Source organism: Cyprinus carpio, chromosome B14 (genome assembly GCF_018340385.1).
Source record: "Cyprinus carpio isolate SPL01 chromosome B14, ASM1834038v1, whole genome shotgun sequence".
In the NCBI taxonomy this organism is placed as follows: Eukaryota; Metazoa; Chordata; class Actinopteri; order Cypriniformes; family Cyprinidae; genus Cyprinus; species Cyprinus carpio.
Window position 1 is genome coordinate 23535438 of NC_056610.1, and position 72089 is coordinate 23607526.

The 72089-nt window shown below is 35.2% G+C and overlaps 2 protein-coding genes across 5 annotated transcripts; one reads left to right on the forward strand and one right to left on the reverse strand.

Annotated features, from left to right (window-relative positions):
* Window positions 1–1437: 1437 nt before the first annotated feature.
* On the reverse strand, window positions 1438–32356 carry LOC109059988 (sodium bicarbonate transporter-like protein 11). Of its 4 annotated transcripts, none has more exons than XM_042738652.1 (20): window positions 32275–32356; window positions 20976–21026; window positions 20157–20273; window positions 19537–19580; window positions 18448–18667; window positions 18207–18288; window positions 16771–16894; window positions 16361–16564; window positions 14811–14895; window positions 14578–14703; window positions 12856–12969; window positions 12632–12764; window positions 11069–11142; window positions 9188–9410; window positions 7575–7681; window positions 5333–5498; window positions 3905–4078; window positions 3577–3772; window positions 2093–2262; window positions 1438–1701 (listed from the first exon to the last, which is right to left on the reverse strand). In XM_042738652.1, exons 1-20 carry the CDS (start codon window positions 32306–32308, stop codon window positions 1635–1637), a joined length of 2511 nt encoding a protein of 836 aa, XP_042594586.1. In that variant the 5' UTR covers window positions 32309–32356; the 3' UTR covers window positions 1438–1634. The 4 variants fall into 4 exon arrangements, with proteins under 4 accessions (XP_042594586.1, XP_042594584.1, XP_042594585.1 ...); XM_042738650.1 differs by lacking the exon at window positions 32275–32356 and adding an exon at window positions 25738–25941 and having other exon boundaries at window positions 20157–20282; XM_042738651.1 differs by lacking the exon at window positions 32275–32356 and adding an exon at window positions 25738–25940.
* A 7162-nt stretch (window positions 32357–39518) lies between these two features.
* On the forward strand, window positions 39519–48494 carry LOC122139651 (kyphoscoliosis peptidase-like). The gene is made up of 6 exons (XM_042738655.1): window positions 39519–40230; window positions 40321–40435; window positions 41943–42060; window positions 43093–43284; window positions 43413–43603; window positions 46134–48494. The coding sequence occupies exons 1-6, from the start codon at window positions 39613–39615 to the stop codon at window positions 47447–47449; spliced, it is 2550 nt and encodes an 849-aa protein (XP_042594589.1). The 5' UTR covers window positions 39519–39612; the 3' UTR covers window positions 47450–48494.
* Window positions 48495–72089: the final 23595 nt, after the last annotated feature.

The window sequence follows — 72089 nt, forward strand, 5'->3', positions numbered from 1 at the left end:
TTTCTTTAATCCTTTATTTAGTCAGGCTCGCACAGGTGATTGCATCTCTGCAGCGCAGCTCGAGGCTTGTGTCTTTAGAGACCTGCCTATGATTACATGTAAACAGCTCTTCATCAGTCTGCGGTACACGAGCCCTCTTGACTCCTCTGAGCTCATGCTCACCACTGGTGGGCTAATATTAACATGTTGCTAGGATACACAACTTTCAGATGAATCACAATCACATTCTTAAAATCTCCACTATAAAAATCAAAACAATAAACAAAAAAACAAAAAACAAAAAATTTGAATGATCTAGAAGTTTGGATGCCCTTTTTTGTATTCATTATATATACAGTCATTGTGGTGCAACACAAACTGTTGGAAACAAATATTAATATAACTAATCTGCAATGCTGGGTAGTGACTGATTTCATGTAATCTGGATTACGTGATCAGATTCCAAAAATGAAGTACATGTAATTAGATTCTTTTACATTTGAAATTCTCATAATCAGATTACTTTTTATAGATAATATGATAATTACATATTTTTATAACTCACAAACCCCCTGTAGTTCATTCATGAACCCCAGTTTGGAAAACCCTGGCTTAATGTAATGTTTAATACACTTCATGATGTTGATAACATAGAATTTAATATATTTTAGGTCAAAAGTAATCTAAAAGTGATCAAAAAGTAGTCAGAATAAGAAACATTTTTGTTGAGAACGAAAAACGGTGATACTTTTTTCAGGATTCTTTGATGAATAGTTGATGAAAGTTCTTTGATAAAGCTGAAAAGAACTCTTTGGTAACTTTATAAATGTTTTTACTATCAGTTTTGATTTAATAAATCCTTGCTGAATAAAGGTGTTCATTTACCAAAAAAGACATGACAAAATTATTTATATTTATTAAAAGATAGATCAGAAAGATTATCCTTATTTCTCTCTGATGCATGAAACATTTAATAAAATCTATTAAATAAATATATTCTTTAGGTCAAAACAAGAACTTCTCCACAATGATGCATTAATGTATTTTGAGAGTGGTGCACATTTCCCAAATGCAATACAGAATAATGGTAAATGCAGAGGTTGCGTCATCACTATTTTCATCAGTCATTGTGAATTTATATTTTATATAATAAACAGCAAAACAAACACCTATAAAGAGAACAGTCATATTGTATTATGGGTAAAAGTCAATAGTTGTGTTGGTGACGATGTGATTTTAAAAATCAGTCTACAGTAGAGGAAACCGGCATCAAAGAGTTAAAAGTATAAAACCTGAACACGGTAGAGAAGAGTAAGCTGATGTGTTGAGATTTTGTTTCTGCAAATATTTCTGTGTGCAGTTTCAGATAGCAAAATAAAATAATAATAATAATGTCCACCACATATCCCAGTGCCAGATACATGCTGTGACTGAACAAAGAGACACTTGAGAATCATGGGAGGAAAAAAATATGAGTTTATGATTCCACTAAATAAATAAAGAAATGTCAGGGACCGTTGTATAAAGAATGAATTCATAACACACTGAAGGCACATATCACAGCCAGAAAACCATGTTTTCTAACAAGAATACAAATAGGAAATGCACTTTAGAAGTGTTAATGTTTCTAAACAGTCCCTTTTTTATGTGTCCATCTACTTGTGTTGAGAATCAATGATATCCAGGTACTTTGCTTCAATAATCTTCGGCAACAAGTAATTCCTGCAAAGAAAATGTTATGTTATGGCATATATGTTATTTGACCCTTTTTCTGTGTTGAAATATATGAAAACTGCCTTATTCGTCAGGATACCAAATCTGCATTGTTTGACAGACGTTATGCACACAGATACAGTAAACAGCAGACAAGCTGCTTGCTTATAATGTTAAAGACAATGTAAATATACACTCTCTGAAAAAAAGGTACAGTATCCTATATAATGTGTACACTTTAGATACTTAGTGCTTTTAAAGGACTAATATGCACCTTAAAGGTACTAATATGCACCATTTAGGGGTAAAAGGATGTACTTTTTTGTGTGTATACCTTAGGATGCTTTGACAGCATTATATATAATCGTATTGACGCTCTGATTTAAAAACTACGGCATACCTTATTGGAATGAGCATGATCATGAGTAAAGGGAAGATCATCTTCATATAGGGCAGAGGGTACATCCCAAACGCACACAGGATGATCAGCTGAACCATCTGCAGGCCTGTGAAATAATGCACCTTCCTCTGCGGCACTCTGCGGATGTAGTGGGTGGGTGGATACGACGTCTTGGGAACACAGATTGAGATAAGAATGATCAGTGACAGATTTGTGTTAGCTCATATTAGTCAACATACAGTATGTGGCTAACATAATCTTATTTACTTTCCTAATACAGGAACCAAGAAGAATTTCCAGCAAAAAGCTGATGGTCTGTTTATGCTGAACACAAAACCACTGCACAGTGCGACACCGAAGATACTTGATCTTAAACATACAGCTAAGAAGAGTTGAAATCTGTCACATTACTTTCAAATCTGTTGCTAATGCTGTCATGTTGACTTTAAAGCTGTAAATCCGCAACCACTTTACAACCACAGATAGTCCCTCACTGTACAGTACAGTGATATATATTGATTTTCCTTGGGGTTGAATAATCTGAAGTCAGCACTATTAAATTACACAATAAATGATGTATCATTGATAAATACTGAGTGATCTGGAGACTTGGATTGAGGTCAAAAAGTCTTGTGTCTGAAACCCAGAGGAACATGTACAGCTTTTAAATAAACTAAGTTACGGTGAATGTTTAACTGCTTTTGTCCATTTATTGACTTTATTAACTTGAGCCGTAATGGATGGCGCTCTTAACATACAGCGACACACATCGAATAATTTTAACAGTTTATGGTTAATTTGAACAGACAGCAGTAGATAAAGATGCATTTCCTCCCCATATAATGGTGTAGTACAATTTAGTTTTTTTTTTCATATTTAAATCAAAAATTGTTTTCAACCAGGAAAAGTCCCAGTGTTGTTCCCTAAGTCCAGTTCATTCCCAAACATGGATTAATAATCAAGCTGCTAAAATTAATAGTTCTTCTCTACTCTTTAAAAGTTTGGGGCTGCTAAGATTTTTTAATGTTTTTGAAAGAAGTCTCTTATACAGATACACTTATTTACAGTACAGTAATATTGTGAAATATTATTACAATTTAAACTGTAATTTATTCCTGTGAACCGAAGCTGTATTTTCAGCATCATTACTCCAGTCTTCGGTGTCACATGATCTTCAGAAATCATTCTAATATGCTGATTTACTGCTCAAGAAACATTTCTGATTATTATCAATGTTGAAAACAGTTGTGCTGCTTTATATTTTTGTGGAAACCGTGATGCATTTTATTTATTTTATATGCATTCTTTGATGAACAGAAAGATCAAAAGAACAGAATTTGTATGAAACAGAAATCTTTTTTAACACTATAAATGTCTTAAAACTCTCACTTTTGATCAATTTAATGCTGAATAAAAATTGTATTGAAAAACTTCTGAACAAAGATCCTCCACCAAATGATTATTTTTTGGCTCTCAAGGCTTACTTGTTCTTTAAGCAGAAGGGCCATTCGGTCACACATCTGGTTTCCATCAACAGACGTGAGAGCGATGTACAGGAAGAGGCCGTAGAGAACGGGTTTCGGTATCCACTGCAGAGGCACAGGCAGCAAAAACACTGACAAACCAATCAGGATGTTCGCAGCCAGCGAGGTAAGTCTTGTCTCCTTCACGCTGACTATACTGCAGGCACACAAAAGGACGTGTTTTACAACTCCGGTTAATCACACTTAATGTGTTACTCACACTCTCATACTTAAACATCATCAGTGAGTATCATGTTCTCTAAGTGTGTCTGTAGGTGCTTGTGATCACGTTTCATAGAGATGGCCCCCCTCTACTCGCTGCTCCACCTGCGCCAGCTGACGCACATGCAGTGTGGAGTGTGGGAACGCCGCGTGCATCCATGGCAACCCCAGCACCGACATCAGGATGTTGATAAACCCAGAGAGCATCAGGTCCCAGTGGTACGCCGTTCCCTTCAGCAGTCTGAAACACACGCACACACACTCAAAATATACCATAAACAGACCCAAACAGAACTGACACTGTGAATGATGGCTCACTGATCTCTGAAAAAAACGTCATTCTAGCAAATAGAGAAGGTATGGCACAGAAGCATGAAAACAAACTTTCAATGTTCAAACTCAAATATGTGACACTGGAGCACAAAAACAGTCATAAGGTTAATTTTTTTGAAATTGAGATGTATACATCATCCCAAAGCTTAATAAACAAGCTTCCCTGTTGAGGCATGGTTTGTTATAACAGGACAATATTAGGTGGAGATACGACTATTTGAAAATCTGGAATCTGAGGGTGCAAAAAAATCGAAATATTGAGAAGATTGCAAGTTCTTAGCAATGCATATTATAATCAGAAATGAAGTTTTGATATATTTACAATAGGATATTTAGAAGATATCTTCATGGAACATGATCTTTATTTAATATCCTAATTATTTTTGGCATAAAAGAAAAATGTATAATTTTGACCCATACAGTGTATTGTTGGCTATTATGACTGCTTTTGTGCTCCAAGGTCACATACAGTATGCAGTGTTGGGGCTAATGCATAACACGTTATGTAATCAGATTACTTTTTCAAGTTATGCGTAAAGTAATGCATTACTTTTTAATTTACTGTACAAGAAAATGTCTGAGTTAATTTTTCAAATAAGTAAAACCAGTTTCCACTTTGCTGATTGCTCTCCTGTCGTCATGTTGAGAGAAATGGGGAGTTATTCAGCACTAGACTCACTCTTATCACTAAAAGTTTTAAACATTTTCCAAAAATACAAAAAATACAAATTAAAAATAAAAAAAACAAACAAACAACACAATCAAAAAGTAAAAAAAGTAACATAATGCATTACTTTCCATAAAAAGTAACTAAGCAACGTAGCAACGTAATATTGTAATGCATAACACTCTTAAAAATAAAGGTGCTTAAAAGGTTCTTCACAGTGATGCAATATAAGAACCATTTCTGGTTCCACAAAAAAACATTCAGTCAAAGGTTCTTTAGAGAACTCATCTCTTTTTTATTGTTTTATAACCTGAAGAACCTTTTCGCCACAAAGAACCTTTTGTGAAACAGATATTAAAGGTTCATCATGAAAGCATACAAAAAAGTTTCTTCTATGGCATCATAAGGCATCTTTATAGTTAAAAGTCTACTTTTAAAAGTAACTTCCCCAACACTGCAAAGATGACTCTACTGATTGATTTTCTGCATGGATACCTGTTCTCTGGGGCATTGGTGAGGGACACCACAATATTCTGGTCAATGAAGATGAGCAAGGCAAGGAGAAAGCCAAGACCACACGCACTTAATACGTTCATCCCTGTCAGCTGGTCAAAAGCTGCTACTTTGAACAGGGCTTCATTCTGGTAGTTGAATACAGGAACTGTGGATCAACATATTGGCAGAACTGAATGTATAGTTCACCAAATGAATGACAATTCTACAAATACAGTATGTACTCACTTTGCCAAATCCTCAAAATCACATTCAAACCTGTCACCTCAAAATGGATTGTGAAAGGTTTGACGTCAATGGTAATTGATCAGGATGTCCTGCTGTGACATGCCTTGAGGTGCCAGGTTTGAATCAAAGACTGTGTAATATCTAACAGATATTACTGGCATTGCTGTGAATGGGAGAAAATGCAACATGCAATATGGCAGCTCTAGTAATGGAAGTCCCACCTTTTAATTAAAAAAAAAAAAAAAAGCCAAAATGTTAGACTCTTCACTTCCCATAGAAACCTGAGACTCTCACATGCATTGGTTGGACCAGCCTAAAATATACGCTTTTTAACGAGTTAACAGTGCTGGGTAGTAACTGATTACATGTAATCTGGATTACTTAATCAGATTCCAAAAATTAGGTACTTTTAATTAGATTATATTACATTTTAAAATACTCGTAATCCAACTACGGTTACTTTTTTTTATTATTATTATTGATTATATGATTACATATTATTCACACAGGTCTTTGTAACTTTTTTTGTCAGCTGAATCTCTTTTACATAATATTTGACCCTGGACCACAAAACCTGTCATAAGGGTACATTTTTTGAAATTTAGATTTATTCATCATATGAAAGCTAAATAAGCTTTCCATTGATGTATGGTTTGTTAGGAGGACAATATTTGGCTGAGATACAACTATTTGAAAATCTGGAATCTGAGGAGGCAAAAAAATCTTAATTATTGAGAAAATCATTTTTAAAGTTGTCCAGATGAAGTTCTTAGCAATGCATATTACTAATCAAAAATTAAGTTTTGATATATTTACAGTAGGAAATTTAAAAAATATCTTCATGGAACATGATCTTTACTTAATATCCTAAAAATTTTTGGCATAAAAACCCAGAGACATAATTTTAACCGATACAATGTATTTTTGGCTTTTGCTACAAATATACCCCAGAGACTTAAAACTGCTTTTGTGCTCCAGGGTCACATAACTTTACCTGAAGTATTTAAAAGTAAAAAGTCAATAGCACGTTGATGGTCACATGCAACATTTAAATTTGCTAATATGCATTTTATTTTGATTGTAATTATTTTAAAATGATTTAATTTAATTTATAAATATTATTATTTAATTATTAGCTTTTCATTTAACCCACAAACCCCCTACAGACCCTTCATGAACCCCGCTTTAAGAAATGTTGATGTAATGTTTAATGCACTTAATGTTGTTAATAACAACAAATGGGATAGATTTTCTTTCACTTTGTATTTTTATATGAAGATGGTACAATATTGTTCTATTTAAATCAATGTGATAAAATGAGTTAGGTCACAAGTAATCAAAAAGTAGTCCAATTATACTACTAACTACAATTTTTGTCACGTAATTTGGAATCAGTAACAGATTACGAATGTAAGTAATCTACCCAGCACTGGATATAACAACATTTACGAAGTATTTTATGTAAAACGTACAAAAAAGTCCACCCCAAAAACAAAACTGTCAGTGAGGAGTAAACAGTTCATAGGAAAACATATGAATAAGATTGTACAAATTCATGTGAATTATTTACATTAAATGTGTCGAAGTGTGAAAGAGACAAAATTTAGGGGATGATTATCAAAAAATTATTTAAATTTCAATCTATTCATCACACAATGTCTCTAAATACTTGGTTTAAAGCACATTGTGTACATGTTTAATGTTGCTCTTTTTTTTTATTATAATTTTTCAAACTTGACAGCCTTAATTTCCATTAAATATCCTGCTAATCATTTCCCTTTGTGAAAGTTATGCATGTTTGGAATGACATTATGGCAGGTAAATGATGATGTTTGGTTGAATACTGAAGTTCTGATTGGTTGCATAATTATTACATTCAACATTATCACGGATTGAAATCGCACCTAACCCAAAGTCTATTTGTGATAATTATGATATAAGCAAAAATACTGCATGATCATTAAAGGAGGGTTTTTTTTTTGACATGAGGACTCACGCTTAATGTCAATGAACAGGTAGGAGCCCACGAAGGAGAAGATGACCACAGATATTGGCAGTGCACAGTCTGACACCACCTCCCTGACTTTAGCATGCAGGAATGGGCTGGGAAGAAACAGGAAAGTAGAAAATGTAAACCTTGAGTAATATATGGAAGCCCGTTTCCGCCACTGAATAAAAAAGCAATTGCAACTTTTCAGTATCTCACAATATTGAATTTCTTTGCATGATTTGCATGATATAATGATATATATGAATTGCATGTTTTAAACTCACAATTCTGACTTTTTTCTCAGAATTAAGTAAACTTGTAATCGCAAGTTATAAAGTCATAATTGACTTATAAACTCACAATTACAAGAAGGTCAGAATTTTGAGATATTAACTAGCAATTCTGATTTATTTATAATTTTTTTTGTCAGAGTTGCATGTTTTAAACTGGTAATTGTGAGTTATAAAGTTAGAACTTCCAGATATATACTGGGAATTATGAGTTTATATCTCACAATTCTAAGAAAAAGATCAGAATTGCGAGTTAGAAAGTCAGAATTCTGAATTGTGAGAATAAAGTCAGAAAACTCCCAATTGCGAGGAAGTCTGAATTTTGAGATGTGAACAATAGATATTAGCAATTCTGACTTTTTCTCACAATTGTGAGTTTATATCTTGCGATTCTCATGACTTTTCTCAAAATTATGACATCTTGCATTTTTTCCTCAGAACTGGACTTTATAACTAAAAAGTACTATAAACTGCGAGTTTATATCGCACAGTTCTGACTTTCTAACTCGCAACTGCATGATACAAAGTCAGAATTGTGAGATATAAACTCACAATTCTAGAAAAAAAGTCAAAATTTAAAGATATAAACCCACAATTCTGAGCAAAAAAGTATTGCAAGTTTAAATCTTGCAATTCTCAAAATTGCGACTTTATTTATCAAAATTGTGAGTTTACATCTCAAAATTCTGATCAATTGCGAGATTATATCAGACAATATGGTGGGGAAAAAAACTAGAAATAAAAATTAGTGCTGTCAAACTATTAATGGCGATTAATCGTATGCAAAATAAATGATACAGTATATGTGTGTACTGTGTTTATTTATTATGTATATATAAATACACGCACATACTGTTTATATTTTGAAAATGTTTACATGTATGTCAATTTATATTATATTTTTATTATACATAAATATATATAATATATAAACATAACATTTTTAAAATATATACATGCATGTGTTTGTATTTATATATAGGCCTACATAATAAATATACACAGTACACATGCATATATTATTTAAACAATTTTTTTTTTTTTTAATTTTGCATGTGATAAATCACAATTAACCATTTGACAGCACTATTAAAAATACAGAATTGTGGGATAAAAAGTTACTGTTACCTTTTTTATTTATTTTTTTATTCAGTGGGGGAAGCAGGCCTCCATAGTAATAGGACCATGATTTAATGTTTTATTTGCTCTCTGTGAAGCCAAGTCATTCTGTATAACTTAAAAACCAATTTAGTTTAAATGAAGTATGTTAGATCAGAAGACCAAGCTTTAGCAACTGATGCTAATAAGAGTTAACCAGCCTATAATGACCTTCTCTTGATGAGGAAGAGGGCATAGCCCAGCCACAGTGTTCCCAGCATCAGCAGCAGGCAGAGAATAGGGCGCTCCCTGGTGCACAGAACCACTGATGCAGGCAGTGAGACGCCTCCGTTCTCTGTTCCGTTCAATCCCTGATGAAGTATCACACCCAGACCATGCAGTTCCTCTGTGCTTCCGTTGACTAGAGTAAGGCCATGGTAATATTTATGAAATACTGAGAGAAAAGAAACATACAGTGGACAGCAATTAAGTGCATCACAAAAACAACAAGAAAAGTGCACCCAGAAACAACATAATTTAGTCACTCTTACAGTTTTCCAAATTCATTTGATTTTTCTGAAACATAAAAAGAGATCTAATGCAGAATGTTCATGCTGCTCTTTTCCATTCAATGAAAGTGAATTGCTTCTGAAGCAATAATAATACCAAAATTAAAGTAACCCTATTATAGGGGTGTGCAATAATTATCATCTGCGATGATATCATAACAGTTGTTTTAGCGATATGTGAGCTGACATTATCGATGTGTCACTCACTTAGCAACAAACAAACAAAAACATGTATTGAGAGTCTAAAAGCATATCAGAATGCAGTTAATATGCCCCTATAATTCAAGATATGAAAGCAAAAATATCCCTGTATGGGTTTTTGTTTTTTAAATTTACATAGTTATGTAATATCACACAAACAACATTTTTGTGTGTGAGTGCAACTGCAAATGTGATATTAATTTTATACAACAGTTCAACGGACAAGAAGCTAATATTGAGTGAGTTATATTTTGGACACAAAATTGTCTGTTTTTTTGTTTTTGTTTTTGTTTTTGTTTTTGTTTTGTTTGTTTGTTTTTGTCAATGAAAATAGCTTCGATCGAAAATAGTGTTTCATTCTGAATGAATTTTTAATTTTTAATTAATCATTTATCAAGTCATTGGATTCAATGATCCATTCATAAAGTCACACAGTTGCTTCATTTCTAAATGAATCAGCCGTTTTGAACAAATCATTTGAATGAATGAATCAATTAACCATTAATTAGGACAGGGACGGTTTTAGTGTCATATTTATTAATTCATCCCTGGTCTAAACCTGCCAAGGTACCAACACAAAAACACACTCAGCAGAATATGGTTTAATTATCCCTATTTGAAAAATCATAATAAATATATATAATTTTTTGCCAATTTCGCACATGTGTGACCCCTACCCTATTATTTGCTGAAAACAAGTCAAAGGGGTAACCTTTATGTAACTCTATCTATCTTTTTATTATTTTTGGAATTTAGCAGCCACAGTTTTGATTTTACTTCACTGAATAGAGCTGGAAAAGAGCTGCTAGAACGTTTTGCTTTAAACGACTCTTTTTGTGATCCATGGAATGGGATAAAATTGCAGGTTTGGAATGCCATGAAGGGGCTTTAGGTACAGTATTGTTTTAAAGGGATAGTCCACCAAAAAAAGAAAAAAGAAAATTCTGTCATCACTTACTCATCCTCATGTCATTCTATATTTTGAGAAATGTGCCCATGTTTATTTTTCTTTGTCCAAAACGGTTTGGTTACCAACATTCTATAAAATATCTTTTGTGTTCCAAAGAACAAAGTACGTTGATTTGAACAACATTAGGGTGAGTAAATGATGAAAGAATTTTAATTTTTGGGTGAACTATCCCTTTAAACCACAGCAAACATTATTCTCATATCAAAATGCATCTAGACATTTACATTCTCTCCCCATTTCTTTCTCACTCACGTCCCTGTTGTTAAATCACCATTAATGATTTATTTCTGAGATATTACAAGCCTGCTATAGTTTGGATATTAGTTTCAGCAACGCCTGTGGTCCTTTTACATTTCACAGCTCTGAACTTACTCTTTATGGTGCCTTTCAAAGCGTCGCCCACAAAGGCAATGGAGATGAACAAAGCTATCACTTCTTCTGTGGAGCTGAGAGCACACATAGCACACAGTGAACAACTGATCTTCACTTTTTATCAAAGCTACAGAGCACAAACCAAGACATAACAACAAAATCAAGGCACGCCACAAACAGAGATTACAGCACACACGACAGGACAGCACAGATTTATGATGGATGTTTATGCTACAGAGAGAGGCCATATCAGAATGTGGTGTCTGCCTGAGGGGATTTCATACATCAATAAAAGACAACTAGATTGTTACATTTTCTCAAGCAAATGAGTGAGGTGCATGTTTGTGTAAAACTCTCCACCACAATTCTAGGGTGTTGTGGGTGGCTGTCAGCAACTTGTTTCGGTGCTTTAAGTGGGCTTTAGCTTTGCTTTGCAATTACTAGAGTGTTCTAGCTGGTTGCATACTGACCGAAAACATTGAAAAATCATCCCCAAATCTTTATAATATTCTGATCTCAAGATATCCCTTCTGTGCCTGTGTTTAAGGGACTTTCTCCATCCGCCTGGCCAAAATCGTAAATCGGATTGCTTAGAAAAGTAATAGCATACTTCTCAACAATTCACATTTCTGGTGTTTTTATCATGTCTATAGTGCAAAGGGTGCAGAACAAGTTTTGGGGTTTGTGATATGAACAATATAACATTAATATGTACATCAGGAATGTGATCAGTTAAGGACAAAAATATATAGTTTGTCGTATATATTTTTATAGCACTTCAGCTGTTTCAGGACACATTCTGTTATTTTTACGGAACCCGTTTAGATAATAATAACAATGGTAAATAAATAATAATAATAATTCAAAATATTATTTTCTTTTATTAAATGATAAAATTTCAATAACGGTATTATACTGTAAAATAAAAATCAGTATTTAATGAAAATAATAATACTAATAATGGCAAATAAATCATTTTATTTTACACTGCAGTAAAATTACAATAACTTCAATAATTAATCTTAATTTCTTTGCTTCAACTGTTAAACCTCAGAGTTTTGGCGCAGAACACAAAGAGATTGTAGAGCTTTTTTGACAACTATTTAATAATTGATTCTCATCACAGTTTTGTGTCTTTAAATGCAATCCAAACTTTGTGTGGAGAAGCATTAAATGTAATCCAAGCTGCTTTGAGACGTTAAAAAACAGCGGATCGTGCACAAAAAAAATAAACAAAATCACAGTTCTGCACTTCTCATTGTGATGCATGCAGTGCTGCAGATTATATACTTAATTAAATTGCAGTCTTTGTGATTCAATAAACGCAATAAGCCATATTATATTTTATTTACATTTTGCAGTTTGTTTAGTAATTGTTCAAGGTCATTTTGTGATTTCAGTCTTCAAACAGTCCCTCACCTCTTACCACCAAACATTTTTTTTTTCTTTTTATCTAATTCATGTTGGCCATACTGTACTTCTCAGGTCGGAAAATATAAAAGTCCATATAAACAAGTAAAAGCACATTCCTGGCAGATAAACCCATGGTACTTCTCCACTGACCGTTTGAAGAGCTTCATAAACAGGCTGACATTGAAGATGCCTCCCAGTATGAGGAACAGACTGTTCCAGAGGCCGATGCAGGCGTAAAAAGCAGGAAAATCGAGGTCGTAGTCATCACAGATGCCTCTGATCACTGCAGTATACAAACAAAAGAGAGAAAACAACTGTAAAGGCCTCTGAGAGAGACGGTCAGCTCAACTTTCTTCATAAGAGAGATACAGCACCGCTGATGAAGATGGCTAGAGGTGCAGTGGTGAGAGGAATGACCAGCGGAGAGCCAGCAAACAGAGAGTAAATCACTCCTCCAATGCACTGACCAATTATAGTCTTCTGCACATCCAAAAAAAAAATCAAAAAAAAAATACAAAAGAAAACAAAAAACCACTAAAAAAAAAAAATAAAGGTGCTTTACTGGCATCGATGGCTCCATGGAGAACCTTTAAAGGGATAGTTCACCCAAAAATGAATATTCTGTCATTAATTACTGAATTTGCATTTTTGGGTGAACTATCCCTTTAAATAAAGGATCCGAAAGGGTGTTTTCAAAGCAGTGTCATAGAAGATTTGGTTTCTTAAAGAACCTTTCAGAGATCAGTTCCTAGAGGAACCATAATAATCTCAGAACACAGGCAAAGAAGAAGCAGAAACAAGCAGATGGATATGTAAAATAATGTGATAATCAAACATTAAACAGCATATAAATCAAAACTGCCTAATGTTACCTAATGAAATGTCGACAGTCGCAGGAAGTGGTATAGGACTGTGAAGCTTAGGAGGTGTTGAGGTCTATATTTTGATCATCGATCTAAATCCCATCCAGACGTGGTCTTCGACAAAAACACGATTTTCTCAACTTTTTTTTTCAACATTTTTTTTTTTATGAAACTTACCCACAATCAAATATTAATTAAAAAAAAAAAAAAAAGCATGAAACTGGAATAAAAGTTTGTTTTGTAAGCAGAGGCTCTGGTTCTTAGTTTTGACACACTGCATGTTCAGATATTCATAGAGCAAAACATTCTGGGAGCCATGAAACTTCTGCAAATGATCAAAAATGCTGGAGGTGGCTGGCAACTTAAAAAAAAATACAGAAATAAAGAAATAACACTGGCAGGGAAAGAGTTAGAAATCTGAAGAAGCTTTTTCCACTATAAAGAACCTTTTTTAAGATGGAAAGTTTAAATGGATGTTAAAGGTTATTGATTGAAATATTGATGCCAATGAAGAACCTTTATTTTTGAGAGTGTAAAACTTTAACATTCCATAAAATTTCTTTATAGTGGAAAAGGTTCTGGGTCTGGGCCTCTTCAGTCACTTTTGACAGAAAATCATCGGATTGAGATGACACTTGGTGACACTTGGCTGTGTGAGCACACAAACAAAAATGTTAAAGGGTCGAAAATTAGAAAAATAACACTTGGTACTGTAGCAGACAAAAATGACAGCAGAAAAAATCTTTAAAAGGTACATTAAAATCCCCTCAGAATTTTAAATAGAATTTAAAAAATATACATTACATTTACATTGTTTTTTCTGAGTTACATTTCAAGGCTTTGGTCACTTTTGGCTACAAAGTGTAACCCAAAAATTAAAAGGCACAGAGAGTTAAGAAATGTTCACAAAAAGGAACCCAAAGAGGAACGCAAAATTGTTCTAAGACATTTATATATATAAAAAAAAGATATATATATATATATATTTTTTTAAGAGTGTAGAACTTTTGCATTTTCACAAAAGGTTCTTTATAGTGGAAAAAGGTCCTTTAGATTTTTAAAATATTGTTCACACTAAGTGGAAAAATGAAACAGGAAAAATGGAAATGAAAAAGGAAGAATGCTTCTTTTGAGAGCTGTGCACTAAAAGGAACCCAAAAATGGTGTTTCTGGTCCAAGGTGGTCCATCAGCTAATGACTATAAATGATTAACTTTATAATTTGAGCGCAGACCTATTTCTCCTCGCGTGCTCTCGTCATTCAGAGAACCGAACGCAATGGCCGGCAGCAGGATGGCGATGTAGAGGAAGATGGCTGTGGTGGTGTACTTCAGCAAAGATCTGTTAGCGTCCAGAATCCCTGGAGAGAGAAGCCACACAGCAACAAACACCTCAGCCCCAGCAACAGAGAGATTTCTGTTATTTTTAGTAAAAGTGAAGTCAGCCAGAGCCTTGAAGGAAACTCGCCATCTGTGAAGTCCGACAGGTACAACGGAAGCCTGCGGCACAGGTCTTCATAAATGCCACGACCTGCTCGGAGGAAATCTTTCACCTGCGTACAAAAGGAGATTAAGCAGTGAAAAAATATGCTGATAATGTTTTTTCCGAATACATAAACACAGAGCTCATAAAATCCTAAGTGCATAAACATGTAAACCTTAACAAAAAAAGTGTTGTTGTAAAATATCACAAGATGGGAAATTGTAATTTATGTGTGATCATCAAAACAGCTGCGCTTGAAATGTTATATCTCTTATTATGCAGCACGAAAAGGAATATAATGGAAAATCTGTTCTTTTTCAATTACATTATAGGGAATGTGAGAATAATCCTAGTGACAGAATACAACGTACACTTACTACAAAGAGGGTAGGCTGTGAAACGTGAAAATTGAGTCAATTTCAAGAAAGCAACCAATGGTCACTAAAAGGAGATGCTTATTTTTTTTTAAAAAAAGTCTTATGCTAATCAAGGCTGCATTTATTTGATCAAGTATACAATAAAAACAGAAATTGTGTGAAATATTATTAGAATTCAATATATTGTAAACTGTAATCAAAGCTACATTTTCAGCATCATTACTCCAGTATTCAGATCATTTCAAGATGTTTTATGATTTTAACTGTTGGGTACAATTGTGATGGTCAACATTTCTGAGATGGAAGCGAAAAAAAAAATCATGATTTTAAAAGTAGGAGGGGTAAAAGTTTATCTAATATGTCTAATAGTTCTAACATTAGAGTTTAGTGGGCATGCTATGACATGTCCCCACCAATATCCATCCACTACTAAATTGTCCCTTGCAATAATTACGATTAAACAATTAAAAGTCTGTTGTCTGCCATTATGTACTCCCCACCAATGTAAAAATCAAACCTATGTCCACAAAGCACTGTAAAAGTCAAAAGAGAAACACAGTTTGTAAAAATGTGTGTCAGTATATTCGGTTTGTGCATTTGGTCTTAAAGAAACAGCAGCCTATAAATACCTGCTGCCGTCTGCGTCATTAATGCTAATCAAACAACAAAATACAGCTTTAACAAAGAGTAATCTGTATTTAATGTATACACTGAACACTATAGTCTTATTTAACACTTATTAGATTTCTGTACCTGAATACTACTGTTCCTGACTTTATTTGTAATGTTGTTATACTGCATTCATCTTTGTGTATTTGTTATTTTATTACTGACTTTTTTCAGTTGTCTTTAATGATGTTTCTGAACTGTATTATTTAGGCCAGTAGTTTTTGCTGTGTTATCAAAGTACTTAAAGTGTTCTTTAAGTAATAGATTAAAAGCACTTTTTTTATTAGATAAATGATCCAATCCGAAACTCAAAAATGGTAAAAAGATGAGTTCTGTGATGGGTTGCAGCATAATGTGAGGCCGGTGTGTGTGTGAAGAGTGCACTTCACGGCCCACAGAGAAAACCCAACATTAAGTTAACAGGCAGACTGAGCAGATAATTGGTTGGCCAAGTCATTTACATGCCCCGAGCCTCTCTCGGCTCCAGACCTTGAGTGGTTTGTTGCTGTGTGGGTCGGTCTCTTCCTCCAGCGAGGGCTTCTGGATGGCAGTGGAGAGCCGCTGCCTTTGAATCACCAGCTCCTGCTTGAAGTCCTCCTGGGTCTTGGTTTCCAGGAGTTTCTGTCTAAACGAGATGTCTGAGAACAAGGTGGCAAACGTGCGGCCGAGCTCTATGGCGGTCTTTGTGCTTTTCTGCAGGATACGGAAGAGAAAAATTACAATAGAGGCTTAAATAGATCCGAGATGCTAAAAGTAACACTACAGATTAAAAAAAAGTGTAAGTGTAAAAACTGACACGGTTTGAATTGTAAATGAATTGCAAATTAGCACACAGCAGTGATAATACAAATGTGTGTTTTTGTCACTCTAGGTGATGATAAGTGAAAGGAGCAGCTTACTGTGCGAGGCGGTGCCAGGATGAGGATAACATAGCGAACCTCGCAGCAGTTCACGCCCCAGTTCTGCGGCCGCTCCAGACGCGAAACACAGACGCAGCGTCTCTGGAGACTCTTCACGTTACAGCTGAATGCAGAAGGGCAAACACTTCTCATCAGACATATATATCATTAAATGCAAATAAAAGATTAAATAGACAGATAGAGATAGAGGCTGGGCTGATCATATTTGATATTTAGTTTTTCTACATCAGCCAATAAATGTGCCTGCTTGATTGCTTCTAGGCATGCATTTTTGTGTTCAAAGTAAAATTGTGTTAAATAAATAATGTTGTGTACATCTCACTTGATATTTCCTAACATAAATAGGGTACATAATATAAACTGGCAGCAGAATGTTTGGAAAAAGATTTGTAAATGTTTGTTTTTTTAAACAAATTCTCACCAAGGATGCATTTATTTGATCAAGAATATAAAAACAGAAACAATGTGAAATATTATCACAATTTAAAATAAATGTTTTCTATGTGAATATATTGTAAAATGTAATTTATTTCTGTGATCAAAGCTGAATTTTTTTGAGCATCATTACTCCAGTCTTCAGTGTCACATGATCTTCAGAAATCAGTATAATATGCGGATTGGATGCTCAAGAAACATTTCTGATTATTATCAATGTTGAAAACTGAAAAAGCTTTGGATGCTTTAATGAATAGAAAGTTTATTGAACAGCATTTATTTGAAATAGCTTTTTTTTTTTTTACATTATAAATGTCTTTTTTTCTGTCACTTTTGATTGATTTAATGGCATCCTTGCTGAATAAAAATATGAATATCTATTTATTTATTTTTTTTTATTTATTTTGCACTTATCATAACCTTGTTAATGGTAATGCATCATAAATATATTAAGTAGCAAAAACTGTTTTCAATATTGATAAAAATAAGAAATGTTTCTTGACTAGAGTAATAATGCTGCAAATTCACATTCGCCATTACGGGTATAAATTACATTTTAAAATATATTCAAACAGAATCAGTTATTTTAAATTTGTTCAATAATTCACAATATTACCATTTTTACTGTATTTTACTGTATCTAATAAACCCAGCCTTGGTGAGCATAAAAAAAAAAAAAAAAATTTGGCCATCAGTTAAATTAATTGCTTTATGTAAATGTACGGTATATGCACAAAGTGTAATTATTATTTTAATGGTAGCAACATAAAGATACATAAAAGTACGTAAATGCTTTAAGATTGCACTATATGCATGTACTGTATATTATAGGCTTAAAATGTAACAGCGTCTCTGTTCAGAAAGAGATATTAGATATTTACAGTATGCTCTAACTGGAAAAAAACATGCAGGTGGACTAGATATATACAGTATGTATGTATTTTTAAGTGCTTAACTACTGATGTTTAAGGTCTACATACAGCACACAGAGCCAGGACTGCTGGTAGCGTACTCCAGTGGCTGTCGCGGTCACTCCCTGAATGGTCTCGGTCAACAAGTGAACTTCAACAGACAGAGAGAGAATACAGTCAAACACATTCCCTGTTTTATTTAAAGACAGTGGGTCTTCCATTAAGCTCATCCTCACAGGGTTCGCCCTGGATTTCTGGACTGCTAGACTAGATGACCTGTGGCCTTTGGGGCAGACGGCCCGCTGCTCACCGTTGGCCTCCTGTCCTCCGGCGTCTGTGAACAGAGCGCGCATGACCTCCGCAGCATTGCAGCTGCCCTGGCCGTCCGTCGTCACATGCTCCAGCATTCTGCGCAGCACTTCATCCAGGGAGGACGCCCTCTCGTCCAGCAGGATGCTGGCCTGCGCCAAGAACCCATCCAGATCCCGGTGAGCTCTCACCTCCTCCTGGAAATTCACCAACTTCACATACTGCAGCAGGAAAGAAGAGCTCTGAAGAGGTCGCTTGGCAACAAAGCCTGCTTATCAATGATTCTTTGAATCTGGTTCTTTTTAATAAAGCATTTAAACCAATTCTCAAAGCATTTGCATTACATTTACACATCATTTTATTCAAAGCGAACCCGCTGGCATTGCTAGCAGAAACATCTGTGTTTGTTTGTAACATTACTAGATATTTATTTTACTGGACCACTGAGTGATTCTGAATCAGTGAATACATTTTTTGAAACATTATTATTTGTTGCTTGCATATTGAATATGCAAAGATATAAACATGTGCAATACACCATTGTAATATTATATTAATTAATATAATTGATTTAAAATACTAAGATCATTTCAAATAACTGGAATTATTAATGATAATTTTATTTTCAGTAACATAATATTTTTAATAAAAAAGTTTTTTTTTTTATACTACACTACTACACTTTTTTATACTACAAATCAGAAGCTTGGAATTAGTAGGATTTTTAATGATTTTTTAAAAGAAGGCTCTTCTGCTGTGTTTATTTGATCAAAAATACAGTAAAAACATAGATAGATAAAGTAAAAAATTTAAATAGAAAAGTTATTTTTTCAAAATTATTGTAATTTTATTCCACATTATTAACGTTTTTGTTGTATTATTGCACATATCCTTGATCAGCATATAAGACTTCTTTCAAAAACAATAAGAAATCAGAATTAAAAGTGTACATTTTTAATGTTTTGAATTCCATCTCATAACTTTAGACCATAAAAATGAGAGAAATGCACGACTGAGGAAGCCCAGCCATAAATACATCAATTAAACAACGGATGTAAATGATGAAAGAGCCTCAGTAAGAAAGCCTTACTCTTCTTGATGTATGCAGAAGGCCAAATCCTGAAGCATCAGCGTCTATTCATAGGAGGAGAAGAGGGAGGGGGGGGGGTGATAAATTGTTAAAACCCTTGTGCTGTTACATGGATGCATGAGTTTGAAGGACAGACCACTGAGCCAGGCCTCCCAGAAGATGTGTTTTCCTTCATTATCTCGGAGCCCTGAACTCTTTGTATTATGTCTCACTGGTTATAAATAGTCAAAGAGTCTCCAAGTCTGCAGCGCAGACACGTCAGAAGTGCATTGTGGTCCCTGAACCCTGACACCGCAGTCACTTAAGAATAAGCCCTGGCACAGCCTGCTTCCCCAGTGCCGTAAACACATCAGCCCAAATATGAAAACAATACTGATTGTTTTTAAGGCCTGAAAGTGAACACAGAGAATTTCTGCTGCAGACGGATGAGACTGCCGGGATCCGTCTTTACCTCGGGCAACAATCACAATGATTTTTTTTTTTTTAGATTTTTAAAGTACTCTCAAAGAGAATCTCATCTGAGACACCCACCCACCCACACACACACACACACACACACACACACACACACACACACACACAGATCCAAAGCAGCGCTCAGATGCATCACAATCTCTGACCTGAGATGCTCGGCTGAACGTTCGTCTCGTAGTGACTTCTGTCTGTCGGGACGGCGAGCGTGTCTTGTTTCCTCCGGCTCTCTTCTCCGCTGTCCTCTGTTTCTGCGTCTCCCAGCTCTGAGATATCAACATGTCACAATAGAGCTCCTTAAGTAGGCCTTTCTTGGCTTTAAGATGATTATTATAATCTCATTTCCCTGCCTAACTGGGTCTGACGTGACCTTTTGCAGCTGGTAGATGAAATATAGCACCGTGCATTTGTATATAGAGGCTGAGAGGTGTTCACTTCCTATTCAATGAATCATGCTCGTTTTCATCCCGAGCGTAGAAGTATTTATTTAACGCTATTTATGGCATGACTGCAGATGCATCCCCCTCACAAAAATATATGCACCATCTGTTAAAGCTACACAATGCACCCATGGCCTCATAAAAGAAAAACCTGCACAAAACCAGGCACACGGAGCAATATAACCAAAGCCGTCCCAATAAATTCTTTCTTTGCATGGAAGAGTATAATCATGACATGAGCTAAACTACATGAGGAATAAACTGAGGTTGCAGCTGTTGGGGTGATGCACTGTGAAGTCTGTTTACTCGCCGTCTGATGCTATTTACTGTGCGTTACGGTGAATTTGAGCCGGTTATATTTAATCAATTCACCATCGTATGATCAAGACGTTTCCTTTTACAGTATTTCACACGTCGGATCTCACCCTCCGCTTTCGTAAACCTGTTTTGTTTGTCTGCCAGTTAACAGAGAGCTCGCTAACTGAACTTGGCATGGTAAACCTTATTTAAATCATGTTTGGTTCTCACCCATCCTTTGGAACGGGTGGCCATTTGTTGTCTGCCCAGGTGATGAAGCGTCTGTGGAAGAAACAGGTCTCAATTGATCAACTAAACATTGTCAAGCACATGCATTTCTACATATATTTTAAGGTGTGTAAATGTGAAATTAATTTCAGTAGTCAGAAGAGGAATTACAACAACATCAAATTTAAAATAAAGGAGGAAAAAGTACTTGGCTGGTACTACTGATGGGCGGATCTCAAAAAAAGACAAAGAGATTTTTTCCAGGTTATATAACCCTAAAATTAAAGAAACATTTTTAAAGTTGGCATGAAACAGAAATTATGATGGTCTTTTCTTGCCTATTATAGCATATGTACAAAGGAAACGGCTTCTCGAAAGAGGGGGGAAGAAAAAAAGAGGAAGACATGACTTGATTTTGTCAGAGTTTATTGGATCATTGTTGTTTGCTAATTACTAATTGCTAATTGTGAAGATCTCATGAGTGACAGGTTGCTGGATGTTGCTGATGAAAAATCTCATGGATACAAAATAATAATAAAAAATAATAACGATGGACATGGATGAATCATTTATAATTAACACTGGAATACTTTATTAAAAAACAATAAATAATATATAAATAAACATATAAAAATATAATATAAATATATATATATAATATATATATATACCACCACAAAATACCAAAACCTCTGAAACATTACTATTATTTATATTTTTAAAAATAAAGGTCAAAAGTTTGGAAACAAAAAAACATATACAGTACAGGTCAAAAGTTTGGAAACATTACTATTTTTAATGTTTTTGAAAGAAGTTTCTTCTGCTCATCAAGCCTGAATTTATTTGATCAAAAATACAGAAAAAAATGTAATATTTTGAAATATTATTACAATTTAAAATAATTGTTTTTAAATGTATTAAACTTTAAATTATCATTTATTTCTGTGATGCAAAGCTGAATTTTTAGGATCATTATCACATGATCCTTTAGAAATCATTCTAATATGATGATTCATTATCAAAGTTGGAAACAGTTCTGCTGCTTAATATTTTTTCAGAACATGTGATACTTTTTTAGGATACTTTGATGAATAAAAAGTAAAAAAAAAAAATGAAGCTATGTTTTTAAAATTATAAATTTTTAAATAACAATATACACTACTGGTCAGTAATTTGGGGTCAGTAATTTTTATTTTTTTTTTAAAAAAAAATCAGTAATTTTATTCAGCAAGGATGTGTTAAATTGATAAAAAGTGATAGTAAAGAAAATATATTATTAGAATATATATTATTAGAAATTTTTTTTTTTCAATAAATGCAATTCTTTTTTAACCTTTTATTCATCAAATATATTAGACAGCAGAACTGTTTCCAACACTCATAATAAATCAGAATATTAGAATGATTTCTAAATGATCATGTGATAGACTGGATGTTACATGTGACACTGAAGGCTGGAGTAATGATGCTGAAAATTCAGCTTTGCATCACAGGAATAAATTATTGTTTTAAAGTATATTCAAATAGAAAACTATTTTTTTAAGTTGTAATAATATTTCACAATATTACTGTTTTTTCTGTATTTTTGATCAAATAAATGCAGGCTTGATGAGCAGAAGAAACTTCTTTCAAAAACAATACAAATAGTTTGTACATATTATATATATAATATGTGTGTGTGTGTGTGTGTGTGTATGTGTGTGTGTGTGTGTGTGTGTGTGTGTGTGTGTGTGTGTGTGTGTGTGTGTGTGTTTTCTTTGCATTTACTTATTATTTACTACTGTATTACAACAATTGATTTATTGTATTATAGTAATTATAATCTAAATCACCTTTGAAGGAATTAAAACAAACAAACAAACAATAAAATAAACAAAAAGGCACCTGTATGCTTTACAGTAATGAAAATGTGAGGAGGAAATTCCATGCAACTACTTCTGCTGTAAGTACATGAATAATAAATGAACAGTTGCGGTGAGCTTTATTATGGCACTGAAGAGAGGCAATAGTGTGCAGAGCAGTCATGAGTCACTATTATAAATTCAGGATTGTGACTTTCACTCTAACACTTACTCTAGGCCCTCAAAGAGACTGGGATTTCATGGAAAATCTTTGAAACTCATCCAATTTACACCAGCCCTCACAGCGTCATGCATGGAAGGCTTACGGCCACATATTTTCTTCAGGGTGGATGGGATAAAGAGGTCGTATCACGGGCTGGAGGATATTCTTAGCACATGGTGTTTCCATCTCCAAATGACCGCAGCTTCACCATCAACCCTGCCATTTTTAATTTAACAGACAACTTGCTTTGTTCTCACAGTCCTCACATTAGACGCTTTGAACCTCAGGGCAGATCGCAACCCTGCAGGCTTGGACAAATGGTTATATCTTTGTGACAAATTATAATGTGTTGCACAGGAACGCTTGCTAAATAATAAATAAATTATTAGGTCTTCTGCAAAACCGGGGATCACTGGAGTCCTGTAATGGCTGGACATCCACACTGTGTGTGACCACACGGTCTCTGTATTATGTCTTAATAGATGCCTTAAAGCGATGTTCTGTGTTCAACACAGCTTAAGCTCTAGAGACAGCATCTGCAGCAAGCAGCCAAAGAAAATAATAACGCAATATCACAAGAGAAAGAGTCTGTTATGACCGTATTAGGCCGTAGGCACGAGGCTAATCACAGCTAATCACTCTCGCAAGTGTGAAATTGCATTTGATATGCAAAGATTGAACAAGCAAATATGGAAAATAAGTAAGGAAATTCAGAGAAGTGTCTGAAAGACTGTTTGTGAGTGGATCAAGTACTGCTAGCTCAAATCAAATCAGAATTTATTTATAAAGCAAAATAAAAACAACAGTAGTTGACCACTGTGCTGTACAAACCTTGCCAAAAAGACAGAAATAAATACAAACAATGAATCACGTTATTCATCCACTTTGTAATGCTCTGTTCTTTTTAAAGAAGTCTCTTCAGCTCACCAGGCCTGCATTAATTTGATCCAAAGTACAGCAAAAACAGTAAAATTGTGAAATATTTTACTATTTAAAATAACTGTTCTCTATTGAAATATATTTTAAAATGTAAATTATTCCTGCGATTTCAAAGATGAATTTTTTGCATCATTTCTCCAGCCACATGATCCTTCAGAAATCATTCTAATATTCTGCTTTGCTGCTCAAAAAATAAATGTATTATTATTATTATTATTATTATTATTATGTTGAAAACAGCTAAGTAGTATTTGTTTCAGGTTTCTTTGATGAACAGGAAGTTCAGAAGAACAGCATTTATCTGAAATAGAAATCTTTTGTAACATTATAAATGTCTCTATCATCACTTTTACTTACAGATTACGTACAAATAGTAGTCCCTTACTAATTACGATTCGCATGACACAGTTAGTAACATAATCTGGTTTATATATAAATATTAGATAATGTAGTCTGACTACTTTTTTGATTACTTTTAGGTTACTTTTAAGTTAACTCGTTCATCACATAGACTTGAATGGGATTATTGTGTGCCATATTGTTTTAAAAAAAAAGCACAAAGGGAATGAAAATATATTCCATTATTTGGTGTATCAGTTATTAACTTGCAGAAAGAGTTACTAAAAAATTAACAATATTATTGCACAGACTGTGTGAGTCTGTCTGGAACGAGCAAACTCAGTGAGATGATAAAAACAGTGAGGAGTCCCAGTGTTGTTATCAGCAGCACACTTGTAACAGCACTCAGCTAATCAAACACCACAGCATCTTTAAATCTGATAATGTTCTCATTGCCATCATGTAAAGCATGTAAACATATTTTGCTGACTATGCCAAACACATCCCCTCTCCCTTGTTGTGATCTTTCTCTGCCGCTTGCCTCGCTAGACTTCCTGTTCGCAGGCTCGCTGACTTCCTGTTGCTGACTGTGCTGTCCTGTGCTGTTGACAGAAATAATAGTTCCATGAAAAGGTCTGTACCTTTCACAGGAACTACAGTAAATTGGAACTGACCCCAAAATAGTTGGGCTGTTCCTGAAGGACGGACAGACTGAATATACTAAATAATATATGGATGAGCTTTTCTTTTTATAATAATAATTATATATAATAAATGATTAAATGCATATTCAATGCAGTCATGTTTGTCTAGCATATACAGATCATGAGATTTGCTTTGCATCTGAAAAAAAATGTGCAATTTTATTTTATTTGTGCCTGACTCATTCTTACACCAGTGTACATCCAATTTTGCAATGCAATGAACTGAATATTATAAGTAACATGAGTATTGGCTAAAAACATCTTAGAGTTCTTAAAGATCTTAGAAAATAATCCTCTTAGAGAGAGAGAGAGAGAGAGAGAGAGAAAATTCCCATCTCAGTATTACTCAAAATTTCCAAGTGTTGTGGTACTGTCTGTAACGGTTGACTTTTCTTATTTTATTGTTTATTTTTCTAAATGTGTATTATCACTGTACCATATGCAGTGTTGATTCTCACATAACAGGAATCAATGATAATTCACAATCCTTCAAAACGGATTTATAAAAAGAGAAGCATTTCTCTTGCCTGGTAATTTTCCAGCCTGAGCAAATTCAGACAGAACAAATGATTTTACAAATGACCTATGAGGAGACAAACTAGACATAAGTGTGCACAACTCTGTCCACTTACAGCTCTCCATCCCGGCTGAGCATGACTATCCCAGCATCCAATCAAGTCTGTAAGTTTCCAGAGTTAACAAAACACAGCTCAACTTACCGGTCGGAACAAAATGAAGCACTTCTTTGCTTTCCATCATTTCCCTCAGAAGTGTAGCTGATCAACCCATCACAAAGTTTACTGTGTGTGTGCTCACAGCTCTACCTTTAACCTCAGCCAGCACTTGAGTCTACAGTGAGTTCAGTGCACGTGAAACAGGGCGGGTTTGCTCTGCCTCTGGGTCCCAGTGCCTATCAGTGACTAGACAAGACTGAAACCCAACACAGCTCACACAGTAAGATATTGGTTCTGATTAAAGCCATTCCTAACAAACAATGAAGAACTTTACTGCAATGGTGAAATAAAATAAAAAATGTCAGGGATATGCAGAGAGTAATAGAGGAGAATGAATTGGTTGGGTTGTGTTTATCATTAACACAAAAATGTTAAAAAAAAAAAAAAAATATATATATATATATATATATATATATATATATATATATATATATATATATACACTGTATAACACAAAAACACACATATATATGTTTAAATAAGCCTCAGCTTCAAGGCTGCATTTATTTGATCAAATATATGTATATATATATATATATAGTGAAATGTTATTGCAATTTAAAACAACAGTTTTCTCTTTTAATATACATTCAAACAAAATGTATTCCTGTGATCAAAGCTGAATTTTCAGGATCATTACTGCAGTCTTTAGTGTCACATGAACTTCAGAAATCAGTATAATAATTAAACAATTAATAAAAATTAAAAATTCTTAACCTTATAAACATTTCCATTATTATTATAAAAATAAAAAATAAAAAAGAACATCATATAATCAAAATACTGTATCTTTTTTCAGCAATGTCTTTTTTTATTATTAATATTACTGATATTACATTCAACAATCTTGCTAAATAAAATAATTAATCTCTTTCAAAAAAAAGAAAAGAAAAGAAAAGAAAAGAAAAGGTACTGACCTAAAATTGAATTCTATACAAAAGAAAATAAATCTTAAATAAATGCTGTTTTTTTTTTTTTTACTTTTTATTCATCAAAGAATCCTGAAAAAGTATCACACCAAAAAAATATTAAGCAACAAAAATTGTTTTCAACATTGATAATAAATCAACATGTGTGACCATGGACCACAAAACCAGTCATAAGGGTTTTTTATTTTTTTATTTTTTTAGTTTATTTATTTTTAAATTGAGATTTATACAGCATCTGAAAGCTGAATAAATAATCTTTCCATTGATGTATGGTTCGTTAGGAGGACAATATTTAGCTGAGATACAACTATTTGAAAATCTGGAATCTGAGGGTGCAAAAAAATAAATAAATTATTGATAAAATCGCAAAGTTGTCCAAATTAAGTCATTAGTAATGCATATTACTAATCAAAAATTAAGTTTTGATGAAATTTACAAAATATCTTCATGGAACATGATCTTTACTTAATATCTTAATGATTTTTGGCATAAAAGAAAAATCTATAATTTTGACCCATACAATGTATTGTTGGCTTAAGGGACACAAGGGACATAAATGTTTAAAAACTGGTTTTGTGCTTCTATCTATCTATCTATCTATCTATCTATCTATCTATCTATCTATCTATCTATCTATCTATCTATCTATCTATCTATCGATCTATCTATCGTATTATATTGTTTGTCAACACAATTTCCAGAAAGGTTTACACAGAATAAGATATTTAGTCCAAATTGAGCTCTGCACATGGTCTGCCTGGAGAATACTTGAAACATCTGACTATTAACTAACTTTCATGAATTAAACAATTTCTTTCCACCAAGTAGTCTTAAATGTGAGCGCTGATATGAATTTGAATTAATGCAGGATAAGTGGTGGCAAGGTGGAAGGATAATTAAAATTCGCAGTCGAGATCATGCTACCAGTCCATTGAGAAATTAACCTGGCATCACATCAGTAATAACTCTAATCTGCTCAATTTGGTAAATTTACACAAAGCACCTCTTGAATACCTGAAGAATATCCTCTTAAATAATATTCACAGTGAGCAATAATTACTGCAGAGTGGGAACTGCACATTTGGAGTAACAAATACTTAAAGATCTGACAAAATCAGAAATTAATTTTGTTTTGACTTGCCATCAACTTTTTTCATGTTATATTTTGAGTAAAGCACAGAAAGTTTACTGAATCAGAATACACTGAATTTAAGAGTATATATATATATATATATATATATATATATAAATATATATATATATATATATATATATATATATATATATATATAATGACAGTGTATTCAGCGCTTCATTTTATTCTTTCACAGCTTACACAAATAAATAAATCAATCCGTGATGTTCACCCCTCCCTCTTTCATTTCTTCATGGGTGCTTTCCATTAAATTCCTTTAGAATAATGTAATCATTCATGGCATACCTGCTAATTATTTTTGTAGAGGTAAGATGCCTTGTAAACCTTTATTTTCTCGTCTAAACTTACATCAAAGAGGTGCTTTCACAAAACACCTCCGGTGCTCTCTTAAATGTTAGTGAGTCCTAAGCAGATTGAATGCCACTAAAATTATGCCAGAAAAACATGCCGCGTGGCAGTAAAAGTTGTTGGTGGGCATGTTAAATGCACAGGTCTCAGGTGTGCAGTGTTAGCGCCTCCTGAAGCGTCGCAGTTCGTTACGCCTCTGGCTGCTGCTAGGGGGAGACACACAGCAGCATTGTGACAGGATTCATAATTAATTACATGACTCAAACACCACCTCAACCAACAATTATCACATTACTTCAAGTCATACTGCAAGTGTTTTGTTAAATAACAGGGTTGCATGCATACATACCGGATCATTTCCATAGAAAATAAACTCTTTGTTCTCTAGAATATTCCATTTGTTCACTAACAATGTATATATACGTGCATGCTGGAAAGTTTTTTCTTAAGGTTATTTTCACCATAGTGGCATTTAATCACAACTCAAATGATGTATTGTGCAAAAAGCATAGTTCAACAAAAAATTAAAAATTTGCTGAAATTTTTCTGAGAAATGTAGCATTACACTCAGCAATGAATGCTCTGCAGTGAATGGGTGCCGTCAGAATGAGAGTCCAAACAGCTGTTAAAAACATCATAATAACCCACAAGTTATCCACAGCACTCCAGTCCACCAGTTAACATCTGGAGAAGACAAGAGTTGTGTGTTTGTAGGAAACAAACCCATCATTAAGGTGTTGGTAATTACTAAAATACACAACTATACCATAATCCAGTCCATAATCAGGTTTTGTCTGAATCGGGAGAGAAATCTCAACAAATCAATAAAAGTAAAAAAATAAAAAAACACCAAAAAACAAATAAACAAAACTTTTTCATCGGAGGAAGCATTATTATGGATTATTGTAGCCAGAAGAAAGGGTTTAAATTTAAAAAGTCTTGATGGATTTGTTTCTTACAAACACGCATCTTTTCCCCTCACAAGATGTTAACTGATGGACTGGAGTGCTGTGGATTATTGTGATGTTACTATCAGCTGTTTGGACAATTGTTTTTGACGGCACCCATTCACTACCAGCTCTTATGCATTTGGGATGACACACACTTTTAGACACTGCATCACAATCTTTCACGCTTCCCAACTAAATCTCATGCCAAGTAACAAGACATTGCAAAATAAATAGCTAAATCAGGTCTTCTGACCAGCACTGGACTTGAGAAATAAGAAATCTGATTAGTAATATTAACTGCATTAGGTAAAATGAAAAGGGAGAGTTCCTAAAAAGTGCTAGTGTTCTAGTGCAACACTAGGCCCAAGTATTTGGATAATTTGCATTATTACATTCAAAATTAATTGTTGGAACATTAAATATTTTTATTCAATCTGTGTCATCAATATGTCACTACAGACAGGCAAACAAAGGGTGGCATCTCAAATATGAAAATGAAAATGAAGAAAATATCATAAAAGTGGAAATAAAGTGCTCACTGATTATGCTATTATTGCATGCTGTTTTTATAATGTATAACATTAACCTGGGGTCAAATAGTATAGGCTACCTGCCAGTGTTTGCATTTAGTGTAAATAGAATCTGTCACTATTTGCATTTAGCCTATTGTAAATAGCCTTTAATGTCATGATTCACACATCAGATGTGCCATATTTCATCGTATAATTTAACATTATTTAAAAAAAGGTTTTCAAAGTCTGTGTCTGTAAAGGTTCAAAAATATATGAAGAATAACTTCTGAGACATCAGCCAGAAGTTGAAGACTCCTCTGTGATTCTAGAGTTTCTGTCTGTTTTAGTGAATGTCAACAGTGCCCTCTACTGATGTAGAGCCAAAGGACCTCGAAGTAATTTATTAATCCAGACTGATTTTAATGTACAGCAGTGGTTTTCTCCCCTCTGTACCCCCAGCACTGCACATTTTCTATCTCTTCCTAACACAGATCAGATCATCAGCTCATTAGCAGAGATTAACATACAAATGTGCAGTGCTGTGAGTCGCCGGGACTGAAGACCAATGCTGGCCTGAGAGCCAGAATAGACTCTTTTGGGCACTCAAACGCTTCTTAAATTTAGAGTTTAGAAAAGAAAAATAAAACACATGAATTGGCTATACAGAGACACTCTGCTGCATCAGACATGAAGGACAATTATTACCATTCGAGATCTGCACTTTTTACACAGACTCTGTTTAAGCTGTTCATTGTCCAGTCCGGCTCCTGAAGGGCCACTTTTTTTTACTTCTAACCTGCTCCAACAAACCTGTCTGGATGTTTCCAGTAATCCTGAGCAAAGAGTGCTTCTCACAGTATTTTGAAGGCTGCATCCTTGCTTTCCTAGTCCTTCTGAGGCTGCCTGCAACCACTCCACGTGAATACTGTTAATATTAATTCTAAATATTTATATAACTATGTTTAATAACTCCTTTTGTGTATCATTAACAGTGCTCATGAAACTTTTAGTGTTTTACATAATGGACAGTTTAGCATTAAGTGATTCATTTACAACAAATCAGAGCAAAACATAATGCATTCATCTCCAGGATCCTTTTTTTTTTTTTTTTTTTTTTTTGTATTGCATCACATAATAAAATTGGACGAGCTCCATACAGAATCATTTTTTGCTGATTCTGTTTAGTAAATTGGAATGCCTGCAAAGGATTATGGGTGAGTGGCAATGCAAAGGATAATGAAAGAAAGAAAAAGTAAATGAATGAATGAATGAATGAAGCTGTCAAATTGGGAAGCAACCAAATATTCTCTTAAATGGAAAGATACCAGCCTTCATGGCTGGTGAACTGTGCTTTTTAAAATCATTACAAGTGATGTCGAAATTTGAAAATGAATGACTCTTTTGATCTGTTTTTGTTAGTGAATCAATGTTAGACACATTGAACAGTTCAATAGTCCAACTGAAAGCATCCAGTCTTCTCATACCATTGATGTCAATGTTACATTTATCAGTATATATTATAATAAATATTTGAGAAATTATTGTTGTATCTGATTGTATTAATCTATATAGAGTGATAGTCAGTGTAAAAAGAGCGAATGGGAGAAGCAGTTGAACACAAAACAGCTTAACAACAAAGTTAAAGAGGTTAAATGTTATTACTCAACTGAACTGTGAACGTATGTTTTAAACACTTCGGCTCCTCATGTTAAATTCTCAGGTAATATCAATGGTGCGACCTACAGTATTTCAGATGTGGCAGAAATTACAACAACAGTAGATGCATGGACATATGTTAAATTGTTTGACCAAAATGATTGCTAGGGACATTTCAGTAGTCACTGGATATTGGTAGGGACATGTACTTGCATCCCTACTAGACTAGGCTCTTTTCTATACTACTCTGTTTTTTTATGTAAATGACTCTTTGATGTTTGCTCTGTAGGGTTCTATAGAAATAAAAATCACTTAATTACTTACTATGATTTGAAGTCCCATGCACTGAATTCTACCTGTTGAAAAATAGTCTGATTCTCCTTATAAAGCAGCCATTTTTTAAACCCTAGTGTTTTCATTAATGAAAACACGTAGTCCTCAGGAAACATTCAGAACATATGCATTCCATGCAAGACACTGTTTATTTGAAGGAACGATTTTATGCAAATGTTAAAAAAAATTCAAGTTGTTAGGGTTTAGAGTCAGACAGATACCACAAACTATGACTCACTTTGTAAAGACAAATGAAAATGTGTAAAATTCAATTCTCAAGCAAAGATGAGAAAATAATTAATAATTTCCATCAATACTTGACAGAGTCTGGAAAAGGCACAGTTATGCACATACACTGCAGTCAACCATTACCACTGCACCAAATAAATAAATAAAGCTAACAAACAAAACACAGGATATATCACAAATGTTATTTTTACTTTTTGTTGTGCTTTGGAATAAGCACAGTTTGCTCATTGTTACTGTGTTGCAATATGTAGAACAGACTACACTTTGTCCCCAACTCAAGAGGAAATTTGGGGGGAAAGTAATATTATGCGCCTGTACCATGACAACATGAATATATAGTAAGTAGCTCTCCCAGAACTTTTAAAAACTAGGTTGCATGTGTCTCCTACCTGCAGTCCAGCTGTTTACTGTGACTTCTGCCATTTCACCTCTGTGTGAAGAGGATCTGAATCCGTGTGAGGGGGAGGTTAACAGACAACCTTAAATACTTAGCTATGTACACTGCCACATTTGTTAAACTTTTAACAGAAGTGTAGAAATATAAGCCAGAGCAGTGTAAGGATAAATGTACTGGTAATTTTCTGCCAGGACATTATCCATTAATTTTATGGATATTTCCGTTAACCCTAAAACTCAATGCAATGAACTGTGAAAAAATCAGGTAAAATACCTGTGTAAAAAATAAATAAGTAAATAAACAAATTACACTGTACTTGTCATGTTCCGTTTTAAATTTTTCACAGCATTTAAACTGTGCAATAATAATCCTTTAAGATCTAAACATGCAACTATTAATATACAGTAGGTGCAATTCGATGTTGCAGTTAAAATGTCTTTTCTCATTATGGTTTTGAATGTAAAAGGAAATCTTGTTCATATTTGCAGTCTTGACATTCTATTTAGTATGAGTTATTATTAGCATGAATTTAAGTGGAAAGTAACCATTTTTCTTACTTACTTTTCTTATATCTTACGCTTTAAAGCTACAAACATTTCAGAAAACATTAACTGATGGACTGTGTGTTGTGATGTGGATGACTTGTGGATTATTGTGATGTTTTTATCAGCTGTTGGGACTCTCATTCTGACGTCACCCATTCACTGCAGAAGATGTTTGCATGTTTGTATACCAACAGGGTCTCATCCCTCATCGTCACGTATCGACGCTTGGTCATTGCCCCCTGGCGTCGACATCCAAGGCAGAAGGTACCCCCTTTGCATTGCTTTTCAACGTAGAGGGCCGTCCGATACACTTCAGTGTAAATCCATCACCTTCTGATTCTGACGCAGGGGGGGTCAACCAACGAATCTCTCACATGTGCTGGAAGGTTTCAGTTTTCATGGTCATAATGACAAATAACTTGGCTAGATGTAAGCATTATCTTGCGATAAAAAATACAACAGGTCAGACCCTCAACGTCGGATATTGATGCATGCAGGGGGTCAAAATCGATTTGCACTCTTTATAATAAAACGATTTGCACGGTATATTTGTTATATTGCTTTTATACAACAGTTCCATTACCAACTAACAAAGTTTTAAGAATTGTTTAGTTTTCTTTCCGGTTCGTTCACCTTCTGCCCCCCAAGATAGATCCAAACAATTGATTTTAAATAATCTACGACTTGGAAGTTGAAAAATAAAAAAAAAAACTACTTACCGGAATACCAATGATGAAATTCCTCAGCAGGTAGGCTATATTTTAGCTGGACTAATTCAATGTCTTAAGTGATTTTAAACACCCTTAAATATCCCCACTCTAACAAACACAGCAATGAATCTCCTTTGCCAAAAGTACACCTAAAATCACACATACTTAACATTAAACAAAACAGTATTAAACATTAACACACTATTCAACACACTAGCCTTAGAGTTTTGCTGCACTTGGTGAAAACACTGTAGAGCGCAAGCTAGAGGCCTTAAAATCCCCACAACCTGTTACAGCCCCATAAATCAATGTTTCAAAAACATTCAATACAATGGAAATGCATTTCAAGAACTGTCCTTGACTTAGACTAGAGGAAGGTGGGACATGTGTCACTGCTTGTTTAATCACATCTAGACGAGATAGGCTTTCTGAAAATGTATAGTTTAGATGGATTTGAAGTTAGCTTACCCTATTCCCAAGATGTACCTAGGCTAATCTACTGTCTAGCATACTGCACATTTCATTTATCATGATAATTATCTATCCCTTGTAACTAGAGCAATGCACAAAAAACAGCAGCTACAAATACAACAAAAAACTTTTGACTTTTGACGCTGGCGAATACGTCCGCCTTCTCGATTCATTCTGCGCATGTGCAATCATTTTAGCATGATAATAGCAACCTTGTGGGCTAAGGTGCCTCCAAACAAACGTAATTAAATTATGTGTTGATAGGTCTATGTGATGGTTATACTTTCAAAAATAATGCTTCGGATTCTTGAAAAGCTTGCTAATTAATACAGAAATAATTGGCTAAAGCAAATAGCTAAATGTCCAACCTACAGTCAGATAAAATTTTCGAGGCTTTAATCTCAACTGTCATTAAATACACTGACTAGGGCCTACTTACACCGTGTTGATTTGTGAGGAATGAATCGAACTCCCACTTCAAAATCTGACGTTGAGGGATTTAGGCTAAATTCAATCTAACCTGGTCATTGGTCAGTTTTCCGCATGCACTGCATGAAAATGTTCTGTCTTCTGTAGCTAAAACCTGTTATATTTTTTAACACAAGATAATGCCCACACATCCAGTCAAGATATTTGTCATTATGACGATGATGATGGTTGTAGTGGTGGGTAAACGTAGCTATAGCCCACCCATCTCTCAAATTTCAGAAACAGTTTATCCACCTCATGATAGAATTTATGCACCAAAATGCAACTTCCAAAACCACACTGCTTCACCTACATTTACAGTGTGTGCAGTGCACTCACTAACACTCTTCAACAATCAATCATTGAATTTATCATGAGGCCAACGCTGCCTATTCAAAAACATTTTCAAAGTCTTTTTAAATCCAATAACGCAATGCGCAGTCACCGAATTACCAGTTTACCCACCTCTTATTTTACCACTACACACCTGGTTATGACCATGAAAACTTATGACCTTGGATGTCGATATCAGGGGGCAATGACCAAGCGTCAATTCGTGATGATGAGGGGTGAGAGCGTGTTGTGTATACAGCGTATTTTATGGCTACTATATATCCTGCATGCCTCTTCTTTATCTTTTTTATTTATTTGCAACAGGGTAAAGGTGAAACTCTGGGATGTCGTCACAATTCTTCTATCTCAGTAACCATAAAGTAGTGAATTTGATGTTGTATGTTACCTTTTAACTTTTTCCTGTTTCATGAATTCTTTGGTTTTAAACTTAGCTGAAAAGCCTGAATTAATTATTTAAAGGAATACTCCACCCCAAAATGAAAATTTTGTCATAAATCACTTACCCCCATGTCGTTCCAAACCCATAAAAGCTTTGTTCGTCTTCAGAACACAATTTAAGATATTTTGGATGAAAAACCGGGAGGCCTGTGACTGTCCCATAGACTGCCAAGTAAATAACAGTGTCAAGGTCCATAAAAGGTATGGAGGACAGAGGAATTTTGTATCACATACTATCAGACGTGCAATCTGGGTTATATGAAGCAACGGGAACACTTTTTTGTAAGCAAAGAAAAACAAAAAATAACGACTTTATTCAACAATTCCTTTGTCAACAGTCTCCTCTGTGTCTCTCCGTATCACCGTATGCTGTGTGTGCTCTTCTGTATCATCCGCGCCACAAGAATGCGCTGTTTTCTTTCAAATCAAAGCTAAATACACGTAGAAACAGTGCATCCTTGTGGTGTGGATGATACAGAAGAGCATACGCAGCATACGGTGACATGGAGTGTTGTGTTCCCGAAGACGAACGAAGCTTCTACGGGTTTGGAACGACATGGGGGTAAGTGATTAATGACAAAATTTTCATTTTGGGGTGGAGTATCCCTTTAATGGGAGGTTTGTTTGTAACTTACCCCATACAGCACGACAATGCAATAACATTTCAATGCTTAACCAGGTTTTTGACTTTCAAAAATAAACGCATAATGATAAATATTCACTGGAGTGAAACATGTAGCAACTAGCTCCAGCCTCCCTATACCAAAATCATCAGTATTTCATAAGGATGTTTCACTTCATACTTAAAATTAAGATGCGTAAAAACAGTGATGGCAGGGTGGCTTTGAAATCTAAACTCTATACTGTATTTGCATCTCGTCTTTTGCATAATGTCTTATTCTTTGATTCCTGAAAGTAACTAATTACAAATTTATGTATACTCAGAAACGTGTTCCCTTTAATTTTTTTTTTTTTTTTTTTTTTTTTTTTGCCAATAGTTGCTAAAATCAATTTCTCAGCTGTAAATACATGTAATTATATACCATTCTGGGTGCACGCCACCTAAATCACTTTCTCTGGTCCGGTAATTGCCATACCTATAAGAAGTGCATTTATTCATTACGCACTGAGGAAGATGGAGTTACTAAAGCGCTTTCATTAAGAGATGTGATTACCACAGTGCTGTGATTCTCAGGACAAGAGCATAATGGCACACATTTCTAAAAACATCTGTCAGTGTGGTACAGGGTTAGGGAATGCTTAGGGAGGGTAATGCCGGTCTTAGGGATTTCTTTAGCTGTTTGCCCTCATAAAAACTACAGTATCTACTAGTAATCCCAAAAACACTGATTGCCTTGTTCAGGTCTTTTGGTAATTGCAGGCAAACCCGATTATTTTGTGTCAAACCCCACTATTAAGACTATTGTGGGTCTCTTTTATAATAAAAAACATTAAGAATATAACATCTAATATAATAACCCATACAGAATATGCCCTCTGTTATAATAATGCATATGACGTAGAGAAGATGTAATATGTTCTCCCAGGGTTATGAAGGAGCTGTATGGAAGAAAAATAATGACAAATGTCTTTGAAACAAAAAGCATGTTGAATTAAATCAACTTAAAAAAAGTAATTCAATTTACAAACACAAATATCAAATAAAAACAAAACAAATTCAACTTGCTTAAACATTTCAAATTCAACTCAAATACATTTTTTGTTTCAAAGACATTTGTCATTATTTTTTCTTCCATAGAGCTGTGTTTTGTAAGTGTTTTATTGTTGTGTAATCCTCCTTTACAAGGGTGGAGCTGTTCTGTAGCCACAGTTCTGTTTCATTGTGGAAAGGTAAGGAGGTTTTCTGCTGTTCTCTGTCATTTATTTGATATACTTGCCATCCATGCCATTTAAAGAACTATACTGTTGTTAAGATGTTTATTAATGTATCTGTGTGAATATATTTGATGGATGGCTTCTTAATCGTAATATTATTTTGTGTTTTATAAATTGCATGTAGCAGAGCATGTTTTTCTGTATACTGTTTTGTCTTTGAGCTTTATTTGAGTATTTCAGGGTTTTATTTTTTCACTGTAAAAAACAAACAAACTAGTTTTTACAAATTAAAATTATTTTGGCAGCTGTGTTTGGCGGAATATTTTCTTATAAAAAATTTTTACAGAAAAACTAACACTGTAAATTTTACAGTATAAAATTAATTTATAAACAAGAAAATCTGAATGTAAACAGTAAATTCAACAACACACACTGCTACTAAAATCTGTTTTGTCTCTTTAACATATACTGACAACCACCATAATAACGCAGGTGGTAAAATGCCACGTAAAGAATCAAAGTTCATTACAAGTAGTGATGAACTGCTAATATACAGGTGTGTCAGTCATTCAAGGAAACACAAAACACTATTATGGTAACACACACGACATTTCAATTACGCAACAAACATGCATTAAACAACAGAAGATGTAACGTAAAACCCTTATGTACATACAATGTGTCAGGCAGAGAATTGTTGGAATATCAGTTTACAGTTTACAATTTTTTACTGTTTTATTTACTATATTACTGTACAGTTTGTACATATGTTTTATACTGTTTTATTTACTATATATATATATATATATATATATATATATATATATATACTGTATATATATATTAAACAAAAGAAATCTTCTTTGTGAATTCTTGCCTATGCAAAACTTCCTTATATGATGCTTTAGAGCAGTGGTTCATAACCAGCGGGCCTCAACAAAGTTCCAAGGGGGGCTGCAGGATGACTTAAAAGCATTTAAATAAATAAGATTGTTTTAATTTAGTCATTTACTTAAAAAAAACTTTTTGATGTGCATAGACGAATTTATTCTGCAAATGTGTTTCCATCTCCCATTATTTGCATTAACTCTTTTTCGAACAAGTCAAAAACCACCTCAAGTGAAAATTACAACTTTTTTTGCAAATTAAGGGATTTTTATTTAAAATTTGGCATTTCCTTCACTCGTTTCTGATGCAATACTTAAAAATGCGCATAAAAACAGGGGGATAAAACATAGGGGTGATGGAAACATATGCTATTTTGTTTTTTTTTAATGTCTATGATAACATACTGAATGTTTTTCTAAAACACCATCAATGTCTAACATAACAAACTGAAAAATTACCAATGTCTATGATAACATACTGAATGTTTGGCGCTACTACCTTTTTTGTGGAACATACTGAATGGTAAAATGACCATAAAAAAAAAATAAATAAATTAAAAAAAAAAAAAAATTATATATATATATATATATTGCTAACCCTTACATTCAGCCTAATAAATTACTATTTGTGACCCAGGACCACAAAACCAGTCGTAAGGGTTAGGATAGGACAATATTTGGCTGAGATTCAATTATTTAAAAATCTAGAATCTGAGGGTGCAAAGAAATCTAAATATTGAGAAAATCGCCTTTAAAATTGTCCAAATTAAGTTCTTAGCAATGCATATTACTAATCAAAAATTAAGTTTTGATATATTTATGGTATGGAATTTACAAAATATCTTCATGGAACATGATTAGGATACTTAATATCCTAATGATTTTTGGCATAAAAGAAAAATCAATAATTTTGACCCATATGTATTGTCGGCTATTGCTACAAATATACCTGTGCTACTTATGACTGCTTTTGTGGTCCAGGGTCACATATATGTTAAATATAATCGGTCTGACTTTGAACAAAAACAGCAGGGTTGAATGAAAATGCAAATTCACTCTCTGACAGTAGGTGACGCTTACGGAAAAGCAGAAATACAATGGTTACCACTGTTAAACAAATCAGTGCAGCGTTTATAAACTACCTTTTTAGGCATTATATAGAGGTAAGATGAAAAGTAATTGTCATCAAAACTATTCTGAAGACAGTCAGTTCCCTTGAGATATATATATATAACCGCCCTTCCCCAAATAAAAACTCATTGGACTTCGAATTCTGAGTCTGCAGGCATGAAACTGAATTCATACAAGTCTAAAAGGTTGAGATCCACTGCTATAGAGCACTCTTGGTGGTTTCCATCACATTGCCATGTGGTGTCTAAAGTTTTGTACATTTTAGTGCATTGCTATACAGTTGCTAAATGTTATGGGTGGTTGCTAGGTGGTTATTTACTGACCAAAGTTATTTCAATGCAAGTGTATTTTATTTATTTAATTATTTTTTGTCTCTATTTATCATCCACCAGGTAATTGCATCGAAAAGTACAAGCACTCCTCTGGTCAACAAGCTTCATAATTTGTGCAATCATCATTCAGGTCTAGAGCCTAAACAGCAAAGGACAAGATGTGTTTTAAGATGTGTTTAAAGATGAAATGCTTTAATTGCTTCTACACTAAACGCAGTGACCGCCACAGCAACAAAATGACCAACAGCCCCTCCAAGGCATCAGGAGAGCCCCCTGTACATACTCCAACCTCACAGCCAAACCTGAGACATGACCAACAAAGCAAACAAGACCGCAAGGAAACTGCGAAGACAACTGGATCCAAACGAGGACAGGCTGAAGGTATCCCAAAGGAAGATGCTGTTGTGCTTAAAGAGTGGAGTTTTAAGACCAGTGAGTCATCAATCACTGGTGGTAAAACAGGTCAAATGACAGCAAGACCTCAACCAGTCAATGCAAAAGAGCCAATCAAGAGCTTTGTGTCTGAAAAGGGGGACATGATGGATACAGATGAAGAGAGGTCACTGGATAAACGCAGAGAAAGCAAAGAAAATAGTACTAATAGATTGAAGAGGAAGAACACAATAACCAAAGAGAAAGACTCAAGGAAATCATCAACCACTTCTTCAAAAAAACTAACATTAAACAGGCCCAGAAGAAAACTTAAAAAGGACCTAATACCGAACCCTGAGGTCTTCCACAAGATTGACACATACGCAATCAATGCTGGAAGAGAGGTGAGAGAGATCAGACGTCTTACATGTATGTCTTTGTTTTTGGAGGAGCGAGTAGTTTGATATGTGTTTATTTGGATTTGTAATTTGCAGCTCAGAATCAAGAAGATCTTTTCGGTGCAAGCAATCACCCAGACAATCACAGAGGGAGCAAGCAGTGATTTAGACAAACTGCGTGCCATCTGGATCTGGCTTTGCCACTACATTGGTCAGTCTTTCTCTCACACACATACTCGAGCACAAAAATTATCTTCAACATCAGCAATCAAGGGTTTGTTTCTTTTTTGAGATTTACTGATTTAATTATGTCCTTTTCCTCTGACCAATAAAAGCTTGGTGTATCTCAAGCCATGATACTGCAACACTATTGCAGGATTCAATTCATATATATTGGCAGTGGTGTAGTGGTGCCTGGAGAAGTGGATATACTCTTAATTTATGCCCCCCATTTTTTTTTTTTTAATGACCCAGCAAAGGATGAACACCCTGCGTGACATGTAAAACTGGTCTTGCATATCTAGTTCATTCCAAAATGGGCCAGAAGTATTTGCACTCTGTCACTTAACTTCTGCTGCTTGAGTAAGGATCATTATTAAAAAAAAAAAAAAAACTTATTATCCACAGAATAGGTGCAGATTTTGGAATAAATAATTAAATATATACATACATTTATACATATATACATAATTATTTATTCCAAAATCTGCACCTATTCTGTGGATAATAAGTTTTTTTTTTTTTAGAAAAATGCACTGCATTATTCAATTACCTGGAGATGACTTAGAAAACACACATAAACCATATACCATCGCAAAATCGTGTTTTCAATATTACCGATTTCCTTAATATCAAAAGCTATTAATTCAAGTCCGTTTTTTTATCTTTAAGAGTAGCTTCATGCTTTAACATACAATAAAAAAGAGAATGAATGAGACTTACAATGCATCTGAACTGATATCTCTTGAAACATACAATGCATGAGAGTTTATATGTCTCTGTCCTGACCGCTTCACTGTCTTTACTGGATGTTTTTAGGGAATATTTGCATTTATTCACATGTGATTGGATTGGCTACTCATGTGCTGGACTGTCATGATTTGGCTAATGCAGTAGTCAGGACACTACTGAATGATGCACATCAGAAGGGATTTAGAAGCGGGTATACGCAAAGCTGACTGATAAGTGGGTATAGGCCATATACCAGCATATAACCCTGCACTGCACCACTGTTTAAGGCCCTTACTTATTGGAATCAACATCATACTGTAAGTAGGGTTGCAAGGGGGCTAAAAAATTTCTGTACATTTCTGGAAAGTTTCCAGGAATTTTTGGAACTTTCAGAAAATGTTGAAAATCTTCAGAAACTTTTGAAAAGATTCTGGAAATTTACTAAAAATATTCACCGCTTTGCAACCCTAATGGTAAGTCTACTGTGCATGATGTCTTATATAATCTTCTCTTATATATTCTTCTATATATGGGTCTCATTAAAACCATTTCCCTTTAGAAAAAACATGAATCATTGTTGCAGTGCAGAGATAGACAGTAAGATGTGTTGGCACTGCCATTAGGTGATGCATTAAAAAAAGGAGAAAAAATAAAAATAAAAAAAAATGCAGGTGGTCAGAATGGTTAGTGGTAAAGATTGAAAACTAGGCAAACATCTGCTATGGTGACACAAGTTACTGGTAACAGATACTGTGTTTTGCTTACAGAGTATGATGTGAAGGGCTATCTGGGCCTTTCTAAGATGGTTTACTCTCCTGAGCAGGTCATTTTGACTGGACGAGCTGTGTGCTCTGGTTACTCCAGCGTCTGTTTACAGATGTGCAGGTAATCCAAGCAATTTATCCAAAAGAGTCTGGTGATTTAAAAATACAAACACACACAGAGAGAGATACATATATATATATACAGTACTATTTGAACACTTTACACTATTTATGAAAGTTATTGCTAAAAACAAAGATGAGGGTACAGATGTCTACACAGTACTATTTGAACACTTTACACTATTTATGAAAGTTATTGCTATAAATAACGAAATATCAAACCGAATGGCACGATGGAAATAAAGTACAAAAGCACTCTTCTCCAGAAAAAATAAATAAATAAATAAATACATAAATTAGTGCATTAATGTTTATAAAAGACAAAAACTTTCCAAAGACAGACTTGTGTGAATGAAATACAATCATATAATTATTAAAACATTATTAAAACACTTTATTTTAAGGTGTCCTTGTTACAGTGTAACTATGCATACATAATTATACATTTTACTGAAGTAATATTAATTTACTTCATGTACTCACTATATGGTTAGGTTTGAGTTAGGGTTAATGCATTATTTATTGTTATTACAATAGTAAGTACATGTAACCTGTAACAATGACACCTTAAAATAAAGTGTTACCAAAAGTAATTGTAGTCTGATAAGTATTTATAATGTAACAATCTAATCACATACTTCATTTTTGGAATCTGATTACATCAAACCAGTTACTATCCCCATCCTGCTTACATCGAATAGATTAAAATGGATTAGAAAAATGGCTCTGAGTTCTGAGAAAAGCACTAGTATTATTACAAAAAATTATATTTAAAATTACTTTAGGGCTTCATAAGTTCAGACACATTCCAAAAATTATTACACAGTTTAGGAATATATACAGTATAATTAGTTGCCTGATTATTTGGAAATGGAAATGAAATGGCAGAATAGTTGGTAAAAAGAGCAGTGAGGAAAAATGTTACTGAGACAGAAGTTCCGCTTAAAAGAGAAAATACAGAACTTAACTCTTTTTCCATGCAATCACACTGAATTTTAATGGCGTGGTTTTCCTAATTACACTATCTGTTCAGGGAAGCTGGTATTGAGTGCAGAGAGGTGTCAGGCCATGGTAAAGGTGCTGGTTACCGGCCGGGTCAGAGTTACCGGAACATTGAATCCAACCACAGCTGGAATGCAGTGTGTCTGGATGGACAATGGTACCTGTTGGATGCCTGCTGGGGCGCTGGAAATGTAGACCTAGACAACAGGGCCTTTATAAAGAGGTGAGACTGGACTACAGAACAGCTCACTTCAAGAAGTCTTTGTAAACTGTATTATTATACTATGTACAGTTATATACAACACAAATGCACTGACCATTATTACATATTGAAAATGACTAAAATTTCAGATATAAAGAGTACTACTTTCTGACCGACCCTGAGAACTTCATCGACTCTCACTTTCCTGAGAAGGAGGAGTGGCAGCTGTTGGAAAGCCCCATTAAGATTGAAGAGTTTGAGAAGAGGGTGCTGAAAAAGCCTGACTTCTACACGCTAAACTTAACTCTCAATCACCCGAAACACTTCCTTATAGTTACAGGTAAATCAAGTTTAAAACACACATACTATTCTCTTAGACATTAGCTCTTTGTAATCATGTTTCATATAATTTTCAAGAAATGTTTCATGCCTAAATAATGAATAATAACTAATTATAAATATAAATATGCTGAACAAAATTAATAATTATTAATAATTAATAAAATTAAATAAACGCAATACTTTTGTTTTTGCCCCTATTTTTCATGAGCTGAATTCAAAGATTTTTTCTATGTACACAAAAGGCGTATTTCTCTCAAAAATTGTTCACAAATCTGTCTAAATCTGTGTTAGTGAGCACTTCTCCTTTGCCGAGATAATCCATCCACATCACAGGTGTGGCATATCAAGATGCTGATTAGACAGCATGATTATTGCACAGGTGTGTCTTAGGCTGGCCACAATAAAAGGCCACAATAAAATGTGCAGTTTTATCACACAGCACAATGCCACAGGTGTCGCAAGTTTTGAGGGAGCGTGCACTTGGCACCGTCTCCAAAGGCGTTTCAGAGAATTTGGCAGCACATCCAACTGGCCTCACAACCGCAGACCACGTGTAACCACACCAGCCCAGGACCTCCACATCCAGCATCTTCACCTCCAAGATCGTCTGAGACCAGCCACCCAGACAGCTGCTGCAACAATCGGTTTGCATAACCAAAGAATTTCTCCACAAACTGTCAGAAACCGTCTCGGGGAAGCTCATCTGCATGCTTGTCATCGGGGTCTCGACCTGACTGCAGTTTGTCATCGTCGTCAGATGGTAACTGACTTGAGTGGGCAAATGCTCACATTCGATGGCGTCTGGCATTCTGGAGAGGTATTCTCTTCACGGATGAATCCTGGTTTTCACTGTACAGGGCAGATGGCAGACAGTGTGTATGGCATTGTGTGGGTGAGCGGTTTGCTGATGTCAGCGTTGTGAATCGAGTGGCCCATGGTAGCGGTGGGTTTATGGTGAGGGCAATGTTATGTATGTTATGGACAACAAACACAGGTGCATTTTATTGATGCCATTATAAACCCACATAAAAACCTTAATCACATCCTTATGCCAATCATCCACAAACACAACCACAACCATCACCACAATAATCAACATCACAATGCACCAACCAACTTTAAAAAATACCTGTAAAAAATCCCAGGAAGCTGAAAACATCCCAGTTCTTGCATGGCCAGCATACTCACCGGACATGTCACCCATTGAGCATGTTTGGGATGCTCTGGATCGGCGTATATGACAGCGTGTTCCAGTTCCTGCCAATATCCAGCAACTCCACACAGCCATTGAAGAGGAGTGGACCAACATTCCACAATCAACAACCTGATCAACTCTATGTGAAGGAGATGTGTTGCACTGCGTGAGACAAATGGTGTTCACACCAGACACTGACTGATTATCTCAGCAAAGGAGAAGTGCTCACTAACACAGATTTAGACAGATTTGTGAACAATATTTGAGAGAAACAGGCCATTTGTGTACATAGAAAAAGTCTTAGCTCTTTGATTCATAAATACCAACTTTTTGGTCCACACCACAAAACATTTCACAATCTGAATTAACCTTGCCTTGTCATAAAATGTCAAATAATTTGATACTGACCTTGACACAGTCATGAGGGGACTTGATTTCAGATTTGATCAAATCTTGAAAATGGGCTGTTCAAAAGGAAAAAAATGATTATGAAATCTGATGATATCACAAAAAAACTTGGTTTTAATCTTTATCAAATTGTCAGTTTGTGCTATTCAAAACTTTTTAGCAAGATTGGGATACCTTTGATCAATATATATATATATATATATATATATATATATATATATATATATATATATATATATATAGATAGATAGATAGATAGATAGATAGATAGATAGATAGATAGATAGATTTATACTGTATTTAAAAAATGTATTTAGTTACCACTTGTAGTACACTTTAGTGCACTAGTGTATGAAAGATGGGTTTAAGTGTACTACAGGTGGTAACTAAATACATTTTTTTAATACAGATATAGTATGTTAAAAGCACATTTTAGTTCATATTCATGATGTCTCAAACTAGCACAGTTGAGTACACTTAGATGATCTTAAGTTTATTTTAAGAAGTACTAAAGAATACATTTTAGTATATTAAGTGCAAAATTAGTGAGTGAAAATAGAGCAGTTTAAGTACATTATGGACGTGCACTTATATTTCACCTGGTGCTTTCTGCCGTATTGATTTCCCTTCCGTGAACTTGAGGTGTTAAAAGTTCATTAAGAAAACTGCGGGGGTGGGGGTTCGGGGGACAAATTTCTTCTGGGAGGGGCAATGCCTGAGTTGACCCTAATATTCTATACTACAGTATATGCGCCCAAATAAAAACATTTGACTTCAGAAATACAAACAGGGTCATTATATAAAAGGTATCAATTACATCTTTAATATATTCTTGAATCAACTACTAGATGACTTTCATGTCATTGATCCATCAATTGATGTACTGCTGTGACTAATTGACACCTTTTTCATCTGTGTGTCCCAGAGAACGGCGAGGCGACGGTATCGATGAGTTTCCCTCAGCTCGTCCATTTCACCTATCAGATTTCCCAGCTCAGCGGCAAAAAAACACAAGAGCTGAGCAAGTCCATCGGCTTTCTCACCAGCACGCAGCAGAGCATGAAGCTACGCCTCATGCCCCCAAAGCCTGGCATGTATGAGCTTGAGCTTTTTGCTCGAGCTGGAAACACACCCAAAACATACAACTGGATCTGTTCCTTCCAGCTGGAATGTCCATCACCCAAGATCTCAGAAGAGCTGCCTGAGAATCCCCATGAGTGCTGGGGCCTGCAACCAGATGCGACGAGTTTAGGACTTGAACCTTGCAATTATGGGAATGAAATCATTTCACTAGAGTCTGGATCCTTTAGGTTAGTCTTAAAGACTACTAGACCACTTATGGTTTTGTGTGAACTGAGCCATAAGAACCTGGATAAGACCTTAGCCAAGAAGTGCTTGGCCATTCAGCCTGAGCCCGACCAACTCACATGTAGCGTCCTCTGTCCTTACTATGGTTACTACCGTCTGTCTGTGTTTGTAAGGGACTGGGCGAATGAAGCAGACAGCTTTGAGAATGCAGGCAACTTTCTTCTTCACTGCACAGCTGGTGCCGTCAGCCTGAATGAGCTTTTTCCCAGTGGCCTCAGCAGTAACTGCGGTCCTGGTATCAAGACTCTGGAGGCCGGCCTCTTTGAGTTCAGCCATACAGAAGCTCTGGTTTACACACAGCAAGGAAAGTGTGACATCACTTTCCAAAACCGTCAAGATATAGATCTCTTCTGCAAATTATCTAAAGAAGAGGGTGATCAACCAGCAAGTCAAACCACCCTTTCAAACCATGTCCTCTTCACTCACGATGGGAGCAAAGTCACCATAAGCATCAACCTACCTGAGTCTGGAGTCTACAAGCTTGGCCTCTATGGAAAAACATCATTAAAACCAGAATACCCCCTGCTGTGTGATTACATCCTGAAGAACACCTCTATCAACAAGTGGCCTCCATTTCCACGCATGTACGGAGCCTGGAAGAAGGGCAGTGTGCTGTTTGAACCTCGTGCGGGGCAGCTAGAAGCCTCGTCCTGGGTGAAATTTTGTGTACAAGTCCCCGGGGCCCGAAGAGTGAGTGTGTGCGGAGATGAGAGTGTGGATCTCCAGCTAAGTGAGAACGGAGTTTGGGAAGGGAAGGCGTTTACAGGCAGAGGACCAGAGCTCCATCTTGCTGCCAGCCTGAGCGAGGCCTCTAATAATACGATGAGCTTCCTGATGGCGTTCAGTGTGGTGGAACCAGAACATAAGAAATGATCTACAGCTCATATGCATTAATACCAAAAGCATCTATGAAGCTAGGCTATGTCATGAAGCCCTATTATGACTATAGTTATGTCCCAAATGGCACACTCTACACACTGCATTTACACTATGCACTATGTAATCTACCGTCTAGAGTAGGGCTGTGCGATTAATCGAAATCGTCATCAAATCACGATTTGAGCGTGCGCGATTTCTAAATCGCTTTATAGCACACTTTTCCGAGGCCCTAACCTCCTGCAGTATGCTATCCGAACCAATCAGAATGCAGCGCGCCTAAATGGAGTGTGAGAACAGAACAGACCGGGCATACAGATGTAACACCAGGTTCACACACTTTGTTTGTGGTGCGTATTTTTTCCGAGCACATGTTAACGGATCAGAGCATTCACACTGCACGCAGTTGTGGTCCGGCAGTGCACTCCAGGAGCGATGCATCTGCAGCAGTCATGCAGCGATCATTTCGGCACAGAGTCTATTTCTGCTGTGCTGCACACATTGGATTAAAGTAACAGCGAATGTTTTGCTGTAGAAATTAACATGGACTGACACGGAAATGTAGTAATTACACAATAAATGCATATAATTAATGTCTACTGTTTCACAGTCAACACATGGCTTTTTGGCTAGATTTAAAACAAGGAAAAGTGCACTTTTAAACGTGAATATGTCTATGAAGATTGTATTACTGTACTGTGATAAAATAGAATCACAAAGCTGAAAAAGCATTTTCAGAAACAACATTTGGATTTGAAATCAAAATAATGGATAAATGTTGTGTTTGCGGTAAACAGCGGATCAGGAGCGGACTGCAAATGCGTCCTGTGCGAAAGCAAAATGAGTCCATGCTGCTTCTGCAACGCATACACATACTGTATACACACTGCAGATCGAGCACGTGTGAACCTGGTGCAACAAATCTATTTCAACACCTGAGGCACCGCTACAATGAGCTCTATGACCAATGCATGGCAAAATAAAATAAAAATCCCTGGCCACAGGATTTTTATTTATTTTTTTTTGTCACACCTTTACTTAGTGATTATTTTGCCTTATGTCTGTTCTAGAGAGATATTACAACTTTTGATAAAGCTCTAATTGTTTTTCTTTTGGAAATATGTTTCAAATTCACATTGAATGCATTTATGACTGTAAAGCATGTCTTTGTGCATCAAAATCGTGATTAAAATCGAAATCACAAAATTGATCAAAGAAGTCGCGATAGGGTTTTTTTGTCCATATCGCACAGCCCTAGTCTAGAGTATGAATTTTATGAAGGTTATTTTGTCATCCAGTTTTGGAGTCTGATAGACCCTCCCCTTGGCTACGTAATTAAAGCTGCAAGAGTGCAGTGCATGACATTTCCAGTACTCCGCACTTCATTTTGTTTCAGTTAATTAAGTGCATCATCCTACACTATCAATAATAATTAAAAAAAAAAATGTCAATATTGTACACCCCTAATTAGAACATACTTTATATACAGCACAGCTTCCCATATCTTATTTCTTTAATAAAGTAGCCAGCACATTAAAACACATTTTATTTTTTATTTTTTTATTATGAAAAGGGAACAATCTGTTGTACACTGAAACAAATTCAAAAAAGGTTTTGAGAAGAAAACGATTCAAAAGGTTGTAAGAATATTTGATATAGTGGTTGTCTGGTGCATTTATCATAAATAAATATTATAAAAATCATAACTGTAGTAAAAGTTATAAAATAAAATCAACTGTTATTATTATTATTTTATATTGCTGTACTGTATATGCTACTAATTGTGGTATTTGGGGCTATTAAAAATATATTTATATAAGAATTCTATTGGAACAAAAGTATAACTAACTGACAGTATTTTACGTAAATATATATTTAAGTAGACACAGCTGAATAAAGCTCTGCCTAATTAAGTAGACATTCGTGATTGCATTCATGCTTCTGCTTCTGCTTTGCGGAGTCATAATTACAAATTGTCAGCCTCATTTCTGCTGAAAAGAATATGCAATATGAATGAAAATGTATGTGTGATATTAAAGGGATAATGTATTTGCATAAGGCCAAACAAACAGGGTAACTTTAATTCATAAATTAAAAACATGGAAGAGGTATATTTAAATAATTATGAAATGCTTTTTAATGTGTGTTTTTATTGAATGCATTTTTGTAACATAATATATACTAGAAAAGGAATATTACACTATTGACCCTTGAACTAAGATGCATTCCAGCACTGTTCACTCTTCAACTTTCAAGGTTGTTGCACTCACAAGATGCTATAAAGTAAAGGAATGCTAACTTAGACCTTATCAAGAACCAAAACGCTAATGTGGCTTTTCTTCATGTACTCTTCCTAAGAACAGTGCTGCATCCCACATTAATGAAACACGAACTAATGTACCTCATGAACTGAGCACGAGCCTGAAGCTCTGGGTTTAGCAATCTCTGGACAATCTGATATGCACCATTAAAACTATCAGTTTTTTGCACCATTAAAACTGAGAGCCCTCCATGCACACATGACTCTGAGGAGACTGGCATCTTGGTGTGTGTGTGTGTGTGTGTGTGTGTGTGTGTGTGTGTGTGTGTGTGTGTGTGTGTGTGTGTGTGTATGTATGTATTACTGATGTCTTTCTTTTCTTTCAGTTTCTTTCTTTTCAATTAAATGAGAAACACCTTCTGATGTTCATTCATCTCAACATAATTAAATGAGAAACACCTTCTGATGTTCATTCATGTTTATTTCATGCTATTACTTATATTAAAGTGGAAGAGAGTTGTGCTCTGTGCTGCCGCTTAAACTGAAGCTGCTACAGTGATCTGTCGCATCATATTTAAGAGCGTCAAAACAGCATTTATCATCAAGAATGATGAAGTTACATAGGCTTGCTGTGGTAGACGGTGTTACACAGTTATTTGTCGAACACCAATTACAATACTAGCGGCACCACCACTGTTGTGTTGCTTTTTTATTAACATAAAAAATTATTTAGTTCAGATGTAAAATGTATGCTGAAATTCAAAATGAGCTGCAGGAGTCAGATTTGACTGATCACGGGTCAAGAATAAGAAGAGATGACTGACAAGACCATGCTGGAGGATTTGCTGTTTAACAGATCCTGAGCAGTGTTCATTTTGACAGTAAATTTGGATTTAGTTTTAGACATAGTCTTTTGAATAAAATGCCATTTAGTTTTAGTCATATTTTAGTCATCTGAATTGTTTTTAGTTTCAGTCTAGTTTTAGTCGACTAAAATCTAATGGGTTTACAGTGCATTTATTAAGCATTTATCTAAAATTTCCAAACTCATTATATACGTAGGTTGGATATTAAGGTTTTATCATGATAGACACAGATTTAACTGCGGTGATGAAATTAAATAAAACCACTTCTCATAAAGGACAAGACCATGATCTTCTTTTTAATGAAATACCAATGGTTATATAGGCTAATTATGCAGTCTTTATAGCAACTTGCTTACCATATTCTTCATTCTTTCAAGCAGACATATTTATTTCTATAAATAAATTTAGATTAATCTTTAGGGCTACTAAAGTTTTTCAGTCAAGAGCAGTGAGTGATTTTCTGTTTTTCTTTTGATGCTTGATTAACATCAATGACTCTGTCCCTTTAAAACCGAATGCACAGCTGCAAAGAATGCAATGTACTGATATACAGTATGTTCTCCCTACTGCTTACGTTCACTTAAGACATAATCAAATGTGTTTACGTGAATACTCGTCAGAATGGACAATTCAGCATAATTTTGTGTGTAATTCTCTGTTCATGTGACCAGGGCGTGCTTAGTGTTTTGGGGGCCATCAGCAAGTGGTCCCGGAGGGGCCCCCCTTGGTAGATTTTGTGATCGTTTCCGGGGTAACCAATACAATACTTCACATCTAAACAATAACCAAAACAAACCTGTAATTTGGTCCAAAAATAAATTATGTAAAAAGATTTTTAAAAAAACAAATGATGTAGAAATTTCAAGTTATTTAAAAACTCCACCAAACAAACACAAAAAACAAAAAAAAAAAATTCACATAAATCACAAATAAAAAATAAAAAGGCCCTTCAAAGAGAGAGAGAGAGAGAGAGAGAGAGATTTCCTAAGCATGTCGTAGCACAACATATCTGAACATCATCTGCATAGGAGCACAATAGAAGGTAATAGAGAATTCTGGTGTCTCTAGCAAGTTTTATTTTAAAAAAAAAATATATATAGATTAAATATTGATTTTCTCAGGGAGCGGGCGTGATTTCTCCTAACAGAGAGTGTCCCTCTCTGTTTTAGAGGGACTTTTTTATCTCAGTTTTTTTATCTACATGATAAAAAAGGCTTCTTTTTAACATGTAGAATTATTTATAGTGATACTCGAATCAGGATTTTTACAGACAATCATTCAAGGCCTGAGTTTCATTTTTGAAAATGGGCTGAATTCCTCTCTTGTGGGAGGGAGGATTTATTTTATTTTATTTTATTTTATTTTATTTTATTTTTTTGCGTGGTGACGGGGGGAATTTTTAGACTTTTTATTTTTTCAAAAATATGTAATTAAATGTTTGATCATGTTGTGTATTTTTGTTTTCAGAATGGGGCAGTTGTTGAGTGTGTATGAGCACACAGTCTCTGGAGAGTGCATGAGCGCTGTATGGTTTAAATATTGGCCAAACTTAAAAAAGAAATGCAAATTATGAACATTAGTGAGGATGCATGTAAACTGTAAACAGCTTCTAATTCTCCATTAACACAAAAGTACGGAGATAAAACAACACACATATCGATAACAGTATTGTTTGTCCTGAAGCTTATCGGTAGTCTGGTAGTGACCCAATTACACACCCGTCAAAAAAAAAATCCGGTTCTCGGCTCCCAAAGGAAGAAATCGTGTTCTGTGGGGGCCCTCCTGGATCGCGGGGGAGGCAATTGTGTGAGTTGCGTGATGCCTAAACATGCTACTGCATGCAACGCGAAAGAGTACTCATTTCTGTGTGTGTATGCTTCAGAGTCTGCGCTCTGAAAACTGGACCGAATAGGCTAGTTGCATATCTCTAATATCACTTAAAATGCAAATAACACGTGTCAGCATAGATACTTCCGGTTGTGCTCAACGCCAGTGCAGAGAACCGGAGAAATCCAAATATTACCTTCTATATTATGTTTACAGGCTTTATAATATCACTTAAAATGCAAATAACACCTACACCGCTATTATTACTATAATATAAATGTTAGCTGAATGCATTTGAAACTTACGTATGTTTGATACCTACTGTTCACGAAATGAAAGTTGAACATGTTGTGTGTAAATATAGGGCACAATTTACTATATGAATTTGTAACGTAATTTTTGTGTTTTTTTTTTTTTTTATATACAGGTGTTTTAGCTTTATTTTGAATTTTATACTGCATTGCATTGTGTTCTAGAGTTAACAATGATGTCAGTAAAATTAATGTATCATGTCCTGATAATGAGCTGCCAGTACATCTGTTATTCTACAGATTTGTTTCTTTTAGTGGATACTGTGTACTGCTTTTACTATACTACATACTGAAAATAAATATATACGGAGTATAAAAAGTAAAATCCAGCAACCCTTCTGCAGTTTTGAGCCTGACTTTTCTCTAACTGCCCCCCGGCTTCAGTCCAGACAGAAAATGTGTGGTCAACAGCTGCAGGAAGAGCAGCACAGGAAGGAAATTGAAAAACTGAAACCCAAGAGGTCATTTATCTCCCTCTACACCCCTGTGATCCAGACTATCAAATGATACGAGAACGTAATCCCTCCTGAGACACGCACAGCCTGTTTATTTCTCACTATATTGAATTAAAAGCACCAGATTTAAACCTCAAGACTCAAAACAACATGATATAACTCATGCAGATCTAATTCAAGCAAATAACCCAAAGCATGATTGCCTCATATGCTGAGATTGCCATTAGAAAATCACATCACAAAGAAAAATCACATGGTCACAGAGAGTTTTGGGAAAGGTCAACGCTGTATAAACAGAGGCGCTTTCACATTGTCAGAGATTATTCTAACAGCGTCCCACTTCAGCATTATCACTTACTGCTTCACTATCAGACATCCATAATCAGTGAAACCCACCTGCTATGAATATTAAACCTCACAGCTACTGGAAACAGATATATGAAATTTGATTTATAGTGGAACATGCAATGAAATATAGAAGATCAGTCTGAAAACCTGGAAAGTTACGATCTGAATTGAAAAATTCATTATTGGTAGATGACTACCAAGTCGGTTTTAATTTTTTTTTTTTTTCATATGTCTATATTTTTTGTGTTCCTTTGTTTTTATCTGACAATTTTGACCTTTTTTTCATGCAATTTTTTTCATAATTAAATAGCCAATTCTATTATTCCATCCATCTGTTTTATTTCTTCCATTTTAATTTCTCCAGTCAGAGAAATCTCATGCTTTCAGATGTCATCCAGACACACAGATATGACTGTGGTTATTAAGAGAACCTGCCTTTCTGGGTCTGAAATACTGTGTTTATATTTGCGTTTCCAAAATATTACCTTACAAAATAAATATCACGCAAGTTCAACTGTCAGCAATGGAATCCTTTTAATAATAATAATAATAATAATAATAATAATAATAATAACTTTTTATCTCACTATTCAGACTTTTTTTCATACAATTGTGCTTTTATATCTTAGTATTGCATGCTTATATCTTGAAGTTTTGCATTTATATCTAGCATTTTGGAGTTTATATATATAAAAAAATAAAATTAAAATGTGACACACAAATTCAGAATTTGAAAAAGTCTTGCGGCAAAGATTTCCTTAAAGGAAATGAGGAAAAATCAACAGAGATTAGTCGCTTTCCCAGGGCACTCCTGTTTTGTTTTGTTTTTTACACACACACACACACACACACACACACACACACACACACACACACACACACACACACACACACACACACACACACACACACACTATCTGAGTACATTGCCAGAATAATTTAAGATTTCTGAATGTTGATACTAAAAAGAAGACGTTCATAATACTTGACTGTGTTTTTTATTTTTTATTTTTATATAATAACTGATAAAGGCTGTGTACACTGTTCTCGTAGTCTCTCGTATCACACTGCTATTTCTTCTCACGTAATAGTTTAAATTCAGATCAATATTTTTACATATTTATTTATTTATATAGCTATGTAAAGAGCAGCTGTTCATTATCACAAAATAAACCCATCAGGAACACAATGCAAATTCATAAGAAAGAAAGTAAGTAAATAAACAAATACTTGAAAATTACAACGAAAACTGAAAATGTAATAATAAAAGATGATGTCCAACATAACAATATATTTTCTATTGAATGAATAAAAAATCTAAAAGCTCATAACAAAAGACTTAAAAAGTATTACAAGGATCTGCACAACAATGTAAATTCATCAAAGTAAATTCATAACATCTATGATGCATGGAGCACTTCAGGAATGATAATATGATGAACTATAATATTGTAAGGCTGTTTACAACAAATGTATTTCCCCTCACTTCTCTTTTTGTGACAAAATCATTCAGACTCAATGCAGAGAAGCAACAACGATGGTTTCAGATGTTGACAGAAGTGAAGAGCAGCTTCACGCAGGACTTGGCTGTGTTTCATTATCATCAGGCTGACAGCGGAGCACTGATTAGAGTCGTGAGCTTTGCCAACATCGCCTGTCACCAGACGCCTGACTGCAATACTGTTCATAAACAATTTCACACGTCAATCTCACCTGACTCACTCAGCATGGGAAGACTTCTTGATGCATGTTGGTAGATTTCTATAAAGGATGCCAGAGATGGGGACTCTTTCCTGAGCTTGTGAATGGAATGTGCCCAATTCATTAAAAGGCTGAAAGGACTTCAGAAAGACATCATTAGTTACTATTAGAAGTTCTGATGCACACGAATACATCAAAGACTGTTACAGGTTGGTATTTTTATGCTGCAGGTCGAGATGTACTCATATCAAATAAATAGCTCTGGCATTGTCCTTTAAAAGTGAAACATCTTGTTGCTCAGTTGCAGAGGAGCATCGTTCATTTGGATCTCATGTATTGAGCAGCACTGATGAACATTCAGAGGTCAGGGAGATACTGAACAGTGCTGGTGTAGAGATGACACACGTGCAGTCTGTGTGTGAACGCTGGGACAATGCAGTCTGACCCTCATGCTTCACCATTCACTTTGACAACAGATTTATTGGTGTGTGCTCATCTGAACTCCTCTAAACCTGCTGTTATTGTTAATATTAATATTGTTGTAAAAGTTGTTTTCAGTAATTAAGCCCAAATAAAAAATAATATTAAAATTAAAATAAATTGAAGCTGTATAGAAATGTATCAAAATTATAATTAAAACTGAAAATATTATAATAAAAGCTATAGCTCAAAATATTAATAAATACTATATATACATAATATTAATTACTTAACTATTTAATATTAATCTTCAATAATATTAAAATTAAAACACTGCTTAAAAAGTAAAAAAAATAATAAATAAATACAAAAGCTCATAACAAAACTTCAAAAACTTTAAAAAGTATTACAAAAAAAAACAATACCAAAAGATAATTAAAAATATTTATAAATACCAAAATAGTACTAATAAAAATAATAATAAAAATAAATAATACTAAAATAACCCTACTGTAAAAACATGTAAAATTATGCAAATAATGCAAGTAAAATTAATTAATAACATTTTTAAATATTAAATACATTTAAAAAAATATTAATTAATAAATGACGTAATCAAGTAACTTTGTCACAAAATCACATTGATATTTTATTACAATCTTTTTTTCTTTTCTTTTTTTACAATATATTGTACAATATATTATAAGTACAATATATTGGCATTTCAATCCCCCAAAATAAGGTGTGCAAAATACATAATTTACAGAAATATGTTTATATATTATATATAATATATATACATTATATATAAATTAAAATGCTAAAATTTACATACCCAAATCTCACCACTAAAAATGAGAATGATTCAAATATAGAATGTATACATACATATTTATTTTATTATAAATATTTTTGATGTAAAGAGCTGTACATGCTGTTTTATTTTGAGTTTTTTATAAAATTATTTTATTATTTTTTATGTAGAGTACATTTTGCTGTACAACAATTCTTAAGAGTGGTCACACTCATCCTTTAGAAACCCAAGAAAATCCTCAAGCGCCACTGATCTTCATCTAATCATAGGTTGCAAATAATCCACCATCACCTGAGATGGAGAAACACACACTTAGAGAAACTCAAAATGCATGACTGGAAAGCAAAGCAAACTACTGCCACACTGATTTTGTGGAAGAGAGCTGTATTGACATGCAGCTTGTTGCATGGTTTCCAAAAGCACTTTATTTCACTAACCATGTAATAAACCGGAGAGGCAAAGTGGCCTTTGAATGTGTCTATATAATGGGTTAGATCTTTTGTGCAATGACTGCAGCTGAAATAACCCTAAAAAATGCTAAGAACCAATATGCAATGTATGTGCTGGGCAGCAGGGGGCAGTAGCTCAATGAGCCAGAACAGCTTGCAAAGTAACTAGAGTCTCTGCACTGAGTTGCATAAACTTTCTGGTTTTCTGATTATAAAACGCCTGCCAAATGCACTTTCCTTTGCTTGTTATTTAGGTGAATCATCATGAGAAGCACACATGCTCCTGCAGCGCTCATCATCACCTTGTTTATTTATTTAGCAAATGGAAGGCCAAGTACAGCAGCGTTTGCATGCTGGCCAGTGTCCATATTCAGCCTGGCTGGGAAAAACGGACATATGCACGGCTTAGAAATAATAACGCTTCACAGTACTTCTGAAAGTAATCGCATAGAAAGTGTCTAGATTGCACTATAATGGCTGGAGAAAGATCTGTACTGTTACCTAAGCTGGTCTTACAGGACATAAGAATACTTATTAGCACTTTAATGACTAACATCTCAGCCTGGTTGTGTTTGAAGCACCTGTCTGATTGCATTTGGCTAAGGGCTGATTACAGCCCACTACGAAAGGTTTGCAATAAGTTCCCTGTTATGTTGTGCAAAAAAGAGTGATGCTGAAATATTTATCCGACGGCATCGGGGATCAACACCGGCGGAAATATTCAACAAACGCAAGCGGATCAGAGGGGTTGCATTGCATTTTGTCCATGTAAATGCAAGGCCGTTTGGTGGTGTTTCAAAATGTGTCAGCAGAGAAGGATCTTCCTCATTGCACGGAGGTCAAGCAAGTTTGCATTGCTCATTATTTTCTCCTGACAGAAGTGCCTCTCGCTGTAAGCCGAGGGAAGATTTCGGAGGAGGAATCCATCAGGCACAGCCAGGCTTCTCTGTGTGCCTGAGGCCTGACTGGATAGCCTGGACCGCATGTGATAGACAGCTTACTGACAGACAGACGGCCAGACCACATGCACTGGATGACGATTGCTGTGCATGAGAGAGAGAACTGAGACTGAATTCTGCAGATGATGAATCGAAATAAAGGAGAGGCAAAGAAATGGAAGAAATCAGACAAAGAAGTCTATATTCTATTGCTGTGTTGCATTCTGAACAGCATTCCTACATCTCCATCTGCCCTTGTGCACTTCATTTAGTAGACAGCAGAACTAGTCTCAAGCTCAGACAGAAAGAAAGAGATAGCAGATAAAAAAACAAAAGAGGGAAAATGCCTGCGGAACAGCAGAAGGCTTACGATGAGGCAAAAAGTAGGACGGGAAGGCCTGCGATCAGATGCCGAGGTTGCTTTGTTTCTTCTAGTTTCTTCTCGAGGTAACATTGGTTTTGCTTTGTTTCACAGAACTAATATATGCTGGCTTTTGCTTGAATATGCTCGTGTGTCATGTTCGCTTGTTTGTTCATCTGCAATCGTATTGTCGTTCCCTTCAGCTATGATAAAGACATTAATTTCCATACGCTATAAGCCTAAACCTCCTCCACTGTCTGTTACAAGCGTCATCTCCTAAAGTGTGTCCGAAAAGTAAGATAATATGTTTAATACAGCAGATTCTGACATAATTGTTGTCTGGGTTGTGTACGAATGTGTGGGGCGGAGCTATCAAAATAGGGGTGAGACCCTTTTATGTTTGTATTTTTTTTTTATTTTAAATATCAAAAACATCAACAACAAATCACATAAACCACCTACAACTCCTTTAATTGATTTTTGTTTGTTTTTGAGCACAAAACTGAATTTTATGCTACACAAAAGAGTATTATTATTATTTTTATTTACTTATTTATTTACAAAATAGCTTCACAGCTGATTTGAAAGGTATTGTAGTATTCTAACCAAAGTACTTAGTCATGTCAACAATACATTCTTGAATTGCTGGTGTGCTGATTTCTTAAAGGGACAGTTCAACAAATCAAAATCAAATCAAATCAAATCAAATCAAATCAAATAACCATTATTTACTTAACCTCATGTCATACCAAACCTGACTTCTGTTCAGTGGAAGAATGTTGGTAACCAGTTTCAGTTCCCATTGGATTTTTTTGTCCATATAATGAAACTCCATGGGAACCATGGCCATGTCTTGAACATTGGGTGAGACCTTTTTTTTATTTCATTTATTTTTATTATTATTAAAAATAAAAAAAAATAGGACAGTGAAGGAAATTCTAGGTATAATTCTAGTTGGCAATTTGGAAAATGTTTGAATTTTTAGCAAATAATATTTTAAAGGGGACATCGAATGCCCATTGTCCACAAGTTGGTATGATTCTCAATTCCAGTCCTGGGGGCCCCCTGTTCTGCACATTTTGCATGTCTATCTTTTTTAACACACCTGATTGAGATCATCAGCTCACTGGGAGAGAGATCTATGATCTGAACTAACGAGCTGATGATATCAATCAGGAATGATTATTATTAGATAAGGTAGATATGCAAAATGTGCAGAGCAGAGAGCCCTCAGGACTGGAATTGAGAACCACTTTAGGGTCTTCATGAAATGTCCTCAGTGGTCGTGTAATGGTCTTAGGTGTCAGGATGGCCAAGCAGTCTAAGGTCACAGTCTCCCCTTGAGGCGTGGGTTCGAATCCCCACTTCTGACAGACCTATCTTTTGGCTGCGGACAGCATCTACAGTCTTCAGCTCTCTGGAACACTGACCCAGCAGGGCAGTAACTCTATGGGCAGTCGTGGTCTAATGCATAGTGAGTCGGTCTTGTAATCCGAAGGTCGCGGGTTCGAGTCTCAGGTCTGGCAGGAATTGTCGGTGGTTGGAGTGAATAACCAGTGCTCTTTTCACCTTCAAAACCACGACTGAGGTGAGACCCTTGAGCAAGGCATTGCTCAAGGCATTGTGTGTGTGTGTGTGTGTGTGTGTGTGTGTGTGTGTGTGTGTGTGTGTGTTCACTACTGTGTAAGTGCACTTAAATGGGTTAAATGCAGAGCACAAATTCCTGAGTATGGATCACCATACTTGGCCACACATCACTTCACTTTCACTTAAACAACACCCTTTTTACCTTGTCAAAAACAGCTCTGTTAACAGCAACCCGTTTCAGTGCATGTCTCGTTAAATGATTATAAGCTACTTGCCCGCACCTCTAATCCGTTTTTTGTGTATTTGATGGCGCATTTGCCATCAAAAACCAAAGCACTGCATGATCCTGAGTGGCTCTGATGTCCAGAGAAAATGAAAATGAAAACACCATGTAAAAGTGAATTTGGCATCCAACAGCCCCTTTAAAATATGCGCACTTTCATTCTTATTTGTATGCCTAATATGCTAAAAAAGCTTAAGGTTCCTTGTCTCGTCACATTCTTTTAGGAATTATATGAATCACATAAACGATACCACATTCTGCATTAAATATTGCGAAATTAAGGCTGCACGATAAATCGCATGCCATTATCATGTGCATATCGTCAATAAAGCCGGTTCTATGATTAGTAGTAAATCTCCATCACATGCTTTCAAATAAAGCAGCATTTCATCAATCAAATCAATCAAATTTTATCAAAAATTGGCATTTCTATTAACGAGAGGTCAAGATTTGTTTGGTTAACATGAACTAGTTAGTAGGGTGCTGGTAGATATACACCATCGGGTTCCAAAAATCATATTTTACCATTCGCTCCCATAAGACATTAAATAAAATCCATAAATTAGTAGGCTATCCATGTGCAAAGATGGCAGGTTTCAGACTAAACCAGCTGATTAACTGCCATTGAGATGTATGAGAATGCTAACGCTGTTCACAATGACCTGTTACTATCATAATGTTTTTATCTGAAATTCAGATACATTAACATCAATTATTCACATTAGAGAGATAACAGCAATCGACAGGAGCCAGACTCTTTTTACAGACAACAGTGTCATCTGTGTGCAACCAAAATAGACCGCATTAATTGCCTGCTGAATTTTCTGTGAGCGATCTGAATAGCTCGACTCATCTTGACTATCAATCTACGAACGGTTTTAATCACAACGGTTTCCAGCATTTATGGGCTGCATGGGCCTTTTTCAGTTATCAAGAGCGCTGTTGACATCTCTGATCCCTGTTTGTCTGTTCAAGTTGGTGCCGGAGTGCATTCCAATTAGCAGTTATATAATAAGAGAAAGGTACTTCAACACAATCATCAAATAAAGCGCTTTCCCCTCATCTCAAAGGTGAGCAGAAACCATTCGTGCATTTTCTGCTTTGAGGAGCCAAAATATTCTTTACTCACCTTCTGTTTCCATATGGTCCATGTAACCCACGTTACCTCATTCCAGCAGTTATTGAGCACAACCGCACATCTGACCTTGAGTTTGCTAAACTCCAGCAAACACGTAATGCGTGGAATAAGTTATAGCACAATCGCTCAATCTGAGGTGTTTATGAATGCATTCGATTCTTTCAGGTATGGGTTGATTGAGCAATACAGGACAAAAAAGATATCAAAGAAAGGAATTCAGCTATTTAGTTAATGATAGAGAGGAGATGGTTTGTCATGCATTTACTTCAATGGCAATGAGATTCACTGAAAACAGTGCATTACAGCAATTCATTGTTGAAAGCCATCGCTGGCATTTATACATCAGCACAACAGCAAGCTAATACAGACTGTTCCCAAGAGCAGTGGAAATGTAGTATTTTTGGAATCTGATTACGTAATCCAGATTAAATGTAATCAGTTGCTACCCATCACTGCTTGTTAATAATGCTGAAAAGGTTTTATCTTAATTTAATAATTTAAGACTTAATTTAACACAAGGGTGAGAAATTATCTTTGTTTGTTTTTGGGTGAACTATCACTTTAAGCTATGTGAAGCATTAGGAACATAACACTAATGCTGGTTGTTAGTTGTCCTGTTTTCTTCTCCAGATTTGGAACAGGGTTAAATGGGGTCACCGTGTTTTTCTTTTCCAGTGGATTGGCAGAGGGATTGCTGGGGCAGAAGTGCCTGAGGTCTCAGCTGGAAGGGCTGCTGGGCAGCAGGACACGGCTACCCAGAGGAATACAGGACAAGAGACACGGGCCGGGACGATCCAGCTCATCTCCTTTACTCTTCAGAGTTCAGCAGAGAGGAAGCTTGTACAAACATCTCCAATCACAGGCATGAGATTGCACACAAACAGACACAAAGAACAAATTTGCTTTTGCCGATGCACATGAGATGCTTTAGAAGTGATACTCCGGGGATGTGTTTTTTGGAAAAAGTAGATCTTGGACAGCACTTCCCAGTATTCACCAAAAAAGCAATGGAAATAGCTTTTCAAGTTAGGCAGGTGTCACATAGTTTCTTGCATTCTTATTGCCTTTTATCAATGTAATTCATCATATTTTAGCTGAGTGGAAAGTTCACTGCTGATGATAAATTCATTAAAATACAGTTAGCAACTGGCCACGAATGGACCTTTTTACTAAAAGCTAAAAAAATAACAACTAAACAAGAAAAATCCATAGTTTCAGAAAAATTAAAAATATTTACAATCTAACAAAATTAAAATTCTTTAAAAGAAAAATGTCATATTTTTGCAAAAGTGACCCACAGTTGGTATCTGACACATTGAAAATGTGTACAATTTACCTACAGTATATACCGCTGGAGTCATACTGAGATCCCAATATCTCTGGAACCAAACCACAAAGGGACTTAAAAATGAAGATGCCAAAAGGAAAGTTTCTTAAGACCCAAAATCTAAAAGGGCATTAAGATATCTTACTTTTATAATTATATCTTAATAATAATTTACACAAATGACACAAAACCCAAGAAAACACTGCCATAGAGTGCTGTTTCCCCATTTAGAATGGTCACCATTGACACATCATGCAACAAAGATCTCTAAAAATCAGCAGATTTTACTAATAGATCTACCAATCTTTGTGTAAAAGGCCTCGTTTACACTGCCAGTTAAATGTGACCCAATTCCGATTTTTTGCTCATATGTGACAGAGATCGGATCTGTTCTATTACAGTGTAAACGGGAAAAAAAACGCATGCATTCGGATATTTCAAGATCGGTTTCAGGCCTCATTCATATGTGGAAATAAATCGGATATAAATCAGATATGTGCCAATGCGAATGTCATGTAAACAGGCAGATCGGATTTTCTGAGGTATTGTGTTCTGTACGTCATTATAACTGTGACAATTTGGTACTTCTCCCGCGGTTTAAACGACGTCATATGTGACCTGTGCTAGCAAAATGAGTGTAAATTCGCACGGGCTATTTTGAGCTACAGGCAAAAAAAAAAATAATAATAATCTTATCTTCATTTGTACTTTCTGAGGCATTTTTTTTCTCTGCTCGCTTCTCGTGCTGACTGTCATCCAAAGTGGATGCATATAACAGTGCTTCTGACGGCGAGCGATCCCGATAAATACACACAAATACAGAATTACAGTATTTCAGAATTCACGCAACATAATCTGACGCTCTGTCGTAACGTGAACGCTTAGGGTGACGTGACGGGAAAACTTCTGATGTGAAACAAGTATATTAGATCCATTCATTACAGTATTTGATGTCTGTATCATTATCATAATGTTAATCTAACAATATAAGAAAAGAGAGAATCACTCGCTGCTCTTGATTGAACTGCTTTTGTAAGTTTTTAATAATCAATTTATTTCTAATGAACACACAAGTTATTTTTACATTTGATTGTTTTTCGTATGAATTCGTATGAATGCTTTAGTTTAGATATAAAAATGATAAAGGTATTGCATTATTTGCTACTGTTTTTTTTTTTTTTTTTTTTGCATCTGTTCTTATTTATAATAGCCCGAGATAAGATAAAAAAATCGTTTTATTGTGATTATTATATAGTGGGGTAATGATAAGAAAAGATGGTGGACTTCACTCTCGACTTCAAATGGGTGTGACTCAGTAATTTTTTGTCGGATTCCAATTTGTCAGCACAAGTCACATTCTTCTCATGAGCAAAAACAACATTCTTCTCAAAATTAAAATTTTTTAATTGCTCGTTGTGACTCGTTTTGTCAGCACAAGTCACATTCTTCTCACGAGGAAGTACATGTGGGGGCAGTAAATGACAACAACGCATGCGCGATGTTTCAGATGGTATGGCAAGTGTTAACACATTAATTGGATATGGGTCACAATTTGAAAGAACGTGTAAACGGACAGCCAAAAAAATATAGGCAACAAATCAGAAATGGGCATCAAGACCTGCAGTGTAAACGAGGCCAAAGTAACATTATGATGCTGCCATCTTTCTGAAGTCATTTTTACCCCTCTGTAATTTGGCTCTGAATCTCAGGTGAAAATTGCCATTTTGAACCCCCCCTTTACAAAAAGCAGATTACTCAGTAAATATTCATCCATGACATTTAATATTTTGGCTTTCATCACTTTACACGTTTATCTTTCTTCAGAAAAACATATTAACAAAATTAAAAACTTGAGCCAGGGAAGTTTCTAAAATTTGGTAGATTTGACACAGAATGACACTATTTGTATCACTCTGTTTGTCCAGACAGATTTTCAGTCTCTTTTTTGCGGTTCACAACGTTACGCCAGTAAGTGGACTGTATAAGCCATTGAATCATTCATTCAGCCAGTTTGTTCAAAAACACACTGCTTCTTTCATGATTCGTTCTATTGAGTGTTACTCTAAGAGTTTATTCTGCTGCGGCTTCCAGTAGTTGATGTTAGTTAATGCATCAGCTATTAACTAACAATAAAAAAAAAAAAAAAAAAAAAGCAATCAGAGGCGTAAAGCTGAAAACCAGATATGGGTAAAAGTCTACCTGGTCTCGTGGCAAAAACGTACCAATAAGTACATATCACTACAGTTTCCAAAAGAAATGAACACTAGAGGCAGTAAAACTCAGACACCTTTTTTTCCTTTTCATACAAATTTACAGAGTTTCGATTAATAAAGCGCAATTTTCGCCCAGTTACTTGAAAAATATTATGGTATGACTTCAAAACAATGCAAAACTCAGCTTTAATATGCTGGGAGATTTGAAAACTGATGCTTCTGAACGTTAGCATTACATATCCAGCTTCATATCTATGGGTTTTCATAGACGGTAGGTTTCTTGCGAAACAAGTAGTAAGGTACATGAAAACAGTGTTGCAGAAAAGTACCCAGAGGTACGTATTTTTATGAGACTGGTAAAAGTACAGATACCTTACAGCGAAAATTACTCCATTACAAGTCACCATTTCCAATACGACTTGTAAAAAGTCATATTTTAACAGTATTTAAGTATTTTACTCGTACTGAATGTAGGCTCAAACATGCATTAGTCCTCAACACCTAAGAGCAATGCCAGTGAAAAACCAGAATGATTTTATTTGTGAGGAGAGCAATGACATTTGGGCCTACTTTCTTAAATCAAAATAAAACTGGACAGCTCAAAATTGCAATATATCAGGTCGAGACAACATCTTATTAAATGTCTACAAACACTGGAGTTAAGCTTAAGTGCTCAAAAAGCGAAAAATCATTTAAAAATCTCTCAACCATGTCCTCATCACCTTCCATTCACAACTACCTGTGAACACACTCGCATTTGCGTAAAGTAGCCTTGCTGACAAGTTTGGGTGAGTAAGGGCAAAACCCACAAGATATAGTACATTCAGTGTCCTGTAGATGGCGATATCACTTCTTTTGTAGCAGAAATAAACTGCTGCAGAACAAGTTAGGTGCATACCAGTGATGCGCGGGTCAATGTATAAACAACCCGCACCCGCCCGTTTAAAAAGAAAAAGAAAATAAAGTAACCTACCCCCACCAATTTCAAGCGACTGAAAAACTTACCAAATCCACAACTTAGAAAAAACAATTAAATAGGGACGTGTCCCTACCAATGTCCAGCAACTGCCAAACTGTCCCTAGCGTTAATTTTTAAAAAACAATTAAATATATGTATATGTTTAAAAATAACGCATCTGATGACGCATCTGAAACATCATACCATTGATATCATTACCTAAGAAGTTAAAGTAAATAGGCTACGTTAGAAACCGGACAAGAAGCGCAACAGCTGATGATACTGAACTGCAGCGTGCCGGTTAGAGCGGTTCTCGTTCTCGAGTCAAGAACCGGTTGCATCGGTTTTCGGATCACCAGTACACTGAACCGAGAACCGTTTCTGTCGGACGCGTCCGATTTGGGAACCGGTGAGCTGATGATACTGCACATGCGTGATTCAGCGTGAAGCTCACTGACACACAGCGCGTCTGAACCGAACTGGTTCTTTTGATGATTGATTCTGAACTGATTCTGTGCTAATGTTATGAGCGCGGGTAAACCGAAGACTTGAATGAAGGGCAATCTGGGAAACGTAAATTTATTTAATAACAAATAAATCGCAATGGATTATGTATAGTAAATGGATCGTGGTTTCTGCGCTGATGACACCTAATTTATTTATTTGATATCTTCAAGACTTAAATCCTCGTATGCACATTATTGCTGTTACTGTATTTGGGTGCATTGTTTCAAAACTTAATTGTAAACTTTTCATGATTATGAGGTTTTTAACTGACTAAAGTTATGATTACTTTGTATATTTGAATGTTTGATAGACTTGACGCCATTACGTCATCACCAATGACGTCATTACGTCGAGCGTAAAAGAACCGGTGAACCGTTTTTTTTCAACCGGTTTATTGAATCGAACTGTCCGAAAGAACCGGTTCGCGGAAAAGAACCGAACTTCCCATCACGAGCTCATGCGTCATCTTCACGCCAGTTATTCAGCCAATAAAGTGTAGGCCTATGTATTTCAAAATTGTGTCTAGTACTATATAAATTACAAAGGTTAAATTTTAATCTTTATTTTCAAACAACCCGACCGACCGCGACCCGAATATCATTAAAAATATTTTTGGATGACTCGTAACCGCGGGTAAACGCAGGTGACCGCAGGCACCCGCTCATTTTGGATCAATCCGCGCATCACTGGTGCATGCAAAGTGTAAAGAGTAACTGCATTTCTCATCATAAATGTAATGAATGAAGAGTACACATACTTACAATATAGTCAAGTAGAGTGAAAGTTGCTAATATCTCAGTAAGAATTAGAATAACAAATTAGCCAAAAAGATACAGTACTTAAGTACATTAACTAATTACATCTACTTAAATACTTCACACCAAGAAATACATATGTTTTAGTATTAATCTTTGTTAATGCTAGTTAATAAAATACTACTGTATGTTGTTGGTATTGTTGGAATCTTGTGTTAAAGTGTTACTGGCTAAAGGTTACATAAAATCAATATTACACTTGCAATCATGGTGGTCTAAATATCAGCAATGAGTGACTGCTGCCAAATCATATGTGGTCAACAGCACTCATGCTAATGCCATAGTTATAAATTCAGCAGCAGTTCACATACTGAGGCTTTGGACTGAATTAACTTGAAATAAAATACATAAAGTACAGTCTGATGCAGTCATATGTTCAGATGTGTGCAGACTGCCACAGATGTCTCTAATCATCTTCAGTTGCTTGTGTTCACTCCACTGTTTTTCATTTGACAGGCACAGAACACAGTTATGGAATTTTATTTATTTAATTATGTAAAAAGCACAAAACCCAATATTTGAGGCAACTAGGGGTTCTCAGTCTCCTCTACTGTATATTTCCTGCAATTCAAACACAGCCTATTATAAAAATTTGGTTTCTAATCTATTTCAAGGCTTTATCTCAGCCTGGTACACTGAATGCTCTTAATATTTGTACGTCCACAGATTATTTACTCTGCTGGGCTGGTGAAATATAAAAGTGTGTAAAGGGGTGGTCTCATTATACGAGGTCATAACCAGAATGTGCTCAGAACCCATTTTAAAGATCCATCAATATTAAAGTAGGGTGTAATTATCTTTTTCTAGCCAGCAGTGTTTGAAAGCAGCACCCTTTTTCTTTGTATTTGCAGTTTGTGGGGTTTTAATCAACAACTCCAAGGATGCACATAAACACCAGGTGATTTCAACAATGGTTTAAAGAATTGAACGTGGGCGCTTATATTGGGTTACGCAGTTACGCTTTTGAGCAAGAACTGTTTGTTTTAGCCTTAAGAGAAAAAACCCCAGGAAAATTAAGTTGACATGCAGCATGACTTTGCTTTCAGCTTTGTCTCAATGTTTACAGCAATGAGATAAAAATCGATCATAATTCCTTCTTCGCCAGTGCTGGCTTTGGAAATAATGGAAGTTTTGTATGTGAGTTGCTCCACTGAATGCAAACGCTCCACTGGGAAAAAGACAGACAACATCCATAGGAGACAGATCTACAGTGCAGACGCGGCTAGGATGCTCTTATAATGGCAAAAGGTTTTGAAACCCTGCCAGCACTCGTTTTTATTGATCGTGCAGGGATTTATAATCACAGTTTGGGATGAACTTTGGAAAAAAAAAATGAGGATGCCACAGAGATTATTCCATTTCCAAGTTCAGATTCTGCTTCTGTCAGTGCAGAAGGAATCTAGAGAAAAACAGCACAGCTGAGAGCTGACATTTCTGAACAAGTTATGAATATTGTGATATGTTTACTATCTAACAGACAGAACAATCTCTCCAAATGCTCATGGAAGCATCTCTTTTTTCCTCCATAATCAAAATGAAATGTCAAACAAAAAAAATCAATGACAGGTAAACACAACAAAAGTTCCTTGTTCCACAAGCTCCTGACAAGCAACTGACCGCTCCATTACTCCCACAGGGGTTAGGGACCATTATTACTATTATTATAATTATTTATTTATTTTATTATTTATTTACGTACAAAGCAGTCACATATTGGCAAAAAGAAAAATAAATGTTAAAAAATCACCTATCATTCTGATATCGATGCGGCTCCTTTAATGCTTGTCAGAATGCATATAAAAGCGCCATTTATAGACAATTTATGAAATGCATAAAATTGTTTTACTCACACTTTGTGATGTTGCTGTCAGATCCGATACATTTGTATGCTTAATTTTTCAACAAAGTTTCTTTACACTGTGCCTCGTTTACAAAACAATCTTCTGTCAAATAGCTCAGAACAAACATGTAATCCTCCGAGCGATCTTTAAAAACAGCGTCCTTCCTTGATGAAAAGAAGTGTATGCAAGGTTTTTACTTCAAAATATCAGTTTCAAAATGGTACACTGACTTGAAATAAGACGAATGGCTTTTATTTTTCTTTCTCACGCTCCTCTCAAACGTCTGTTTCTGAGAGTATATATGTTTGTTTAGCAGGTATGAAATTCCCAATTAGGGAGGATTGCTTTATGGCAGCAACAAAATCACGTGTACAGCCAGCTATTCACTGTAATTACGACATTGAATTCCGCTTACTTAACTGTAGGGGGCGCCAAAGTCGCAAAAACATACAAAACTGCATACAGTTGCTTTAAATAAATGCTCTTTTTGAACTGAGAAGGACCTTTTAAGCTATCACTGCTGGGGAAAAAACAGAACAATAGAAATTCTAATGGTTTCCACTACAAATAACATTATTAGGCTACAAACCATCAACTATTAAGCATTAAACCAATAAAAAAGAAATGGATGCAAATAGATGAAACTTGCAGGATGTTTTAATGGTGCAAAGATCTCTTATATGTCAAAAGATCAAACAAGGTTTCAACCTTACATATATAAAAACTTCAAACATGAAAAAAAACTATCAAATTGATACAAAATATTAATAAAATAAAAAAAATAAAATTAATGCATTAACCATGGTAAAAAAATTATAACAACAGTAAATGGTTTTGCTACACTAACCATGGTTTAACCATTGTATTTGCAGGAAAACTGTGGTTATACAAATGGTAAAGTAAAAAAAAACTAACAAAAACCAAAAAAAAAAAAAAAAACATGATTACTGAACTTTTACTATAATAAAACAATGTTTAATTTTCGTAAGGGAAGGAGTTTTGTCCTGGGCCTTGTGATGAAGGAGGCCTACTAAGGTTCTCTATAGATCTTAGTCTGGATAGATGCCATATTGAATATAAAATAGATGACAACAAGGATAGATCTGCAGTCTTTGCAATGGCACACACTGTATAAATGTCCTAGATAATGCAATTTTCACAACTCACAACTCAAACAAACGGTTTTACTTTGTAAATATATCTTGTCATCTCTTTGGAAACAACCATTATCACCTAATAAAAAAAAATATTAAAATTCAAAAAAAAAAAGTACAATCCACTGAATGCACTTTATTTCTATCCCTCATAACCTTGTTTTCATTCCTGTCAAAAATGAAACATGGCGCTAGCCTGATTAAAGTCTATTAGTTGATGTCGTGCTCTAGACGCAGTCATATGCAAATGTATTTACGCGTGTGAAATCAAAAATCCCACAACATCCAAACAAGCCGTTTTTGGAGCTTGGTAAAATAAATGCACTTTTGACCTGAGAAAGAGTTAAAAGCTACAAAACCTGTAAGTTTTGCAGTTTAAACGTGTGGATTTAATGGTACAAAGATGTCGAGACATCAAGGAAAATTTGATGTCTCGTGTCATGACCCTTAAAATACTGTTGTTTTTTTCACACTTGGCTTCCACCTTTCATGGTGGAAATATGGGGACTTTTGTCCCGGGCCTTGTGATGGAGAAAGCTCACTGAAGTTCATATGGCATTTTCTACTCACAGCACACAATGAAAAGGGGCTCACCTATAACATGTATGTACCTAGTCACTGCTATCCATGTTTGCCTGACTTAACTACATTTTCTCGGATACCCAGGAAATGAGCGGGATCTGATCAGAGCTCCTGAAGCCGATCCCTCCTCGGTGTGTTGACACATTACAGCCTTGCATGTCTACCGTGATGAAATGGTTACAGACCATAATTTAGGCAGGAGATGACGGAAGGTCGGACACCTGAATGTCTCGGCAGCCGTTCACTCTGAAACCCTGAGTATCTTGACATCCTCATTGTGAGATGAATGAGACAGGTGCAGCCACGCCGCATGCACCCACACTGCACTCTGTGAAGTAAAAGATGGATTTAAACGCTAAAGGGTACTGGGATATACACGTTTTTTAAGAGTCACAAATGTAAGCGGTACAACCTGTCACCTCCTGTCATCACTGAGCCTATTTAAAGCAGAGCGGAAAGGAAACAAATTGCAGCATGTATGTTTAAATATGCAGAGCTGCATTTCACACACGTGGAAAGTTATATAAGCTCGTTTAAAAAGCTGTGAAATGACATTAGGCTCTTTGCTGTAGTTCACCGAAGCCACACACACACGCACATAAAGTCACCGCGACAGAGTTTATTCAGAATTAAAAAATAGCGTCCCAGATCTCTCACTGGAATACTTCATTTCAGCACATATTCAGATAAATGCATCTAACAATTACCTGTGATGGAGATGTCGGTGGTGTATTGAGATGGATCGCTGTGTGATGATGTGGATCAATGAGCGGTCTGGGATTGAAAATGGACAGATGAGGGCTGGAAAGGCTGTATTATAGCACTCTGCCCTTTCGGGATGGGGGCTTTGGCTTTTTTTTTTAAATGAACTCCTTTTATCACGCCTCGACAAATAGATTTAATTGATTTTCCCCCAGCACCATGATTATATGGGCTTAGTGTAAATATTTTGCGACCGGTCCAAAATAGGATGTGCTTGTTGCAGCGGGTTTGCAAATGTCAGCTAAAGCAAATGAACACGGCGAAAATTAAACGTGAGCCATCGAAACCTGTATGTAGCTGTATCACATAAAACATTTTAATGGTGCACAATTACTTTAAATTACTTCTCATGATGAATAACATACATATTTGTGTTGCTATGTGCACTTTTGAGATTGTGATGTGTACTTGTTTTACTTGTTTGCTTTTTGCAGACTAAAAATATGAATGAACGAGTGAACAAATTTACGAATGAGGACTAAATTGTAATGAACTAAGAGCTAAGGAAAATGAGCTAAGGAAAAACGAAATTAGAAGAAAAAAACACCATAATTTTTGCTTGAATATGGGCCTTTTTATTTAAAAAATCCATATCTGTGTCTGGGATCTAATCAATAAAACCTGTTAAATAGGATTGGAATGGAAAAGCTGCATTAGAACTGGGCACAGGGCCAAGACGGGCTGCAGCATTTCTCCATGTGCGTCTGAGGATCTTCATAT

Bases quoted from the DNA above. Each gene is read 5' to 3' on its own strand.
- LOC109059988 (XM_042738650.1), bottom strand. From the start codon at position 25,777: ATGATGGAAAGCAAAGAAGTGCTTCATTTTGTTCCGACCG. The intron at 20,283-20,975 runs GTGAGAACCAAA...TGTGACATGTTG, and splicing joins CCACCCGTTCCAAAGGATGG to ATATCTCAGAGCTGGGAGAC. The intron at 12,970-14,577 runs GTCTGCGCTCAA...TTTTTTTTTTGG, and splicing joins GAGCACGCGAGGAGAAATAG to ATGTGCAGAAGACTATAATT.
- LOC122139651 (XM_042738655.1), top strand. From the start codon at position 39,613: ATGTGTTTTAAGATGTGTTTAAAGATGAAATGCTTTAATTGCTTCTAC. The intron at 43,285-43,412 runs GTGAGACTGGAC...CTAAAATTTCAG, and splicing joins AACAGGGCCTTTATAAAGAG to ATATAAAGAGTACTACTTTC. The intron at 43,604-46,133 runs GTAAATCAAGTT...TGTGTGTCCCAG, and splicing joins ACACTTCCTTATAGTTACAG to AGAACGGCGAGGCGACGGTA.